At 45.4% G+C, this 60,948-nt stretch overlaps 2 protein-coding genes across 2 annotated transcripts; both read right to left on the minus strand.

The window, feature by feature from the left end:
* Positions 1-8,692: 8,692 nt before the first annotated feature.
* Positions 8,693-16,565, minus strand: LOC149369601 (Golgi-associated plant pathogenesis-related protein 1-like). The gene is made up of 3 exons (XM_089575987.1): positions 16,539-16,565; positions 13,623-13,761; positions 8,693-8,949 (listed from the first exon to the last, which is right to left on the minus strand). The coding sequence occupies exons 1-3, from the start codon at positions 16,563-16,565 to the stop codon at positions 8,693-8,695; spliced, it is 423 nt and encodes a 140-aa protein (XP_089432113.1).
* A 15,972-nt stretch (positions 16,566-32,537) lies between these two features.
* On the minus strand, positions 32,538-60,084 carry LOC149369602 (Golgi-associated plant pathogenesis-related protein 1-like). Its single transcript, XM_089575333.1, has 4 exons — positions 60,013-60,084; positions 53,966-54,094; positions 44,960-45,080; positions 32,538-32,797 (listed from the first exon to the last, which is right to left on the minus strand). The coding sequence occupies exons 1-4, from the start codon at positions 60,082-60,084 to the stop codon at positions 32,538-32,540; spliced, it is 582 nt and encodes a 193-aa protein (XP_089431459.1).
* Positions 60,085-60,948: the final 864 nt, after the last annotated feature.

Below are 60,948 nucleotides of genomic sequence, written 5' to 3' on the forward strand. Positions count from 1 at the left end.
GGCGTGCCGAAGTTCAGCCGGCAACAGGACGAAGAACTTTGCACACGCAAAGGTGACGCCACGCGGCGAACCACGGAGATGCGAACCGGTTTCAAAGTGAATCGTCTCGTGGGTTGATGCCTTGATTCCCCGCTGTGCCCGCGCATTGAGCCGCTGCGAAAGAGCTTCGAAAGAGCTTCCGTACTACTGGGGCACGTGATGGAGGGCGAAGAAACGGGCGCATGTACAGTATGGTAGCACTCGAAATTAAGGCAGGCTGTGACCTGTACATATCCGCGTGAGCGAATTCGGAAGCACATATTTGCGGAATCTGTAACGCGTACCAATCCCACGGATGCCGGGATGGATGCGCGCAATGTCAAGACCGCATACTAGGGGTATTTAAAATGAAGGATGTCAAATTTTCAGAAAGGAATGCTGCGACGGTCATACAATGACAAAGGATAACAATTTAACTGACAAAAGATATTATGAAGTCTGCATTTATTGGGAGAAGCCCAAAAAACAACTAAGACAGGTGGAAAATGACATTATGGAGGAACATGTACCAGTGAACAGCCTCAAGAGGGAACAGTTATTGATGGATGAACTGAGGGGGCTAATTAGAAGCACTGTCCCCATAATGGGACAGAGGTGTGAAAAGGCCCAGGGAAAGTACCTGAAGGCATTCCTGAGGTTATAATTGAAAAGCAGGATTAATGATAGCCATCATGGGTGAACTGCTGACACTTACTGGGAATTCTTGTATGCAGTGCTGTACAGTTAAATACTAATTAACGCACATGCATTTGAGCATTGATCTTGCATAGTGATGGAAATGGGGCAATAGCTGCTGGGTGGTAACTGGCAAAGGCCAGCATTCTGAAGTAAGAAACAGTACGTGCAGCATGCACTCCATACATGCGTATACACAGTGGTTCCTGCACTCTGTCGTTTGTTGCCACAAAATTGTTGCATAGGGTTCTCTGTGCTGCTGAATGATAGCAGTGATGTCGGGTGAATATGACTGTTATTATTTTCAACTGGTAACCGTCTGTGCAATCAAACACATGCTTTTAGTCAGTTTCCATTGTTTGCAGAAGCAAACCGACATCCTGAGTGGAGTATCTTAACACAGACGTTGGCTACCTACCTACAACATAACTGCAAGTAAAAAAATAATGGTGCATTTCATGACAATGGTTTGCTGGATTTGAGGATGGTGACCTTGTTTAACACACCTCAAACATCTGAGCAAGATGAAATTGCTGTGACTGAAATTTTATGATTCTGGTTCACATACCGCGTACCTCATGTATAGTAGGATAAAACTTAAAAGAAACAGCAGTTGTTAGCACTCGGTCATGGCCCGAGGCATCCTGTATTACTCCACTAACCAATAACAGTAAACAAAATTAGTTGTTCGATGCTTGACTTTATTAATCTATCCAGGTATCAGAATTCTAGAGCTTATCATTTTTTCTTGTAATAAGCTTCTTATGGTAGTATACAATAAAAGTTTTAACAGCGGACTACTTTTTTTGGCGCGGAAGAATTCTGTGCGGCGGTCCAGATGGCAGAGCTTCACTGCAGACTTAAATTGAATCTGACTATAGTGTTCGGTGATAACATGTTCTGACAGCCAAAAACCAAAACTGAACATTGGTTGTTGACTGAGCTTAGATGCCAATTCAATGCAAACAAAAATATTTGTTGTAGGAATAGATACGCATAGTTAACATGAAACAAAAAGAGACAACCCGCAACAAACACCTCACTGATACTGCCAACTGTCCAAAGCGATATCACGAACAGTGTATGCTGGACTGTCCTACACAAGAGGTGACGTAGAGCAGATGCCTCTGTGTGCTCTTAGATAAAAGGGAATAGTACCGAGGCTTAGTCCATGCTACTGCTTCTGACGTCAAGGTGACCTTGACAAGATTGGTTGTTGCATTTGTAGAGAGGGCATCTGCTGCTGCTGATGTGGACTGCTTGTTCACAGCCTTTAACAATGCTCTGTCATAGCACGTTAAAGAACCCCAGGTGGTCGAAATTTCCGGAGCCCTCCACTACGGCGTCTCTCATAGCCTTAGTCGCTTTGGGACGTTAAACCCCATAAACCAAACCAAACCAGATCATTTTTGCCCAGCTTGGTTCTTCAGCTGTGGGAAATCTAGCATCACCTGTATATCATTCTTCTTGTGTCCCTGTTCACTCCCGCCGCACTTCAACTCTATCCACATCATAGTATGTGTGGTCAAATGACATCAAACACGCCACTGTCTCTCATTAAAGAAAAGGTGTATGTGTATGTGTGTATTATGCATGCATGAAAAAATCAGCATATTTTAGCATGCTACCATCAGATATGAATGCATCTATACATGAGGAAATTACAATGTTCCCAACCTTTACTAATATGGAAGATCAGTGTTAACTGCAGGTGTTTACAATATCACATAAAAATGACGACGCAATAATACTGATTTCTTTTCTGATTTTTTTTCGTCACGTTTTTCACACCATTACGAAAATCGAAATAGAAATACCGCTCAGTGGCTTCAAAGCGGATATGGTGCGCATCACTGTACTAAAGTGCACGCTTTTGTTCTGCAGTGACAGTGGGCAGGCCGCTTCCTTTTACCAGTGCTTCCTGAGGTGACATTGCAGTGAACATTGTGCAAACCAGTATGCAGCATAGTAAACAAGTGTGGAAAGTTCTGTTGAGAGCCAATCAATGTTGACATGCACAGAAACAAGGTGGCGTATTGTGCGTACGACCACAAAGCATTCATAACTGTCCCATGAATTTAAAACAAAGTGGTTGCTTCGTATTTCAGAAAAGTATACATGTGCCATCCTCATTAATCCATACATAATTAGATAAGGGAGTAAGTACACTGGCCTAGAGGTTAAGGAAATGCAAGAACCGATTTGGAAAGTTTACATAGCAAATATTGGCGGAGACTAGGATAGAATGCGTTGTATAGTCAAGGGAACGGGAACTGCTTCATATTTTGCAGTTACCTCAAACAAACACAATCATATCAAGCAGAATGCGAAAAAGTTAATTTTCAGAAATAAGAGCTATGATGTCTCAGGACAGAATGAATTGAAAAATAAGCCATTGAAGTATGTGTGGGCCATAGATGCTTAAGTTCTCCAGTAAAGCTCTACAGCAATCTTGAAGGTACGTCCTTTCTGATCAGTAAAAAATAAAATGAGAAATTTTAAGGGCAACTATGATTCCCAAAGCAGCAAGCAAAAGAGAGAATCTGTATTTGTTAATCGATATCCGCACCACTTGTTATATATAGAATGATGTCGTACTAGTTACTAATTACCAATTTCTTAGCAAAATATCCTTATTCCACTGCCAGTCTGGGTTGCAAGGAAACGAATTAACTGAGCCATCAGTAGTCATAAGGAAGTTGGAAAAAAACCAAGTTGACGTCAGGCCGAAGGATGACGAAGAAAAACAGAAAGGCAGTGATGACTTTTGTCTTTTATTGCTATCTCTTTGCTGCAATCTGATGATGAGAGCTTTTAAGCTGAACTAATTGCCCAGTTAATACTATCCTTAGTACATGTGACTATATACAAGTTACATGCATAAGCATACAGATGTAGAATTCTCACTGAGCCACATCATGAAGTCAGTGTGTTGCTCAGCTGAGCAGAACAGACAAGCACAAAGAGAAGCCTGGTCAACAACAGGTGGGTGCACTAATGCATGTTTAGCTTTGCAGTGAGCGAATGTAGGTAGCTAGAGCTAGCTTGCGCAAAGTTAGCCCAAATGCTACTATTGTGTAAATCTGCCCCGATAGTTCTCAATGAACACGTTATGCATAAGAGAGCATTGTACTGGTTTGCCAAGGTGACCGAGTGACTGAGCACTATATCAGATCGATTTGTTTTCATATTTATCACACCTCAATGGTCCTAAATGACGTTACTTTAGTAGCGAGCTTTAAAATGGTGTGCCAGGTAGGAGCTCAGTGAGTTCGTAATTTATAGCATGATTTCTGTAGTAACCACTTCGCAGGACAGTAAGATACACAGCCTTGTGGGATGCAACACCGTTACAGCCTTCTGTGGCACGAACAAAAACGAATCTTGAAATTCAGTGGCATATGAGCTAAACGAGGCACAAGAGTGTTAGTGCACCTAGTGCACGAGAGACTACAAGTTGGGACTGATTAGTTGGGGACGTGTTGGTAAGGAGCAAAAAAAACCTGCATAAGATGAAGACATTCAAATATGCACTTTTGGTGCTGTCACACTGGACCTTCAAAAATGGCCTGAGAAAATAAAACAAGCGGCTCAGGACTGAACTAATTCAAGGATTCTAGTTAAGTTAGATTCGTGCCATGTGCCATTAGAATACCCAAGTTGATGACACACAGGGGAATTGAATGCAAGTAACTTGGAAGACGGTGATACTAACAACACGTCATGGTGTAAATATCCTAGGTTGTGGGTGGGTCTATGAGGATTATTAGGTATTTGAACCAGTATACAGTGAATATACCTTTATCGGAAGGCCTTATAAGTTGGCAAAATGTAATGCTGACAATAAAAAACAATATTACTGCATTCTTAGTAACATTAGCAAACAGGACAATCCAGGGCATGCTAATTGTTGTTTTGAACAACTGAAATGCTGGTATTGATTGCAATATGGCACACACCATATGGCTGTCAGTGAAGGCATATGACAAAACACTGAAGGGACGGTAATAATGCAAGTAATGAAAAGCTGAGGCCCAAAGGAGTGCCTTGGCGGACGTCCGAGATTGCAGGAAAAGGCAAGATACATAAGAATTGGCAAGGGAAATTTGCCGAAGGCTGGCTGTTTAAGCTTGGATCCAGTTTTAGAGCTATTGGATGCAAGTTAAAGCACGAGAAAACCAGCCTCACATAAATAGGGGAAATGCATGCTTTTTCAAAGCAAAGAACAAAAGCATCATAGGGGGATGTTGCAGTCACGGTGCATGTCGTGAAGAACAAGAAAAAGTTGGTTATTGCAGAAATGTCTTCTAAAAGCTTGCCGATTTGAATCAAACAACTTAATGGGCCAAAACAATCTAGCAGGGTCAAGAGTATGAAATGTGTTTGGTGATTTGCAGCACATGCCAATAACACAAATAGGGCCATAGGTGGTGGGTGATGAAGGATTATAAACAGAGGGGCCAGGCTATAATAAGGCAGGAAGCTATCTGTACAGCATGCACTAGATATGCCTATACAACCTACTTCCTCTCCCGTTGTTGCTTTCTGTAAATTTCACAGAACTTGATCATAGCGTACTGTGGGGTGCACCGGTGGCAAGTTGGCATGTCGAAACTGTGCTAAGGGACGACGACAGAGCAAGAATTGCTACCCTGTGCAGTGATGTTGTTACCATTGTCTTTGTTCCTAGCGTAGCTTTACCAGCTCCACAGGGTTTATTTTGCAGTCTGGAAGTAGTCATGCCTGTAGCAAGGAGTCACAGGCAAATGAAGGTGGTAGCAGACAGACATATGCAAGTGCATCGACGAGATCTTCTCAAAGCTTTGAGAATGGCTTGTTAAACAAAGTGCTGCGGCTGACCCAGGAAGCACCGCTGAACAACCACTTAACACCAATAAGACCGATTTCGCAAGCAGCTCTGCAACAATAGCATTGCGAACACATCCAGTTTCGTACCACTGATCCCCGGATCGAAAAGGACCATGAGCAAAATCAACAACAGACACTGTCATTGCCTATGAGGTGCTTCAAGACCACTGTATTTTTCTGATTGCAGTGGAAACCAACATCCCACTTGAACTGAATACTGCCAAGCATTTGTCAATATTGACTTAACACTGCTATGCAAAAAGAGAAAAAAGAGCAATGGCAAAGGTTTTCTCAATATTTTTTCTTTTTCATCAAGACTCGTTATGCTCAACTTGCTCTGTGGTCAGTTTTGATTGCGTAAGCTGCTGCCACACTTTTTTTTTCTGCGCTACATCAATTGAAATGCTCATGAAAAACAGACTTATGAGTTGGCACATATTAGAGATTTGTACACTGTCAATCAGTCGTGATTCAAAAGCGGCAATGATTCTTGTTTCCATGTTGTTACAACCTAAACCGAAATGGCTAGCGGAAGTGTTCAGTCACCCATTCATCACGCCGAGATGTTTATTGCAGGCAAATGTGCGCACAGCCGGCAGGAAATAAAAAGAAATGACGCTCCCGAAGATACATTTGCACTGCACCGATGTTTTAACACAGGTTACACAGTTTCTCCGGCGAGTCGTAACCCGAGCACCCATCATCACAAAACGTACTGAATGGAGCACCAAAGCGCAGAGGATGGCGACATCGCTGTTGTCGCCGCAAAACAGTCCTACGGCCGTGCAGCCAAGCTCGCGTCGCTTCACGTCGCACACACGGCAATTCTCAAGCACAGTGCCAACACGAATCGCGAACAAAATGGTAACGAATGCGTAGCCAGCAACAACGTCGTGTGCACGCTTCGGTCGCGATCACTGCAACCATCGCAACGAATGCGACTAGCTGCACAACGCCACGTTAATTTCAGCATTCGGAAAGCACGGCGTGCGTAGTGAGCTCTCGAAGGTGCACATTTCACTGCCTTGACGTAAAAGCACTCGCTTCGATCGCAATCACTTTCACTACGCGGTCACTAGTCACTGTGCTAGGCAGCTCATGCACGCACAGAAGTTCACCGTGAGCAGCTTTTGCTCGCCGCTGTGCGTGATGATCCTCGCAGGAATTAGGAACGCTTGCAGCAACCACTAACAGCTCCATATAAACACTTCGTGACACCGCCAACGCGTAGGTCTTGCGTCTGTTTGAAGAGGCGGCGTCGATTTCAACTCGGGAAACTGTCGCTGCTCGCCGCTGCTGCACGCGGAGAAGTTCGCAGTCGCTCTGAACACTCGTAATATCAACATGTGGTCAATATAGTATGCCTCGCGGCATAGGTGCCATCTCTACAGCCACGACCTATGCCTCGCTCCCCAGTTCAGTCGACGGACGGCCATCTTGCCCCGGCAGGAGCGGATGCCTACGTCACGTAAAAAGCAGCCAATCGCTGCAATTCGGTCGCCGGGCGGTTCGCTCGTCCGCCCCAAAGTTGAAGTTCACCAACTTTCCTTTCGCCTGCCGAACGGGGCGAATGCCTATTGTCTGGTCGTTCGGTCCGCCAGTCCGCCTGCCTGGCGGATCCGCTTAAAAGCGATCGTACAACGGCCTTTACTAGTGTAATGTAAATTAACATCCACTAGACTATCCTATGTACTACTTCCGCCGAAACGTGGAACAGCCCAGGACCGTAATCTGCCAATCATTGCTACAAACAGGTTCCATTAACTCTTTGAAAGGAGCAAGTAACAAGATCAAGAGAAAAGGGCATTATAAACTATGGAAGTGCATTCCACACCGGTACACTCACCTTTCTGTACTTCATAGCGCTGGCTGATGCTTATATAGTGCCAATAAAACGCCCCCTAAGAAGTGCTAGTTAGGAGCTGTCAATAAGTTGAGTTTTTTAGGATAATATTGGCATCATATACAAAATTACCGGCAGTTACAAATGAAGAGATTTAACTACAAAGTTCTGTTAGTTGATGGGCATCATTGCTCCACGAGAAATTTAAAAGAGCGCCTCGGGCGATGCTTGAAAAAGATACTGCTCTGATGTCTTCACGCATCAAAAAAACTACCTTTTTTTTCATCCGGAAAGTTCTTGCAAAAACACATCAAGGATTTATGTTGTCACTTCGGTCCTTAAAAGTTAAGGCAAAAATTAACTAAGCATTTATGATGTCAATCTGGAACAGAAAGTTAATGCAAAACTCATTAACAATTTATGATGTCGGGCTGATGTGGAAACACAACATATGCGGCCTTTGTGATTGATTTCTGATGACTCACCACGATTATATCATAACGATATCAGAAATTCAAAATCCATTTTTGTAAGGGAATCTAAGATAGCTAGGCACTCAATCGATGCCGAATCGCCGGGATTACTGCCTGAATTAGGTGAATACCTAGGCTACGACTAAGTCTCCAATGTAAAGAAAGATATTCCGCGAAGTTGTCGGGCATCCCCATGGGGCAACTGTGTTTAAATCAGCTTTTTTCCCACGCATAGTATATCAGCTGAACAGGTTCCCAAACGAAATAGTCACATTAGATGAGAACAGCCCTCTACCCGCTATTAAAACACATTCACGATGACTAACTGACCTATAATGGTACCTTCTACCATAAGCCATTGACTGTTTGTCTTATCTTCTTTCTTTATGCGCAATTACAGGTTTGCATGTTACAGTTAACATTGCATACTTTACAGGGGTCGTCCAACACTTCCAAAACTGAAAGTGTTTATAGCTGAGTTTCTGCAGGGCCTTTTTGTATCTACATCTGTTGAGTGTTTTTGCAACTCTGTGCTTGTCCCCCGTACACTAATGCCCAATTGGATTATTTGTACTTTTAGAAATAAATGGATAAATTTTAAAGATCTCCTTTTACAGACATAGCGCTGGTAGTGCCACTGCGCACAAAAGCACAACACTGCGGGTATGCGGTAAAAAACGAATTTTATTTGCAGTGTTCCGGTCGTGATCACACGGTGCCCGAACACGAAGCGGGCCCGGAGATGCAGTTACAGAAGGCGAAAGGGGCGGCTGCTGTCTTCTCCGTTCTGTTATTAACAGTCCAGTGTGGTCGAAGATTCATCAATGGGCCTAGGGACGTTTTTTAAGAACTCAGTTCTATAGTTCCCTTTAGGATCGTACAAGGCTGAGACATAATGCGAGCCATCTTTCGCCTTGGCGATGCCAACTCCGAGGCGCCGAGTGTTCTTCCACACGACTTGCGTGAAGTGGAGCACATTGCCTGGGGGATTTTCCCTGGTGAAGTTGTGTTTCTTGATCTCTGAATACCATGCGTCTACGGCCTTTTTGCCTGTAATGAGCGAGCGAATCGAACATGTCAGGCCTGCGGTAGTGTTCATACTTTTCGGTTGATACACACAGGCTTTCTCTGTCACCAAATGTTTAACAAAATGGGGGTTCCAAAGTGTCAGAAGCCGTCAAAATTCGCATGCTTTAGACATTCATTCCATGACTCGTGAAGGAAATTGGTTCAACCGCTGATTACATTCCTGTCGGAAATTGTAGGAATATGCACCTGACATGACGGAATTATATTATTGTTTTAAACCGCAGGAAAACAAAAACTTGATCTAGTTGGTATGTCATATTTGTAGTAGAGAAGAGCGCGAGAGACACGGACAAACAAGTAGACGGGACGGCCGCTATCAACAGAAGACGTTATTTGAGTAGAACACATGAATACAGAATTTACCTGCAACCAGGAAACGATTTTCGCAGAGTAGGAACCAAACATTGAACTTCATTCAGGCTCGTCAAGATATGAAATTTCACGACCATGAATGACAACAGACGGGGTGCTTACGCACATGTCACAGTTCTTGTGGGTAAGTTATGGTTCTTTCAATGATATTTTTAATTTTCCTTTGTGCTCTCACAACACTGAAGCCTCGTTAAACAGGGGGTGCAAGGGGGCTCATGGAAGCATTTTTTATGGTGCATTGCCAGGTTGGAGGATAGGGCGCTGCCAGGCTATTGTTATGTTCACATTAGCATGTTGTTACATGATGAAAAGCGTAAGAATTACGCGTGATGACAGATGGCGGTAATATGATTTTAATGGAAACAGGAGCCGAGCGCGAGCTCTTTTGCCCGCGCCACTGCCCGCTTTATCGTCTTGTAGTCCGTCACAGTATGTTAACACACATACACATACACACATACCAAGTATGTTAAAGCATCTTCCTGTTTGCCCCATTTAGTTTTTTCCGGCACTTGAAAGACACTCTGCACATGACACCTTCTAACAAGGAAGTAAAGATACGTCATGCTTCATCTAGCATTCTATATTGCCTGCAGGCAAGTTCCTTGTCTTTTAATTTTCCGTCGACCTTGGCACAAATGCTGCCTAGCCTGCTGAGCGCAGAGAATAGAACGTAGAGAGGGCAAAACACATGTCTAGAACGACCGAACTGTGCGTTCCGCAAATCGCGAAGCCTCTGCGACCAGAAAAGCAAGAGATGAATTTTAAATCCTATGAGTTTAGCTGCACATACTTAAATCATGACCATTTTTAACCAAAGGCTATTGCTAGATATCGCGTGTTAATACCGAAACACGCCGAGAACGTGTTCTAGACAAGCGTTTTGCCCTTTGTACATACTGTATCGCATCTGGCGCAGCACGGGCCACGTGTCGGCATCGCAGATGGTGTAGTCGATACGACTGTCATGTTAAGGGAACAACTCCCTCGCCAATCTGCCTATATAAGCGGCCACTAAATAAACCAGCTCGTCCTCGTTTCCCTTGGTCACGCCCTGCGATGTCCTGTTCACGGCCTAAAACGATACAAACATCGTATCTGTGTCCTACGTGTTTTGAACGTTGCCACAATACGTGGAGGTCCGCTATAATCGCGATTTGTCTCTTCTTCTTTTGGAGTGTTTTTGAAGACTCCCATCTGCTACCAGGCCACTTTTTCGAGGATCACATTCATACCAGCAAGATGACAACGTCAAGAAAGCCGGCTCACTTTTTATTTAGCCTTTTAACCTGTTTATGGAAGATAAGATTGACGGCGAGCTCTCTAGACTTGTACACCGTCAATCCTATTCGCCGTGAAATGAACTTCCAGGTGGCGGCACCGTCGCTCCGTTAGTGTGACGGCAGCCGGCGGCGCTCGCATAAATGTACGGGGCGGCGGCGGCCTTCACAGGCGGATTGCAGGAAAAAGGGGAACTCGTAAACAACCACATAACCGCTGCTTTGTGATTTCCTCCACGTGATTTTGCATGCGTTTGCCTTGTACCGCGTTCTCGGGGGCTGTTAATTTTGTTGGTTCGCACTTGCCTAATGGCACTCATTTTTTGCTCTCCTTTTTCATCAATGTACAGGGTCAATCACATTTAGAGGGAACACGGCTCCGCGTGGAGCACCATTGCGACCAAGCAGGTGGAAAACCCGTGCAAAGGGGCAGATGGCACGAAGCACCACATCGAGATCCCTCTTCTCGTGCGCCACTCTGCATTGATTCATGAACGGGTTAGATGCAATGGCACTCCGCGGCCACGTGGCCACGCGGAGCCGTGTTCCCTCTAAGTGTGAGTGACCCTGTACGTGCCACTGCTTGTCAATTCACTTTCCCCAGACTGCCTGTACTGGAACACGTGACAGCACTGGAAGTAAGATTTTTAACTTGCGTCCCTGCAGCCTGGCTTCGTCTTCCTCCGTTGGATCCCTGGGCCCTCGGGGATTGACGGAAATGAGCTGGTTAGTAAAACTCTTATACGGGCACCGTTCATACCCTGGGCGAGTCCGTCTGAGGGCGCGTCGAGGCTGTACCCTCGAGCCACTATGAAAGAGTATTACGACGCTCTCCGCCTCGACCATAAACTCTACAACGACCTCCCATTAAGATTAAACTCTCAGCCTTCATTACCATCAACTGCTATAGACCTATACACGTCACAAACACGCTCTCACACTTCATGAATTTTCATGCAAGAACAATACCTTTCTGTGTCTATTTTTTACACTCGCAGTACGTGAGTGGAACAAACTGGACCCACGAATTACTAAACAGAGCACACCTGAAATGTTCACTCAGCTTCTAGAAGAAGCATGCATCAAAGCCCCTGATCGTATCACTTGTGTACTCAGCATTTTATGTATGTAGTTTGGAATGCATAAGGGGTAACTCTCGCTTGTATAAGTTCTTTGTGCCTGTTATTGGACTTGCCTTGTAAAGACCCAAGCAGTCGATTGTGCCGCCTTTGTGTCTTATATACTTTCTTGATTCAGTCTGTACTAACTTCTGTACCCACTCCCGTTACAATCCCTTGTGGGATTGACAGTATCTTGAAGTAAATAAATAAACAAATCCTAGTCTTTCTGTGCGGAAGGCTGACATCCTTCGACAGGTACAAATTAACACTTGTGAAATCTGCATGTTCAAATTCCGCCGCGGTCCTTCATGTAATGCGAAGGCAAGATAACCGCTCGTCCCTAGGGGTATATAATGGAGAGAATTCCAAGAGAAGGCAAGCACTGTCCTATAATTTGCCGTTACTTGTCAATATACAGCAAGGACCGGTAAAGGGTATAGCGCCTTGATTCCCTTCCATTTTCCCCGCAGAATTCATTATCTTATGTATCCCATCGTATTGACCATCATCATAAAGTCGGTTTAGTTTCTTCTAACACCAAATATTTTTCTCAGTCATTTTTGCTGCGTACCTCGCATGACTGCAATCACGTTCCCATATATATTGCCGACATCAATAATTATGAGATGTTCCGCGAAGCTATAGCTAGCATTGTATACTCAGGTGTTATTTAATTTTCTCTCTTTGCTGTATTTTCTAATCTTATTCTTGTGCTCTGCCACTCCCCCTCTGTAATGCGTCTGACCCTGAGGGGTAGGATAAATAAATAATAAACAAATATGCATAATCATCTTTTTGTGTTTTTGTCTAACTATCCTAAATTCTATTGCTATAAAAAGTTGAACGTTGCTATGATGTTTTTTCCTTGATTTAAACACTTTATATTTATGTCCTGTATTATTGCTTTTTAAATGTATATTGTTGAATAACATATTCTTTTTCTGTTATAAACATGTTCATAGACATATTGTGTGCTGTAGCATTTTGTACTTTATAGGTTCTGTACTCAAGCTGCTGTAGGCGGCGGGGACCCCACGTAAGGCCTATAAATAGGCTTTTTGTCCCCGCCGCTCACATCTGTGATGTGAAATAAACCTGACTGATTGATTGATGAATTGATAGACTGATTTATTGCATGGGCCGCAGGATGTCAAGTGGGCGGATGAGATAAAGAAGTCTGCGGGGATAAGATGACCGCAGCTTGCAAAGGGCGGGGTTAATTGCTATGAGCCACGTTGCCGTTAATTGTTATGAGCCACGTTGCCGTATCATAACTGGTGCGGCTGTTACTGCTCAGGTGTTCTGCGGCATTCAGCCACTCCAGGATGTTTCAGTAAGTGGCGTTTCAATGAATTTGGCGGCGTCTCGTTGGGACCCGGCGGCTCAGGGTTAGCGCGCGAAGCACAAACTGTGCGAAAGGAGTGGTCACGTGGTCGTCAATGCTGTGTCTTTGCCTCCGCCGCTGCTGCTCACCAGTGGGGCATGGGAACAGCTAGTGCCTTAAGACCGTGAGTGCAGCCTCGACGAAACTGAGAGTACCAGACAAGACTAGACGGAACGAGATCGGGGTAGCCTTGTGTAGAAAGAATGGTAAGCGTGTGCCGTTCTTGATTGTCACCCTGCACCTTCAAGGTCTAAGCGGTTTCACCCATTAGCTGGAACGTCAATTTTCTCTTCTGTGGGTCTTTCGTCGAAACACGGCTCTCGCTTACGGTGAAGGCAACCGTGCTGTCGTGTTCACCAGTTTATAAGGGAACTGTGCTTGAACCAGTTTGTTTGGCGCCACATAGACGTCGCTCTCATTTCTGATGCAACTAGCCCTCATGAAAGCAGTAGAAAGCGCCACCCAATTCAAGCTTACCCGTGACACGGTGTCTCTTCGGTATCCAATACAAGTTTTCTCCGTACGGATAATTGTCTAGGTGCCACAACAGTGCACCTCTGTCATTTTTCATTCTCTCTGCCAATTCGTTGGCCCTTGCTTGAGCGAAGCGATTCAGCTGCATAGAAGAAATAAAGGAAGAGAAACCATCCACTGTTAGCGACCAGTTTCAAGCATCGAGTTGAAAATACTTTAATATTTTTTAAGCAGCCTATGAGAATATGAGTTACAATGACGTATCTTCGGGACAAAGGGGAGCGCTTGTGGACAGAAAAAATGCCTGCGTTATTTCTCGGAAGTTACTGAAGCCGCAAACTATGCGACGCGGTAAAGTTATCCGAAACGCTTCCGAGCAGAACACTTGCTGTGCTTCTCTTGATGCATATAACAGCCAACACAAGTAGTGAGCCCGAATGTTAGTAGTAGTACAAGTTTATTCATTGGAAAGTGTGAGGAAAGGAATCACGGGATATTTGCATGAAAGTTCATGGTAGGCTCCCTTGCAGTCTGGACGTCAGGTCGCTACACACAGAAGCTTGCAGCGACCTCTTCGGCCCTGCCTATAGAAAGGAGTTGTACCTGCAGGTCGCGCTGGACAATGCAGTCTCCCACTGCTCTAGGTTGGAGAGTCGCAAATGGTCCGGAGGTTTGTCCGCGGGGCATTCTAAAAGAATGTGACCGAGAGTGTGAAGTCGTCCGTGGCGAATTAGGGATGAATGTACGAAATCATAAAGGTTCCTGATTATAATTGCCGCCAGACTACTCTCTCTCCAGTATTGTTAATATGCCCATTCTCTATCCAGCCAATATTGTGCCTGGAGAATGGGCATATCCTTGGGCATATTGGGTACGTTTCTTTTTCGCTCACTGCCGGAGAGAAATGGAACCCATGCCAATTTAGTTGGGCTTAAATTTTTCGCGGTAATTCGCATATAGTTGTAAATGCTCTATAGGATACGGAGCCTTTCGCAAAGCTCCATATTGCTGTTTTAGAGTCTCATATTATGATTTTGGAATTGATTACAGCAGTTTCTTATGCTTCTGACAGGTGGATCGTATTTTTGATTGAGGCGTCGTTGACTATCTTTCCTGTGTGATCGGCTAGCTCTATAGAGCAAGCATTGTGGTTGGAGTATATTAGTGGTTTTTGAGGAAAGACCTCAACCGCGCCTTAAGGGAAGGGATAAAGGAGAGAGTGAAAGAAGAAAGAGAGAAAGAGATGCTGTATTATAGGGCCTCGGAATAATCTCAGCCACCTGGCGGTCCTTAACCTGCGCTGATATCGCACAGCACACGGGGGCCTTTAGCGTTTCGCCTCCATTAAACGCGGCAGCTGCGATCGGGTTCGAACCCGGGTACTCCGGCTCAGTGGCTGAACGCGTAACCACTGCGTCACCGCTGGCGGGTTATAGCATTACGCAGCATCCACAATTACTGCGTCGGGCGTAGAGTAGAAGTGTTTTTGATCGCTTTAGCTCCAGCCCTCCTCCTGCCCCCATCAGGCTTCGGATGCACTTGGATACAGGTGCGACTTGTAGCTGTTTCTGCATATCATTTGGAATGTTTACATATAGCTGAATGTTTACATATAGCCTGGGTCACATGACCTTTCGGCGTCATCACAACCTGCCCACGGGACAGTGGGCAAACTGCCCACCGTGGCAGGTGGCAGTTAATGATTGGTTGCTCAGGAAGAGCAACCTGGACTGCACAAGGCCCGTCGCTGGGAGCAACTGCCATTGCACGGTAGTGGCGCATCGCTCAACCGCTGTACCACTGCGCCAGGAGGGGTATGAGGACCCCCAGGGATCTACGAATGTAAAGGAGAGAATGACCTTCTGCACATATGGGAAGTAAGGCATTACGCTGTCACTTCATACCCTTAAGACGGAGCTTATGTGTCCACTCCATTCTTGCTGACCGTTGTGATTGGTCAGAGGAATAATAGAGAACGCCTAGGACCGTGACTCACTGTTACCAACTGCTGTTTTTTTTTCCTTTAATTTGTATCCTACCATACGAACGTGCACTTTGAATTCCGGCAGCAGCAGCATCGGCTAGTCGACTCAAATTAATCAATAGCAGCCGCAGATCGAAACGGGGTGTTTTTACCTGCTCTTCGAGGCTCCCTTTTCCTTCCCGATTCACCCATTCGGACGTACTGGGCAATAAAGCAAGGGGAGTGTTCCACAGGCAAGAGCAGTGGAAGGGAAACGAAAATGTGCGCTCGAAACGGAGACATGAACACACGCCACCTTCGTCGGTATCACAACTGTTGCTGGTTTATGACCATGGCATTCGTCGGTTACTGCGATGTATGTACGTCCCCGGTCCTTTATACTTGCACCGCTGCTGGACTGAGCGGCTGAGCACTTGCAGTCCGGCGCGCAGGACGCCTTGAAAGCAAGGGCTAGCTGCGGCTTTGATGGAACTCAACTTCTGGTGGAGGTGAGCTTTCTAAAATAGCTTATTGCTCTAAAAATCGCTGACCAGGATTTCAAGAAGGAGAAACACAAAACATGAAGGGTGGCAGAGGGAGAGAGAAGACAAGAAGAGGGAGGAAAGAGAGGATGTTGCGGAGAAACTTATAGAATGATCTAAATCTCAAGCTACTGGGCTAGCTGCCAAAATCCCCGCGCGCGCTGGGATGCAGTTCGCCGCTCCCTATCGGAGCCGCGAAGACCGTCGGCCATGTGAGCCGGTCTAATCTGTTCTGCCTCTCCTCTCTCCTCTCCCTCCCCCCCCCCCCCTCCCGTGGCTGAAGCTCCGAAGCGAACTGCTCAGAGAGGGGGAGGTCAGCCAAATTTCCCTTCGCGGTCGGCCGGAGTAGCAAATAACACAGGGTATTCTTAACCACATTCTTAAAGAAGAAAAACAGCAAACCGGAAAACCAACCTGCGCGGATGGCACATCAGCTTCCATGCCGCACTGCTATGGGTGATGCAGAGGACGCTTGTTGCGCTCGCGTACGCGAAGCTCGCTGTAGAGAACACCCGTTGGACTCGCCGTTGAGAGAGAGGCCGATAAACGGTGTAGCCAGACAGAGGAATGGCGGGTATCAAATTCCCTCCAGCAGCGAGAACCGGCGGCAACGAGTGGAAGGCGAACATTCAACATCCGATACTGCCGCATCGGAAGAGGTTCGTGCTAGGATGTCCGCGTTGGAACGAGAGAGCAGGAACCATCAGTGCGATGCAACCGCCGTAGCCCTACCACTGGCTTCGGCCGATTAAATGGGCCATTGGCTAGTTTAGTCAATTTTGTATCCTTCCATGAGAAGAAGTGCCTTCTGTCGGCCGATTTCGTGCATTTCGTTCATTGTCAGGCTGCGCGAAACATCGAGAACAGAGTAAGGCTGACGCACACATCTACTCCGTGTTGGGTGTCCTCCTTGCTCTGTCCTCTCAGTTTGGCAATGAATGAATTTCATGACAAACACACATAGCACGTTTTGGTCTCAAAGGCTTACATGAGCTCACTGTAGGAGTTCATCTGGAGCGGTACATTGTAACTTCCGGCTTTCCGGTGCTGTGTCGTTCGGCGACAAGCTTTTTTGCATAAACAAGGGCTAGTAGGCGTGGTTATTGTATTCAAGGCGAACCTGTCTGCCTTGTAAACCGACATTACCGACTGGTAATGTCGGTTCATAAGGCTCAAATTTACGATACTACTGACCGTACGGGTGGACTGGCTGCGGTAGCGCTTTGTTTGTGGGCGCTTGCCGACGCCGCCATATGGCAAGCACAACAGCGCATTTGGCATGTAGACGACCTTCACTGGCGGTACTTCCGTGGCCCACGCAAGGGCATCGAAAACAAGCAGACGTTGGTGAGTGGCGACACCACGGGGTTAACCCGAGCATCCGCAGGGACATCCCCGCAGGGGGATGATGGTGAGCAGTGCGCCACCACGAATCCGAGCATCCGCGCTTAGCCGTGCGTGGCATCGCCGTGTCCGGGGAAAAGGGGGTCCTGGTGGTTGAGCTGATTCCGAGAGTTTGAACCTTTAAGGGCCCTCGGCGGACGCAAGCCACCAGTTTGGCCCCAACTTCCTGTAGAAGGCACCTCTGGACTGACCCGACTGCGGGGAATCGGCAGTCGCTGTCCTCCCCCCCCCCCCCCCCTTCCTTTCGCATACCTGTCGCTCTCACAGAACTTTCCCGTGCCCTCTTCCTTTCTGTTTTTCCTTTTTCATGGGCGGCTGGGGTTAACCTTGATACGAGTAACTACCCTGAAGTGCCCCATATCTGGTTATAGCCAGGGTGTACAGGGGGTGTGGGAGAGACTAAGTCCCTGTCCCGTCCCCCTGTTGGGTTCCGTGGTGGGCAGCTGCCAACGTGACCAAAAATACACATCCTTTTTATTGCTAGCACTTTCTTTTCAACTGATCGCCCTCCGAAATGAGAGCGCACCAATGTAACTGCCCGCTTCTTTTCATAGAACGAGAGTAACCTCCCGTGCTCCCATGTTATTTACAGCGTAAGCTCAAGAACTTTAACTGAAGCCAAAGCCCAAGGGTATACCACAAAGAAGTTAGCAAGTAGGGACCCAGTGCTCGAAACACTATACAACCAACTGCACGAGAAACTTGCAGAAGTCACAGCCTTTGTAGACATTCAAATAGTAATAAGCCCTCCCCGGTCATTGAACACTGTTCGTGGCGTCCTCTGTGATGTCGTCTTGAAGTACGTGACCAAAGAAGAACTACTAGATGGGCTCAAAGGTCCACATGTGACGAATGTCTACAGATATTAAAAATCAGAAAATATGAAAAAGAAAGCGAAACAAAACACTTTGTCCCGACCTTGGTACCAAGCACGCTCCCTGACTCTGGGGAAGTAGAGTACTCTAAAATCAAACTTTGACCATGCATCCCCAGCCCACGACGCTGCTTCAAATACCAGAGGTACGGCCACGGCTCCCAGAGCTGTCGGGGTCAAGTCACATGCGCAAAGTGCGCCTCACATGACCATCGTACTGATAACCGCGAAGTTGAACGCAGCTTCGTGTGAATTGTGAGAGGAGTCTTCCTGCTTACTCCCGCACCTGTCCAGCAAAGAAAAAAGAAAAAAATATTCACGCTCAAAGCGACATAACACATCACTTTCAGAGAAGCACAGAAGTGTCTTTTACTGGTTCAAACTCCTAATTACGCTATTGTAGTGAAAAAGGGTGCGGCATCACAGCGGAGTTCGGCGCCTGGCCTGACCGCACAAACTGATCCTGGGGAGGACCATCCGCGCCCACGATAGAAACAGCTGGAGTTGCTCCACCACCTTCAAAGCAGCCCTTGTGGACTCCCAGGTCAGCGGGCCTCAAGGACTCGCCCACACGGCGAAGCCTAACTCGCATGCACCCGTGAATTGTGCACGATCTTCCAGCTCTTCTCAGGAGGCGATGGACACAACAAGTGCGGCTGATCTCGGAGCGTTAAAAAAGCGACAAGGCCCGAACCACGGGGCCGAAAGCAACCTAGTTTTTTCTAATTACACGCAAGAAAAGATGGCACATAGAATACATTAGAATTGTAGGTAGACTTTTAAATAATTTAAGAGAAATAATGGGCATCCTGTCTACTCTATCATCTGTTGCCTTGCGTTTACAAGAAACGAATTTAGGTCCCCAACATACAAGCATGTTCAAACAATATAAAGTCTTTCGCCGCGACCGAGAGCAGGCAAGTCGGCTCTCGGTCAGGTGGCCTTGGCCTCATTGTGAAAAAATGATGTCGCGGCCCGGGAGCTTCTTCTAAAAACCAAAGTTGAAGCGGAAGCAGCCACTCTGCTGGCACATACAACAATTAGTGTTCTGCTGCATACGCAGAGCCGTTCACGAATTAGAAGAACTTGTAGAACAGCTGCCAGAGACGCCCTTGGTAATTGGTGATTTTAACGCACACTCCAACATTTGAGGTAGCGACACAACCGACACCAGAGGACAAGTGATTGAGGATTTTATAATGTGTGATAACCTTGATCTGTTCGACACCAGAAAACCAGACTATTGTTATCCTAGCTCTGGAAGAATGAGCTTAAAGAATTATATTCTATTTATACAGATTTTAAATGGGACATAGATAACCAATATGGAAGTTTTCACCTTCCAGTGCTAATCAGTTAACATCTTCATCGGAAGTTAGCCGCCGCGGTGGCTCAGTGGTTACGGCGCTCGGCTGCTGACCCGAAAGACGCGGGTTCGATCCCGGCCGCGGCGGTTGAGTTTCTTTGGAGGAGAAATTCTAGAGGCCCGTGTACTGTGCAATGGGAGTGCACGTTAAAGAACCCCAGGTGGTCGAAATTTCCGGAGCCATCACCTACGGCGTCTCTCATTGCCTTATACACCTGTCACACTAGCAAATTTAATGTCATTCGAACATAATGGCATTCGATGCATCGAATGTCATTCGGTCTCTTTCGGTGCTACACGGAAAAAAATAATGTGATTCGAAAATGATGGCATCGACGATCAGTGAAAAAAATAGTCCAATTGAACGACATCAGCGCGCATAAACGCTATTGTGCAGTGTTTCAAAAGCGGGTGAGAACATTTGTGTGCCGTATTATAAGCTTAAAATATTATTTCCGGCCATTCTGCGCCACTTTAGCCATAAAAAGCCAAGCCAAGTGCAAAGTCAACCACAAATCCGATAAATGTAAACAAACAAAATGGCTGACATGGCGGCGCGCGGACACGCGCGGAGCTTGGAAATGACTTCCAAAAGGTGAACTGCTCAGTTACGTCTTTAAGTACCTTCGAGCTTAACGAACATGGCACGCCAACCAACAAGAATCACGCATCCAAAATGACCGACGGTCGCAGAAAAGACGCTGCTTCACGCTCGGCCGCTGCGGTAGGCCGCTGAGACCGAGAGTAATAGCTATCCACGACAGCCTCTAGTGTGAACAGATTCGCACAAACATTAACTTTTTTTAGCAGAACTAAATCAAATCAAATCAAATCAAAAATTTATTTTCAACATTGATACAATGTTGATGGCTTCCGTGACAAAAAGCTGTGAGGACAGCTTGACTAGGTCAGGGAACCATTTTGGCAGCAGCGACTTCATATACACTTCAATAATTCAAATACAAATGAAATGTGCAACAGAATGCATACATTGTCTTACTTACTGAGTACAATAGTTAAAATGCAAGTGAATATTGTAATGGAATACACGGACTTCATTCATCAACTTAACTACGCCACAAAAGAACAATGTGCCCTACAATAAAACTACGCAACAAACGAATAAAAATTAGTACCATAAAGCGTTTTACACATGAGATCCCGATGAGAAGGCAAACACACACACTCACTCTGTATGCCCAATTTCACAATTACCACTCAAAATCATAAAACAGTCTTAGAAAATTGCCCAGAAACAAACATGCTGCGCAATGCGGTGCGCGTTAGGGCAATGGAACCAGAAAATTGTGTTTTAATCTTGTTTAATAGAAATGGTACGTTGTACGTTAATGTTTGCAGTAGATAATTAGTGCGTGGCCGCGGTACAAACCATTCCTCAGACGCTCTGGTTCGATATGTGCGAGTTTGCAAAGTAAGAGTACATAGCTCCTTCAGGAACTGCTGGTAAGATACACTTGAGAAGTACAGCAGGTATAGTAGACGGTAATCGTAAATCTGTTGTATACTGACCAACTTGAACTGAGTAAAGAGGTCATGAGTGTGGTGAAAGTATGAAACATTAGCAATGCAACGAACAGCTTTCTTTTCGAGCCTATGTAGTATAGTTATGTTTTTTTTTAGTAGTCGTGGCCCAAATTAACGTGCAGTAGTTAATGTGGGACCGAAAGACGGAGTGAAAAATTTGAAGTTTAATGTTAGTTGGAAAAATATCTCGAGATCGACGTATTAAGCCAACAGCGGAAGAGAGTTTTTTCACCAGTTGCTGTATATGCGCATCCCAAGTCATACGGTGCGATAGTACCACTCCTAAAACCTTGTGCTCTTAGACTATATCGATTGTAGAGCTGCCCAAGCGGAGCCCGCCAATCAAACTTACTGGTTTGTTTTTTGAAGCAAACAGAATGGCTTTTGATTTTTTAGGATTTATTCTTAAACAGTTTTTGCTCGACCAATCAAGCAATTTGCAGAGAGTTTCATTAGCGGTATGCAGTAGGTGAAAACTATTATCTGATGTGAAAAACAAGCTGGTATCATCAGCGTACAAAACAAACTTGATATGCTTATCAATACGAACCACATCGTTCACATAGATATTAAACAAAAACGGTCCCAAAACGCTGCCTTGAGGGACGCCGCATGGTATTTCTTTAAAGGATGACAGACTGCCATCGATAACTACAGACTGCATGCGTGTTGCAAGGTATGACTTTAAGAGTGAATGGGGTATGCCCCGAATGCCATAGTGATACAGTTTATTAAGGAGAACAGTATGGTTGAGGCAGTCGAAAGCTTTGCTATAATCTACAAACACCCCAAGCGTTAGTTTATTTGCATCCATGTTTTTGAGTATCAATTCCTTTTGAATCAAAAGGGCAGACTCGGTAGAGCACCCTTTTCTGAACCCATGCTGACATTCAGAAAGAAGTTTATGCTTGGTAAAAAAGGGGTCGAGACGAGACAGAATAACTTTTTCAAGACCTTTTGAAAACACTGGGAGAACTGACACTGGTCGGTAGTTGGCAGCATCATTTTTGTCGCCGCCTTTATATATAACTGAAACTTTCGCGCGTTTCATGTTTAGTGGAAAAAAACCCGTCTCCAAAGCAAGGTTATAAATGTGTACGAGGGCTGGACAGATGACGTCGAGGACGTATTTGACCGGTCGGACCTGGATATTATCTATGTCAAGGCTTTTACTGTTCTTTAGTGACGTAAATATGTTGTAAACCTCAGCTGTATTAGTTGGCACCATAAAAACAGTGTTCAAGAGGTTGTCGTCAAGGACGCAAGACGTTACAGAAGGAGCAGCATTGTTAGTCATGGCAGTTATGTAGTGGGTGTTGAAATGCTCTGCTAGAGCACCTTCAGTAAGCAGTTGACCTTCGACAGTCATCTGAAACTGATTAGGCGCAGCTGTACGCAGGCCGAGTGCGTCGTTCACAATCTTCCAGATCCGATCAGGACGAGATGTCGAGGCATCCTGAATCAGCTGCTGAAAGTACTGCACTTTGGCTTTCCTTAGTTCTGATGTGATTCGATTGCGTAGTTTCTTGAACTCTGCAAATATGGAAGGCTTACGCGTTTTTAAGAACAGAGCGAAAAGCTTATTTTTATCTTCAATCATTTTTACCTGCTCGATGCCGATCCAAATAAATGTACTTTCTAAGTTTGGCAGGGTGCACATTATTTTTTTCACATCGCTTGTTCCTGCTGCGTATCTGGTGTCCAGAGTACGCATTCGGTTCGAGATCGAATGCGAATGAGTTCCCCTAACTCATTCGATGGTGAATGTCATTCGAACCTAATGACATTACATGTTCCCGCGTAGCAGTCGATTAATGACATTAGGTGCTAATGTCATTCGATTCGAATGACATTAAATTTGCTAGCGTGACAGGGGTATTAGTCGCTTTGGGACGTTAAACCCCCATAAACCAAAGCAATCATCGGAAGTTATTCCAACAATAACACGACGTTCGAAGCTGCTCTGAGCTGACTGGGCACTGCTTAGAGCAAAGACCAGTTTAGATAAAATAGTTTCGGAGAGTCTCAGTGTAGATAAACTTGATGAACTTTTCAGAAAGTGTATTATTTCCCCCGCGAACCTTCTTCAGGACCATCCCATAACATTCTTGAGTGCCTGGCTGAGCTTAGAATCCGCCGCAGGATGTCGAACTGCCTACGAGACTTTTAAGCATGAAATGCTTTTAGCCCCGTTGTCGGCAGTGTGGTGACGTCACGCCGAGACCGAGAGCCATCATCCGGGCACTGAAATCCACTCATCCGGGCACTGAAATCCAGTCATCCGGGCACTGAAATCCAGTCATCCGGGCACTGAAATCCAGTCATCCGGGCACTGAAATCCAGTCATCCGGGCACTGAATTCCAGTCATCCGGGCTCTGAAACGAGAACATCCGGGCACCGTACGAGACTTAACGAGATTTAACGAGACTCTCTAAGCCCTCCTACGCGACCGGCATGCAAGCGCCGGTTGGTCTCCAAACGAGACAAAAAATAACTGCTGCCAGTGCCTTCTCAATGTTTATCAAGATATCAGTGGAGCTGTGGGTTTGATAATGCACGGAATTATAATTTCCGATTTCTAATAACGCGTGCAAAAAGCACATAAATGCCACGTTACACTTCGTTGTCATACGTGATCTCTTAGGGGCTTCGCGCATCGAAGCAAAGCCGCGCAGGCGCACAGGGGCCCGGTGGAGAAGCGCTGCGTTCAAAGGGCAAGGCACCGCGCCGAACGGGTGGTGGCGTTCCTCCCTTCCTTTACGGTGCGGTTCGGGTGTCCACCGAGATGGCAGAGAATTACTGCGCCATTTCCTTTCCTCAAAAAACCTTGCGGTCAAATGGCAAGGCATCGCGCTGAACGGGTGGTGGCGTTCCTCCCTTCCTGTACGGTGCGGTTCGGGTGTCCACCGAGATGACATTAGGCCCGTAAACATTTCATGCTTACTCTACTCTCGTTTACGGGAGAGGCAGAGATTTTTTGTGCAAGGGTTCACTCCATGTACTCGGAGGCTCAAGCCTCTCGAGGAATTTCGCTGTTTAAAATAGAATACCTCAGGGCTGTATTTTATGCACAACACTATTTTGTAAAAATGAATCCCATTAGGAAAATAATACAAAGGTCCATTATGTATCCCGTCTATGAAGATTATCTTTAAATAGCTTGGACGCCCTCCAAAATATCAACATGCAAACAAGTACATTTAACGAAAAATAAAATGGCAACATGGGTGGTCTCAAACGGTTTCCGTTTTTCTCCACAAGGAACAGTGGCCATCTTTTTCTCACCCAAACGAGGCATACAGACAGATCCCACAATACTCCTGAACGAAACAGAATTACCTGTAAAAAATGTAGACCAATTTCTAGTCAAAACTTTTGATTAAAACTCACTTTCCCGCCTCGCATGAACGCGTTGAAAAAGAAAGCTTCTTATCTCTGAATATACTCAAAGTCCTTTCACAAAAACACTAGGGTTCTGGCAGGGCAAGCCTTCTTCAAATTTACCGCTATGTGGCAGGATCCAGCTTAAACTATGGATGCACAGTATATGGTTCAGCAATGCCATCTTACTTTAAACGACTAGACGCAATACAAAATTAACTTTTGCTTCTTTCAATTTGTGCATACAGGGCTTCACCCATAAGCAGTCCTTGTTAACCTCCCTGCATTTCCTCTTATTCCTCCTCCTCCTTTGTGGAGAAACCAATGAATAATCACTTAGAAACTGAAGAGCCATGCTCACATGCTCATTCATTCTAAAAATCCGTTCGCTACCGAAACATATCTACTAACCAATAGTTACAAAGCGTCCATCTAGAAAACTGTTAAAGGACAAACCGAAAGTTAGGTGGTCATTACTCTTACGTTTTGAAGAGGTGTGCTAGAACCTCGTAGTACTAAACACATTACCCGGCATTTCTCAAAGACGTGGTCTGCTGCCTTCATAGCACAATTTTTCTGCAATATTTGATTTCACTATTGCACAGTTCCGTAAAAAGCAAATTCAACAGCAACATATCATACAGGAATTTCTTGTACTCGAGGGAGAACACAGTTGTTTCACAGACATTTCTACTGATGGTTAAAAAACGGGTGTTTTGTAGGAAGCGCAGTTGTGCGAGGGAATTCAGAGGACACAGAACGACTTCCACAGTGCGCATCCATCTTCAGTGCCGACTGTTACGTCGTCTGTGTAGCCTCACAAAAACAGTAAACGAGAACCCAGACTCTCTGCGTACACTTTTGGGCGAATTACTACTAAGCACTTACTTAAGCACTAAGCAATTACTAAGAACTTTTGGGTGAATTACAGCTACTGTGCTCTAGTCGATTGGGATCAGTCATTCACGTTTAAAATAATTACCGGAGAACTATGCGGGTTTGAGCACTTTTGCGTGAATTACGGAAGACGATGATTAGTGGGCCGGCTGTCTGACACCGGTCCGTAATTTTCGGCTTTATTTTCTCACTTCAGAGGTTTTTCACTTTTTTGTGGCGTGTGTTCTCGACGTGCGACGACCTGGGGGTCCCTGGCCGCCGGCAAAAGCACGTCAAGCGACCTCCTCGGCGCTGTGCGCCGTATCAACGCCGACACGGAACATCACCACCAGCTGAACTCCATGCTGCACTGATGGCAGCAGCGGCAGCGGCGGGTCCAGCGGCCCCTGTAGTTGCGGCTACAGACCAGGGCCCGGCAAACAAGAGGCTGAGTGACGACCAAGCCAGCAACGAGCCTCTGACCAACCATCCAGAGGACATGGACCAAGCATCGTTCACAGTTGTCTCGTACAAGAAAAAGAGAGCTACCGGTGTTCCTGTAGTCTTCAGGCCCACCGAGGAAGGAAGAAGCCTATGGAAAGCCAACCCCAACACTGTGGCTTCGGCGGCTGTAGCATCGGCACAAGAAAAAGTCCTAAGCCATCGCATTCACAAGGATGGGAGCCTGATGGTTACAGTATCGACGCTGCCCGCCGCCAACCGTCTGCTCACGGTAACTAAGCTGGCTGGAGTGGCCGTAGAGGCCCCAGTCCCATACTCTTACATGGCAAGCTATGGCAAAATACAAGATGTACCTGTCACCTACACAGACGAAGATCTGAAGGAATATCTACGTGACCAAGGTGTCCTTTCAGCAAGGAGGCTAACCGCCTACACTCCTGAGGATGGTGGAAAGATCAAAGAAGTACGCCGTCGCGCAGTTATATTGGAATTCGCAAAAGATGCGCCGCTACCAAAAAGAGTAACGCTTGGGTTCTGCAGTTACCCTGTAACTGAATACGTCGGAGCAGCAACTCAGTGCTATAAATGTCAGAGGCATGGCCACATATCAAGATATTGTAACGGTCCCGTGCGCTGCAAAGTGTGTGCTGGCCCCCACTCGCACAAAGAATGCACTTCGAGAGCACAACCTAAATGCGCTAACTGCAGTGGCCCTCACCCTGCTTCCTATGGTGGGTGTTATAAAAAGAAAGCAGCCACAGTTGCTCGCACGGCAGAGCAAACACAAGGGAAACCCCCTAAGCGCCATGAACCACCACCTAACCCCGACGTGGTTTTCACGACTACGCAATCTCTTTCCGAGAATCAGTCAACACAGCGTGGGAAAGCACCTGACAAGACCTACGCAGATGCAGTAAAAAAGAAGCGTGGGAAGTCCGTTGGTTCTTCTCCTTCATCAAAGCTGCTGCAGCGCACTGCACAAGACCCGACAAACAGCGTCGCTCGCTCTGAGCCTAAGGCGCCACAACATGACAGGAAGATCAGCGACAAGCAAACCGGAAACTCTGAACAAGATATCACAAGCCTACTCATTCCGATGCTGTTTGCAGCCATCAAGGCTCTTATCCGTGCAAACCCCTCGTCAGGAGGACTCCCAGAAGTAGAAGCTGTCCTTGCAATGGAGCCGTTGGTGTCGGTCTCCTACGCTCCGCAGGGGCGTAATACAACACTTCAGTAATCATGGCTTCAACAGCGAGAACTTCGCCGCAGCTGACAATCCACAACATCTTTCGTACATGCACCATTTTCCAATGGAACGCTCGCGGGCTACGCTCTAAACTCTCAGATTTCCGACAGCTCGTGCGAGCGTACCGCTTCCCCTTCATAGTCATCTGTGAATCACGCGTCGAGGAAACTTTCCGACTCCACGGATACTATTTCCATCATTCACAACGACCAGATAACGTCAGCAGATTGCTGATAGGCTTTCGCAAGGATATCCCGGCCTCATCGGTTGATGTCCCGCCTCACAGCGACAATGAATACGTGTGCGCTGTCACACTTATTGCCGGACAACAGTACACTCTGATTGGAGTATATCTTGAGCCAGGCACGCCATTTGATGCTATGAGACTTGATAACTTGATAGCAAGGACGCCCTCACCGCATATTATTCGCGGAGACTTCAATGCTCATAATGAAATTTGGGGCAGCTCACATACATGTGCCCGAGGTGCCAAGCTTGCAAAACTTCTCTCCAAGCATTCAGTTCAGCCATTGAATGATGGCAGCATCACCTACCTCCGAGGCCAGACGACTACCAGCAGCATTGACGTGACATTTGTCACAAGTTCATTCGCCCACAACTTTGGCTGGTGCAGTGATTTGGAGACACGCGGAAGCGACCATTACCCAATCCTCATATCGGCTTTCCATGCGCAGAGGAACCCAAAGAAATCCCTTAAAGACTGGGACGCATACAAGGGCGCTGTAAGCAGAGGAATTACTGCGGCAACTCGCAATGAGGAATTAGCATCAACAATGGCGTATTGCCTGAGAGCGAGTACACAAATTACAACTAAAAATGATAGCCTACCTTCAAATGATGACACATTTCAAAGGCTCTGCGCTATACGCAGGCGAGCTGAAAGGAAAGCTCTGCGCACAAAAAGCCTCGATGACCTACGTGCATGACGACGGGCACAACGTCACATTCGACGCTATATGGATAAACTCAGTCGGCAAAAGTGGCGTGACTTTTGTTCTACGCTGGATGTGCGCCAACCAGTAACCAATATTTGGCGGATAGTTAGAGGTATGCGCACGCCGCCTCAACAACTCCACCCCTTCGCTGCACTCTCCCTTCACGAACAAAAATCTATAAAAGAAGTCTCAGAAGAATACTGCAGGCTACTGTCGGCAGGGTCAGGGCATTCGACACTCTCCGCAAATGGTCAATCAGGCATCCCAAAGGCGGCAGTGCCAGCGTTAGACCTGCCTTTCACAATGGAAGAACTATCCACAGCTATCGCGGAGACAAATAGACACATGTCTCCGGGTCATGATGAGGTTACTTATGAAGCCATTGCAAAGCTACCCCACACCTCCCGTCTTCGACTCCTGGAGTATTACAATTCTTCCTGGATGACTGGTGAGGTCCCCACGGAATGGAAGCTGGCGAAAATTGTGCCTGTTTTGAAACCCTGTAAGCAGCCAACAAGCTACGCATCATTCCGGCCCATTGCCCTACTGAGCTGCGTAGGTAAGCTCATGGAGCGCATGATCTGCAAACGCATAACTTGGTTCCTAGAAAGCCGAAATGAGTTCCCCCAAGAAATGAACGGGTTCCGTCAAAACAGGTCTGCGACTGACAATATCATCTCCCTCGTCTCATCAATTGAGGAGTACCTTCATGCTGGGTACATCCCGACAGCCGTTTTCCTAGACATCAAGGCCGCCTTTGACTCTGTCTTTCATCATGCAATTCTCGCCGCCTTTGCCAGTCTTGGCCTTGGAGGAAAGCTATACAAATGGATTGGGCATTATTTGAAAGAACGGCAAATTTTTATGACCACTCCAAACGGTCCAACGCGCTTTCACGCAGTAGAGAGGGGCGTAACACAGGGAGCGGTGCTCAGCCCTCTCCTGTTCAATATTGCCCTTATACACATAAGAAGAAACCTTCCGCGAGGGGTCCGTATAACAATTTATGCTGATGATATCTGCATCTGGACCGCATCACGCTCACGCTATATCACCCAGCAACGTCTACAGAGAGCGCTATTGCACATTTCGATGTACCTGGCTTCCAGAGGTCTTCGTCTCTCGCCAGAAAAGAGTGTTGCAATGGCGTTTACAAGAAAAACGATGACCCGATATCCGCTGCTCCTAGGCGGACGATCGCTACTATATGTACGATCTCAGCGATTCCTGGGTGTTGTAATCGACTATAATCTGTCATGGACACCTCAGATCAAAAAACTCCGCGAGAGGATCACTGCAGCATCGCAAGTGTTTAGGTTCATGGCGGGAACAAGGTGGGGTAGCAACTGCCGATCAATGCTTCTGCTTGAAAAAGCCTACGTTGAAGGAACCTTGCGCTACTGTCTACCAGTGTTTCAAAGATTATCTACATCAAGCAATAAGTCTCTCGTTGCCGCACGGAACAACTGCCTGCGAATATGCCTTGGCCTCCCAAAGGGTTCCTCTGCATCAGGAACAGTAGCGGAGGCAGGATGTCTCCCACTAGAGGTGATTGCCGCCCAGGAAACTATGCGTACCCATCTCCGCCATGTTCTTCAAGGGAAGAAGCACTTCCTGCACCGTGTCCACCTAACTCACAGCAACTCTAGCTTTGGCCAGGCAGTGCAGCTCCTGCCCATCCCTACTATTAATCAGCCACAGAAACTACTACCTCTGGCCTTTCCTCCATGGACACTCTCTCCTCTAAAGGTGAAGAAGTTTGTTCCAGGTGTGAATGCAAAGAGCCGCATGCCACAGGCAGTGCTTCTGCAAACTACTCTCGCCTACTTAACGGAGGAATATAGGCAGCACACCCATATCTTCACCGATGGTTCAACTACTAAAGAAACCTCTTCATGTGGCCTTTATGTGCCCTCAACAGGCCATGCCCTTTCTTACCGGCTGCAGCGGAGGACATCCTTTACGACAGCTGAGCTTCACGGCATTAAGGAAGCTGTTTCTTACATCCTGCGCCGAACCGCCGACCGTTGGGTTATCTTCACCGATTCGAAAGCATCTCTCCAGATCCTGGCCAACCTGCTGAAGAAAACGAATCACCAGCCAGTTTCCCTGGACATCGGATATCTACATCATTTAGCTATTGCCGCAGGCCACTGCATAACATTTCAGTGGGTACCTGCTCACTGTGGCATTCAGGCTAATGAAAAAGCAGATGAAGCGGCCCCTAAGGGCCATCAACATCGGAGATACATTAGAACTTTTTTTACGAAATCTGATGCGTCCCAGGTGGCCAAAAGTTTTGCTTCCGAAGAAATGTATCGGCTTTGGAGTTTGCCGACATATCAGTACCAATTTCTTCACTTAATCGACCCACATCTTTGATCAAGACTCTCACCCAGAATTCCTCGACATCTGGAAACACTTTATCATCGACTTCGTCTTAATGCTGCATATACAAACGGCTTACGATACCGTTTTAGACAAATGGACAGTCCGCACTGTGACAACTGTGCCGCGATAGAAACTGTGGAGCATATCTTGCTTGAGTGCCCTGCATATGCTAACGAGCGTGCGTACTATGAACATTGCATGCAGAAGCTCTGCTCAGTGCCCCTTACAATGGACAAAGTTTTAGGTCCCTTAGCCTGCCTTAGGCAACAGAGACTTGCAATGACTTTTCTATTCACATATTTAAAAGACATTGGACATCTCGATAAGCTTTAAATTCACTTGCACGTCAACTTCATGCATTCTTCATGCAGTGAACTTCGTCAGCCCATTTGACGGACTATGCACTCCATCACTCCATAGGTTACATCAATACTCGCCATTGCATCCTTAGTACCCATTTCATGGCCGCATTTTATCTTCGTTTTTTTTTACCTCTTCCACTCTGCTCTCCTTCTGTCTTTATCTCCCAAATTCCCCTCCCTACGCAGAGTAGCATGCCAGCGATTTTTAAAACGCCGGCTAAATTCTCTGCTCTTCATTAAAGAGTCTCTCTCTCTCTCTCTCTCTCTGCGTGAATTACAACTGCTGTGCGCTATTCGATTGGGATCAGTCATTCAGGTTTAAAATAATTACCGAATATAGTAATAAAGAACGCACCTTCGAGCAGTTGTTCCATGCGCCACCGCGTATGCATTCGACTCTGTCCTTGCATTTGGGGCTCGAAATAATTATTTTTAAAAATAACACAGTTTGGTTCCCGCATTTGCGTGGTTCCTTCAGGTTTTAACACTGCGGGCGAAAGACGCGGCCATATTTATTGCACTCGACGGCGTGCACCTGCGCGGCGAGGCCTAGCCGGGTAAGGAGCGATGCGTCCAAGCTGTTTGCCGTCCTTCAGGCCCCCGCCTATTTCCGTACTCGCGCTCGCCAGAGCGAGGTGCGCGGTCCGGGATGATGATGGTCGCTGCAAAGCAATTTTGCTTCTCCTAACATTGCCTACAATTTTTTGCATGATTTGTGCAGGGACGGCCGTGCCCTCTGTATCTGGTCGTTTGCCGTGGCTCCACTTAGGATGTGCTTTAGCCGCCACTGGTGTCGCTACAAAATGAAATGAAAAATTGTGCGGACCCTTAATGTACAAATAACGGCAACGTGGCATATTTGCTCTAAGAGTGATAAGACACTATCAATCGATGCCAAATCTCCCAGCCTACTGACTGGATTAGCTGGCTGACTACAACTAGTCTCCGATGGCAAAGACATGTACCGGGAACTTGTCGGACATCTGTATTCAAGTGAGCTTTTTTCCACGCATAATATATGAATAGAATAGCCTCCCAAACAATATAGTTGCATTATATGAGAATAGCTTTACGACCGCTTCTAAAAGACATTTACGGGCACTAACTGACCTGTAATCGTACCATTACTCTAAGTCATTGACTGTTTCCCTTATCTATTTTATGCGTTATTACAGTTTTCCGTGTTAAAGTTAACATTGCATGCTTTACGGGAGTTGTACACAATTTCTTATGTGTTCAAGACTGTTTGCGGCTGAATTTCCGTTGGGTCTCTTTGTGTTTACATTTGCTCACAGTGCTTTAGCAACTCTTGGTTGGTCCTCTGTACAGTAATCTACTATTTGGGGGATGTGTAGGTATTTGAAATAAATAAACAAAACTTCAAAGATTTCCTTCGCTGGCCATGCCACTGAGTGCGGAAGCACCACACTGCGGAAACTGTCTTTATTTGCAGCATTCCAATGATCGCACGGTGCCAGAACATGAAGCAGGCCCGGAGCAACGGTTACTGAAGATGAAAGTAGCGGCCCCTATCTTCTTTATTCCTTTACTAACAGCTCAATCTGCTCGAAAATCGCTTACGAATGGGCCTGAAGACGTTCTTTCGGAAAGAATTTGGGTAGTTTCCTTGAGGATCGTACACGGCTGAGATATACTGCTTGCCGTTTTTCGCTTTGGCGATGCCAACACCAAGACGCCGAGTGTTCTTCCACACGAGCTGCGTGAAATGGAGCACTTGTTTTGGGGGATTATCCCGATTGAAGTTATATTTCCGGATCTCTGAATACCAATAGTCTGTGACCGTTTTGCCTGTAATGAATGAGCGAATCGAAACCGTTAGCCCTGGGGAAGAGTTCATCTTTTCGGGGAATACACACGCACTTTTTTTTGTTTCCAAATATTTACCCAAATGGGGCACCATTGCTCTAGGCATGCCCTAGATATTTTCCATGCTGTAGCCAAGCAGCACAGGAACTTGACCCAATATTGAGGACGTATTGGCAAATGCAGGTCTTACAAAAAACCAGAGGGAAACCTTCGATTTACAATATTGGGCTGATTACCTGTGCTCCTTGGGTAGCCATTTATTCCTTTTCTCGGAAGGAAACTGGTTCAACCCCTGATTTTATTCCCGTCGCCAAATGAGGCAGAGTATACCTGATATGACCGAACTGTATTACTATCCTAAACCGGTATAGTGACATCAGTCCACCGGAAGCCCACATATACCGGACTTTTCCTCTGTGCATCCGGCTGGTACAAGTGCTCTGTGGCCTTAACGTTCTCCATACGAGCATACCGCCTCGGCCCATCCCTCACATGAGAAGGGTAGGAAAGAAAAATGATAAACAGATAGCACCAATCTGCAAACCCTCCCAAAGCACCGAAGAAAGATCTGAAGCGTGCCGTCATTCAGTACGCAGTTCGTGTCAGCGAAACGCTGCCAACAATCTTAAACAACTACTAAGTTCAAGTATGCCGCGTGCATACTGGCAAACTCAAGCAGCAACTAACTTGCGTGCGTTACAGACCTGTTAGAACGATCAACATACCCCGGGATGATTTATAGAATGTATGTAATGATTGCGAGCAGCCTAGCCAATCCAGAAACTATAGGAGGCGGCTACAGGAACACCGAAAAGGCACTGCTAAAGGGCACTGCACCGAATCCAACGCCTTGGCAGATCACCACAAAAACACCGAACACACTGTTGCCTGGGACGCAGCCAGAGGCGCTGCCACCGAGAAGGCATAATTTTGGGTCATTCCACATCAAACTAACTCCGCAAGACCATTAACCGCACGTGTCGGCCTATGCCTGAAGCGCACGCATGCTCATTGCAACGATTATCGCGCATAAGGATACGGCCAATCCGTATTTCGTTTTATGTATAAACAAGGAACACGTAACTGTCCCGAAACGTAATTTGTTCGAGCTCACTTTCCTTCCATTTGTCGAATGTTTCATTTCCACGTGCTGGCAGCCGAAGCTTTACTCCATTTAGCGTAATAGGTACGCGGGCATTTACATTTTTTCCGCCCAGTACGCAGAACAAAGCATATTTGAGGGCAAGTCAGAAGGCTTTAACTCCTGGTACCGGTAATGAAAAGCCGCTGCCTCGTGGTGCGTTGGTCGGGGCTGTCGTACGGCTCTTGCAACAAATTTGTGGCCAAGTGCTTATTTCTCCTGCTGCCGCTCCTCCTCTTAGCAAAAATGGACCCGCTGTGCTCCGACTGAAGTAAGGAAACTTCAATAATGCGACATGTTTTAATTGCCTACGCAAATTTATATGGTGCAGAATATCTCGACAAAGCATATTAACATTCAAAAATCTCCCGTTGTCATCATCCAAAGGTTTCATTGTTCTGTGCTTTTTTTTTAAGTTTGCGCAATGCTGTTTTCTTATCCGTACAATATATATCAGTGAATATCGTATGGATTAGTAAATAAGTTAACATAGAACGCATTGTAAACTAGTTATGATTGCAGTTTATTTTTTTCTGAGATAAATGCTTGCAAGGTTAGCAAAGAGACTGCCGGAGCGCCACTTTGCAAAAGCATAGAGTAAAAAATAAAATTTTGAAATTATCAGGAGTAACTCGGTCCAGAAACCTGGGCAGGCTCCGGCTCTCTGTGTAGTTAGTCAGCCATTCGGTGAAGATAACCTCCACAAACTGCTATAGTATACTGACAGCCCCATATTGCCACATAACAAGCCCTCGAAATAAAAAAGCCCATAGTACAATAAATGTAAATTACCGCTAGAAATTTTGAGGCATGTCCTTGCCAGCTATTCCAAGATATTCAAAATGGAAGCTGCCAAAAGCAGCACAGTAAGTAAAATTCATCTCTTTAGGAGTGCTGTACCTGTTAGAGCAGCAATATTATGTAGCACATTTTAGTAATATTGTGAGACGGGAAACAGAGTGCAGGATGGGGCGAGCTTTAATGCCACCCGCAAATATAGCGACCAACCCTTCGAAGAAGAAGAAGAGCGATGATGATGGATGTGTACAGATGAATACGAAGGTCGCATGTTGTGCTTACAATATGAATTTTATTGCCCCCTCAAGTGAAATCTAAAAAGGGGTGTCCAAGCCTTTTATCTGGCTTGTATGGCCGTATCTTAAAATATGCACGGTGATTTAAACACACAGTGATTCATAAGCACATCGACAAGGGGAAAAAGTTACAATAAATGGTTAAGAAGAACACAATGGAGGTTGGTAGGCATATTCAAGCAAAACAAATGACTCGAAAGCATTGAATCCAACGACGCCGAAAAATTTCGCTAGACCTTAACCATAACTTTACTATTCATTCTTCAATACCTATGTCGCATTGCCTTTGCAACTCGCGGAAAATATTTATCCTGAAGCTTGTTGAAAAAAATTCAGGGGGGCACTGTGTTGACCTAAAGTGCGGTGAGGCGAAAGCCTTTTCAGCGGTGTTGCTGCTTGTGTCACTGATGTGTGGTTAAGATGTTAATTATGTACACAATTGTTTGTGACCTTTAAATGCTGGAGACACTGGAGGGCGTCTGGGAGGCATCCGACTGATTGCACGCCTTTCAGCAAACACTCTCCAGCGTCCTAGACAAGGGGAACTATGCGTTGGCAGGCCACTAAAATATGTTATGTACTGCAAATTATTCATTGCGGAAGACTTCCTATCCAGCGTTTTCACAGGGTTTTCGCTACTTTTGTGTGGGATTCGTCTTTTGAATCCATGAGGCGTGATAACCTTTTTCGGCCTGTAAGCGCTGGCGGCCTTGGTCTAGTTCACCTGTATGTCCGACATATAGTGTCACGTTTCATGTTTTTCCGTGACACTACACACCCAATAGTACGTTCATTCCTGCAAACAAATTTAGTTCATGTTTTACCTAACCTCATTGTGTCTTCCAATGTTTGTGACCATCCGTGTTTGTGGGGCATAATGCAAGAGGTGTATTTGGCTGTCCGTTTCCTACTTGTTCGTTTTTCTCCTGAGTTCCTTTTTTTAGTGTCGAGGAAAAAGTTGTATAAGGATTTGATTAGTATGCTCTTCCCTCCGCCCATGTACCGCTCTCTGTATTTTGGTTTACCGGGGCATGACGTACTCAAAAGAGTACGTAAGATGCCAGTCTCGCCGTGTACAAAGACCTTTTTCTTTAAGTTACACACCGGTACGTTGCCCGTTAGAACATGGTTAGATAAAAAGGGCATTTTTGTGTCTACCGTTAATTGCCGCCTTTGTGATGAACCAGAAACAATTGAGCATTGTTTCATCAGTTGCAAAGATGCAGTACTCTTCTGGGATATCCTGCAACGCACATTTAAAAAAAGAATTCATCTGACTCCACATTCTGTTCGCTATCTCACTGCGCTGCCATTTGTTGATGAACCCCTGGACATGTTCTTTCTGATTGGACTGCACAGCCTCTGGAAAACCCGCATGATGGACAGGCACTGTGAACCTGTGGTGTCTACAAAGGATCACTTCAGTCGAATGGTTGTTCATATAAGAGACGTGTATGCCCAGACTGAGTACGAACCGGAGTGGCACTCAATATTAGTGATGTGCTCTGCATTGCCCCTTTTCTAGTACATGGTCTTTTGAATATGTATTGTTTACCACTGTTTTCATAATGGCTTGTATATAGTTCATGTACATAGAACATTACATCACTGTAATAAATACCATGTTGTAAAAAAAGCAGGAAGTAGCGTAGCCATTAGCACGCTCGGCTGCGGGACAGAAGGATGGTGGTTCGAATTCCATCGTGGACAAACATTTTTTTTCTGCTCTGACTAGAAAGCCGCGACACCTCTGCTGACAACCTTCCGTCGACAGCGATGAGGCATTAGAGGCTTTCGCCTTAATAACCGGAACATAGGCATGTCAGGCCGCACCACATTTTGTGGTGGAACGAGGAGGAACGTAAAGAATGCGTTTTCTGAGCTCTCGTGTGGTAGTATTTTTCATTGAGTCAGTCAATTTTATTCGCAGGAAATGACAACTTATTTCGGTTGGCAGAAACAAAAGGCATGTTTGCGTGACGAGGTCTCTCTCGCCATAACAAAGGCAACAGCCTGCGGCACTATTTATTTATTTATTTGATATACCCCTAAAAGCCCTCAAGTCGAGGGTATTACAAAGGGGGAAGGTAAACACAAGGGTGCAAAACGTGTACATAATAACATATAACACTAGAATAAATCCCAAAATAACAACCTAATTATACCCAATTAAAAACAAAGAGTGCATTCGAGAAGTAAGTGAACTGCTGGTACAAAACAAAATGACAATACATCTGAATGAAGCAAGTGATAGAAGAAATGAGCAATGCTAGACAGATATTTGTGTTACGAGGTCTTGAAACTTGTTAATGAGTGCTTCACTTCACGACCAGCTTCGGGCTGTCCAGGAGGCCCGTTCAGCTGCGATATGCGATGGCAGATTATTCCAGTCGACTACAGTGCGAGGTATGGATGATTTCGAAAAAAAGTGTGGCATGAAATGCGATTGGCTTTGAACAGGTGACCGCGACATAGAAAAAATGTTTCTGGTGATTGTAAGGAATCGTCATGGAGTAAAATATGATGACAAAGTTTATGGAAAAGCTCTAGGAGTGTTAGTTTGAGACGATGTGATATGTTATGAATTCGGCGCGCGCCTTTAGTGCGGTGACGTTAGTATGACGAGAATAATCCGAAAATATCAATCTTACAGCTCGGTTTTGCAGTGCCTCTAACTCATGAATAATGTGCCCTTCATCCGGGACCCAGACAGCTGATGCGTACTGGATTTTATGCCTTATTATTGTAATGTATGCTAGTTTTGTGAGGTGGCAAGGGGCTTCTATGAGGCTACGTTTTAAAAGACCAAAAGAGCAGTTAGCAGCTGCAAGAATTTGGTTAATGTGGTATTTCCATGTTGAATTAGACTGAAGAAGAAGTCCCAGATATTTGTACGTTGTAGAATGTTCAAGTTCGACACTTGATATCACGGGAGAACAAGTACAACACTCGATATCAATAAATGTCAAAAAACGGAACAGCACAATAATAATTCACCCGTATATTAATACATAATGATTCTATTTGCTCCTACCACTAGGGACCGGAGCGGCTTAGTTTGATTTCTTTAGTGCTTGATCATATGTTGCGTTCACTCATACTCACAAAATATTGATAACAGTCCTTAGGTTCACATTGGCATAATGAATAGGCAAATACGTTTAGGTATGTTACTCTACGGTTTCAAGAGTAAGTAAGTTTGACGGATATTCCCGATTAAACACTTTTGGGGTAAACTGGAATCCAAACAGGCATCATATTGTAGTAACATATCTATTATCAGATATTCTAGATTTTGTTTACCGCAATTCTCCTCACCTTTATAGTTCTATATTTGGGACTACGAATGTCATAATGTACAAGTACAGGTGTTTAAAAAATGTGAAATCTGTCGCCAATGTAAGTGTGGAGTTCGTTTTTCTATGTTCGCTACGCTAACCTCCAGAAGTACACCTTTCTCGCCGGTAAATCATCAAACTTAAGAGCGGTTGAGTCTGCAGCAGTCTCAGAGGGCCGGTATAGTTCCAGAAATATGGAGGACTCGTTTTTGCAATATGTGTAGTCTGTCATAGTTCCCATTCGTCATGGTTCCCCAGACTTCAATACCATAGAGCAGTTTAGAATATAACAATCAATAATGGAGTGATTGCTTCAAACAGAGAGGTCGAAGGGAGTTCGCTAGTTCGTGGAGATGGTGGTTGACATGAGTGCTCCAAAATACCTCTTCGCTATACTAGGGTCCAGGAAACTTGCACACGTATTTGTTCCAAGTTTTATCCTCTGTATTGAAGTGAACTATTTACCTATCCTTATTAATTAGCTGAAACGTTACATACTTTCTTTTTGTGCATTCAGCTAGTTTTGATATAACCACCCGGATAATTTGTCTAAATAAAAATTACCCGATTGTTCAATGACATGCACTGCCTCACCGTTAAAACTTGACTAGTGCCGTCTGCAAACATGAATATTGAGGGCATTCTTTTTATTTCAGTAATGGTCGGGTTCGGTAATCTCTCAAAACTGTTCAAAATAGTCTCAATAGGGAACAATCCTGTCTCAATAACCGCACACCGATCCTTAAACACCGTAGAAGTTGTGATATTTGAATCCGACTTTCTTGAGCTCACTAAAGAAGAAATGCTGGAGGGTCTTAAGGACCAAAATGTTACCAGTGTCCTTTGCATAAAAATCAGGAAAGAAAACAAAGAAATACTAACCAAACATGTCGTGTTAACCTTCAACACGAGCACACACCTAGAATACTTTGAAGTAGGTTACTTGAAAATCAAATTCCGTCACTATGTCCCAAACACCGGATGATGTTTCAACTACCGCCATGGGTCGCAGAGTTGCCGTGGCCGGAAGAATGCGCAAAATGCGCCTCACATGAGCTTCCTTTCGAAAACTGAAGCAGCAGCACCATGCTGCGCAAACTGGGAAGGGTATCACCTCGCTTACTCAAGGTCTTGCCCAAGATAGCAGACTGAAAAAGGAATAATCACTCCAAAAACAAAAGAAAACATTTCGTTCAAAGAAGCGCGTAATCGACTGCCACACAACATCAACGCATTCTCTTTCACTGCAGGAACAATTTCGTCGATGTGGTGTATTAGCGGCGTTACAACACACCAGGCTCCGGCCACTGCCCAGGCAAAGCATGAGGCAGGGCCACCGCCGCCCCCGGCAGACGCACCGAAGGCTGCCCTGCCACTTTGGAAAAAGGGACCGCCGTCCCGTGGTTCAGCCGACCGCAAGGCTTCGGCCAGTCGGGAAAAGCCTACAAATCTACACGCGTGGGTTCTCCGCGGGCCTCCAGAGCCTCTAGTGAGGCGTTGGACACAACGCAGAACTAGCCCCTGCTGCAGAGGCGGCAAAGCTCTCTTGAGCGAAAAAGAAAAGGCAAGACCACAGTACGTAACCCTCAAAACTGGTATCTAAAGTTTGTAGCTCATCATCATCAACATCAGCCTGACTGCGCCGACTGCAGGGCAAAGGACTCTCCCATGTCTCTCCAATTAACCCTGTCCTCTGCCAGCTGCGACCATCCGATCCCCGCAAACTTCTTAATCTCATCCGTCCACCAAACTTTCTGCCGCCCCTACTACGTTTGCCTTCCGCTTGGAATCCACTCCGTTACCCTTAAGCACCAGCTGCTGTCTTGCCTTCGCATTACAGGCTCTGCCCAAGCCCATTTCTTCCTCTTGGTTTCGACTTGGATGTCATTAATCCGCGTTTTTTCCTTCACCCACTCGTCTCTCTTCCTGTCTGTTAAAGTTGCAGCCATCGTTTTTCTTTCCATGCTCGCTGCGTTGTCCCCAAATTAAGCTGAACCCTTTCCTTTGCCCCACAGTGTGTGACGTCACACTAACACGCCTCGGGAAAACCTGTACACCACACGACCATATAATACAAGAATATCTAGCACTACAAGAAAAATACAGAAATTATACTGCATTTTACACTGATGGGTCAAAAACTCATGCTCATGTAGGAAGCGCAGTAATACAAGGAAAAAATAAAAATGCAGTACGACTGCCCTCATGTGCTAGTTTTCACCGCTGAGTGTTATGTCATTTGTGTTGCGGAACAGAAAATAACAAATAAAAACATCAAAAACAGCATCATTTATACAGATTCACTGAGCGTCCTTACAGCATTAAACTCCAAAAATGCCACGGAGCGACTGATAGGGACCATCATACACAATATAGTAAAGGTCACAGCACAAAAACATGTTATAAAATTCTGCTGGGTTCCCAGTCACGTTGGTATTAGGGACAATGAGAGAGCTGACATGTGTGCTGCACAAGCCAGAACCATGGAAATAAAACATGTGAATTTGCCTCCTAGGGATTACATGAAGTTAGTACGTAGCAAACTAAGAGCCAAATGGCAAGCTTCCTGGGAAAATGAAGGAAACAACAAGCTGCATACTGTAAAGCCCATTTTAAAAGCATGGAAATCGAGCCGCCATAAAGAGCGTTTTATCGAAGTAATTTTATGTCGTTTACGCATAGGTCACACACACATCACCCATAGCTTCTTATTAACAAAAAAAGACAAACCTATGTGTGAAATGTGTGGTGAGGAGCTCACGGTAAATCACATTTTAATTTCTTGTTCGCATCTCGAAGAACTTAGAAAAAAAATTTTTACGGTATTTTACAATGAACACATTCCATTTCATCCTGCATTGCTTTTAGGCGAGCAAGCACTCGTCGAGTTTTCTCTTGTTTTTAAGTTTCTGAAGAAAGCCAATGTTTTAAATCTAATATAACATAATATCTGTGCACATAATATAACAGATCATCTAACCTTGTGTTTGGCGCATGATAGCCCTAGTTGCTTATGCGCCATAAAACCCCATATAACTAACTAACCTTTCCTTTGCCTCCACGTTTCTGCCCCACAGGTGAATACCGGCGAGATACAGCTGCTGCACTGCGCTAGACATTATATCCAGCGTTTTCATCGAATATTTGCAACTTTTATTTGGGCACCCAATTTCGAGCCAATGCGACATGCTAATCTTTTTAGGCCTGTTTGTGCAGTAGGATTGGGCTTAGTTCACCTGTATGTGAGACAGTTAGTTGCCAGTTTCTTCTTTTTTGGCGATTGTTGTCGTCCAACTATTACAATATTCTTGGTCACATGTTTAGGGGAATCTCCCAAGTTGGAGTACATTTGTAATAAGGGAGTAATTACTCATTGACATCCACCCAAGCGCAACCATACGGCTACTAAGGAAAGCTATACAACTTTCTCAGAAACTTCGCAGTTAAAGAAAAATTCGTCCTTGTCCGGGGTTCGAACCCGGGACCACCGCTTCACCAGAGCAGTCGCTCTACCAATTGAGCTAACCGGGACGGCAAGCTTATGGTAGGGCGAGAGCGAATTCATCAATAACTCGAAGTGGGAACTGTGTTGGTCAAATGTTTAGGGGAATCTCCCAAGGTGGAGTACATTTGTAATTAGGTAGTAATTACTCATTGACATCCACCCAAGCGCAGCCATACTGCTACCAGGGAAAGCTACACAGCTTTCTCAGAAACTTCTCAGTTAAACAAAAATATGTCCTGGTCCAGGGTTCGAAGCCGGGAGCACCGCTTCCCCGGAGCAGTCGCTCTACCAACTGAGCTAACCGGGACGGCAAGCTTATGCTGGGGCGGGGGCAAATTGGTCAATAACTCGAAGTGGGAACAGTGTTGGTCAGATGTTTAGGGGAATCCCTCAAGGTGGAGCAGATTTGTAATAAAGGAGTAATTACTCATTGACATGCACCCAAGCGCAACCATACGGCCGGTGAAGCGGTGGTCCCGGGTACGAACCCCGGACCATGACGAATTTTTCATTAACTGCGCAGTCTGAGAAAGCTGTGCAGCTTTCCTTTGTAGCCGTATGGCTGTGCTTCAGTGGATGTCAATGAGTAATTACTCCCTCATTGTAATATTCTTGCAGTTTAATTTCTTAACCCTGTACTTATAAGAGCACTTATATTGTTTCTCGTAATAGAAAATACAGATATTGGGAGCGATGCTCTTTCCCCAATTATTGTATCGTTCGCTGTATTTTGGCCTCACGGGTCATTATGTGTTCAAGAGCTTGTGCAATGCGCTTCGGCGTTGATCCAAAATGCTTTTCTACAAATTACACGCCGAAGCTCCACTGTTAAGACGTGGGTCCGTGAAAAGAACATATTTATATCTTCTGTTAACTGTCGTCTGTGGAGTGTACCTGAAAGCATTGAACACTGTTAAACGCGGATTTTAGACCACAACGCTGAGCATTTTGTTTCACCCAGAAGCCATTTTAGCCGAATAATGTTCCAGCTCAGGGACATTTATGACAACAGAAACTATCTGCCTGATTGGTTTCGGCTGCTAACATGGTGTGTATGGTTGCCGCCCTTTTAGTCGTTTTGTCTTCTGTCAAGCTGGTGCAGTGCAGCTACTAGCTGAGTGTTTTGTATATAATCTTTAAGAGCCCCTCATGTACACACATAACCTCTTTTATTAAAACTATGTTATGAAAAAAAAACCCTTTGTAGCATGTGCGCTACACGCCCCTCTGGCACGCAGAGGACCGGGGTTCGAACTCAAATGCCGGCTAATTTCCTTTTTCGTTTGAAACTTCTGGGAATGTTTCCGTCACGATTCTGGCGCCTTCTAGCTATCGTAGGTTATGGCGACGGCTTTTCAACCGAACCAGCTGTAAAATTCTTTTTGTTCAAATCACTTCAGGAGTGCTGCAAGGCTCGGGGCTGGGACCGGTATTCGTTTTAAACTGTACAAATGATATCGCCTCGGACATTTCCTCACAAACAAGACTATTCGCACAGGACTGCGTTGTTTACGGATCAATTCGTAATCAACATGTTGTAACCACCCTCCAGTAGTACCTCAACAGCATAGCCTCTAGGTACCCAACCTGGCTACTTGGCTGGAATACCAATAAATGTTACTAAATCTGAGATCAATAATGAATCTACCTACAAATTAGGGGATACCATTCTCAGTAAGTCAAATGAAGTGAAGGTGTTCTACTAACTGTTGATGTGTCCTTTTCAAGCCATATCGAAATGACCGTCAAAAAAGCTGGGAAAATGCTTCGCCTTTTTATACGGACTCTCGGAGCAGCTCCTTATTTTCTTAAATATACAACATACAGATCACTGCTAAAGCCGCAATTATAATATCTGTCCGCAGTCTAGGATCCGCTTCAGCGGAACCTGATTGATAAGTATGAAGCAATGCAAAACCGCGCAGTCAGATTTATACCAAGGCAGTACTACAGACATGTCAACATAAGTCAGATAAAGGAACACACCGAATTGGAACCGCTACAGATCAGGTGCCAGAGACAAAGGCGCAAACTTCTACACTCAATATACCGCGACACGACAGGCATCGATAAGGAAAGGTACCTCGAAGCACTCCACAGGAGAGACCACAATTTTAAAATAAATGAAATTGCCTGCAAAACGGACTATATCAAGTACTAATTTTTTCGCCGTGGTATTTCTGATTGGAATAAGTTGCCGGTTGAAGTTGTTAGTGTTCATGCAGATGTATTTTTAAGGCTAATCAATAGTTTCTGATTGTATTTCTTCTTTCAAACCAAGCATTGTAGACTGAACGCACTCTTCTTCCTACTCTTTACTTTTTGGTTTCATCGATCTTGATACAGTGCTCCTTTGTGTTAGTTCCCTCCTTTTTTTCTTGTGATTTTATTCTACTGCTCGTCACTTTAATGTTACACGCATTTCCTTCCTATAACACGTCGGCGCTGCAGGGTGTACTATAAAAAATAAATGCAAGATAGGGAAGAGCCCAGTGTAGAAAGAATCGCAAGTATATCATTTCATATTCGTCTTGCTTTTTGGCCATACCTTCGAGATTTGAGACCATTGATCATTTAGCCGGAACCAGAATTTCCTCTGAGTTCCCGTTTCCGTTACGCATCCGTTTCAGATAACTCTGCACGTTGCTCGCACAACAACGTTTTCAGCATCTTTTTTTCCACGAGCAATTGTGGACTGGAATTCCCTTCCCCACGAAGTCGCCGCCATCACATGCCCATCTGTATTTCTTGAAGCCGTGTCAACTTATTTTCAAGGGCAATGACCCGTACTTCTTTTTCTTTTGCAAATATCTGTAACCCCACCCCTTATGTAATACCTCCAGAATGAGGCCTTTAAGTAAAGTAAAGTGAAGTGAAGTCAAGAGTGGATCCTCCGTCGAAACGTGGCCATCGATTCAGGTAAAGGACCCCGCGCGTTCGTGTCGAACAGTATATACTTGAGCATAACCTCTTAACCAGTGTGGTTGGTGCTACAGAGACGTTACCTTCATTTGATAAACTGCTGCCGAGCAAAGCAGTGAAAAGTGTCAGCTATTTCTAGCTTACCTGTGAAACGCACTCCCTTGTCGTAATATGCTATGTTTTCTCCGTACGGATAATTTTTCTGGTGAAAAATGCGGCCACTCTTCGCCATTTCGATAGCTCGTGCTTGAGCGAGGCGATTCAGCTGCATAAAATAAATCAGAAAGAAAGAAAGACCATGGCCGTTTCAAACCTAAGCGATGTGCGAGTGAAACATCAAATTTAGAGTTTAGTAATATTATTTTTTAAACACCCCACGAGAATTCGCACTGCATCGATGGATGTTGGGGATCAACGGCCGCACTTGTGGACAGGTCGAATTTTTCCGGAAGTTAGTGAAATCGCGAACAGTGCGATGTGGTAAAGATATCCAAGACGCTTCCGAGCAGAACTACTGTCTTTGCGCTTCCCCTGATTCCTATTACAGCTTACACAAGGAGTAAGCCCCAGTGTCAGTGATGAGTTTTTCGTTTGCTGGCGTGAGCTGCCGTATGGGTTTTTAGAGCGCAGCTCTTAAGCGCCCGTTCCTGGCTTGCGCGTCGTGGTCGTCGTAACCGGCAGAGCTATAACAAAGCGAACAGCGCGGGGAAGAATGAAAGTGGGGCGAATAACGAAGGGAGGGCGAGAATGAAAAGATGGAGGAGGGGATAGTGGTGGAAGAGAGAAAGGCGGAAGCGTAAGGTGGAAGAGGAGGGTACGGCGGGGGCAGGCAAGTGGGGTCGCGCTCAGTTATCCTCAACGCGAACCCGCGCAGGAGAAGCTCCAACGATGTCGAGAAGCAACACGCCGGCACCTTCCGGTTCATACAGCGAAGTAGGGAAAGGCAGGGTGTTGTCGTTGGAAATAAAGCAGTGTGATGCCGCTTCTTCCATGGCCGCCTTGGTACTTCGGGAGAAGGATCGTTCCAGATCAGGCAGTACCTAAGGATGCCGCACAAGGAGAGGAAGCCACCGGCAGGTCTCCTGCATTTGCTGTCCTTTCATGAACACGACATTCAACAAGTCGTCGGGACGCTCCTGCGGTAGCTTTGTGCACAACAGAAGGTGAAAGGAGACGTTCGTGAGGCCGCCACCCAACAAGAACAGACCCTGGGTCTACAAGTCGTCGGTGCTGAATGGTTTTAATATAGGCGGCCAACAGGACGCCCCTCGTGCAACTAGAACTAGAGACACCCAGCGCGAATAGCGTCACTCGCAAACAGCCACGCGCCGGTCGCCAAGACCGCCGGATGTAACATAAGGGCGAGATGCCGCCACCAAAATAATCGCGACTGAGCAACAGAACAGCTCAGACAAAACTCTGAACGGGACTACGACTGCAGCGCCAAGCAGAAAGGCATCTGCTGGCAATGGGGACAAAAAAGGGTCGCTTGCCGGAAATACTGACAGTATGATTAGTGCTGCCTCTTGTTTTAGGTCCGCCGTCGTGGACAAGTGTGGAGCAGCAGTAACGATGAAGGGGAAGTGCTTGCACTACCAAGCAGAAGGGGACATACTCTTGCAGCTTAACAAGGACATTCAGCAAGGCAGAAGTTTGGGCGAGTTGGTACGTATTCATGATATTGTTCACAGCGCAACAAGAACGGGAAAAAACGAAAGCTGTGTTTGTGCTACTCTTACGTCTTTCGTTTTTTCCCGTTGTTGTTGCGCTGTGAACAATATCATGAATACGTACCAACTCGCCCAAATTTCTGCCTTGCTGAATGTTATTTCTAGTACATTGGGCTCTAATAATGTGTGTAGAAGTTAACAAGGACATAATTGAAGCTGACGAGGGAACAGGAGCGAAAGCAATATTGGGTTTAGACCTAATTAAAGCTTTCGACAGCGTCACCTACAAAGCCATTTTGACAAACTCGTCAGAAATCAACCCGGAGAAAGGACGTACAACTACATCTGATCCTTCCTCAATAACAGAACAGCAGTGATAACGATCGGAACAATAGAGTCTGCCCCAATCACACTAGGAAGTAAAGGAACGCCACAGCGCTCCGTCCTGTCCTATTTCCTTTTTAACCTCTCCCTCATCAAAATTCCCCCCAAATTGGCACAAATACCAGACCTACATCACACGTTCTATGCAGATGACATCACACTTTGGGTAACCAAAGGATACGAAGGCTACATAGAAGACACACTCCAAGAAGCAGTGGACATCATTGAGGCATGCGCATGGGAATCCGGCCTCACTTGTTCAGAGCAAAAGTCTGAACTAATGCTACACCCCCCCCCCCCCCCCACACACACACACAAAAAAAACGTCGTTAATGGACAATCTGTCGAAGAGGTACAAACCATGAGAATACTGGGATTGTATTTACAAACAAATGGAAAAAATACTGACACACTCACTAAGCTAAAACGAACGGTAGAAGCGACGGCGCGATTAATCCGATGCATAGCTAATCGAAGACAAGGGGTGAGGGAAAGAAATTTATGCCGACTAGTGCAGGCCTTTGCGCTAAGCAGGATACTCTATGCCACCCCTTATCTCAAATTTGCGAAAGCAGAAAAGGACAAATTGAATAGCATGATACGGCAAGCCTACAAAGATGCGTTAGGAGTCCCACTAAGTGCCTCAACCGAAAGGCTTATGGGGTTAGAAATGCATAACACCTAGAATGAACTGAAAGAAGCCCATTTAATGGCTCAAACAGCGAGATTAGCCAATTCCAGAACTGGCAGGAGTATTCTTACCAGTCTTGGAATTAACTTTCAATTTACGAATAAATATGCTAAAGTAGACTTACCCCGCAGCTATAGGGCGGCCCTACTAATCAAGCCACTCCCCAAAAACATGCACCCCTTACACCATGAGGATAGAAGACAAGCACGAGCCAAATCCTTGCGTAATAAATACGGACAGTGCGCTGGAACACTTTATGTAGATGCGGCAGAACACAAACATACGAATGTCTTTGCAATTGTGGCTGTGAACGAGAATGAGGACCACATCGTCTCGGCAACAATCAAAAACGAAATCCTTTGAAACGGCAGAAGAGGCGGCTACAGCCTCTCCCTAGCTCATACCCAAGAGAGCATCATCCTCAGCGACTCCAAAATGGGTATCAATAATTTCGCAAAAGGGCGAATTACAAACACCTCCCTTAGAATCCTTAACGCAACCAAATTCTCACCAAATTATTCCGAACTGATATGGGCCCCAGCCCATTCGGGGAATCCGGGGAACGAGGCACCCCACAATAAAGCCCGAGGTTTCGTCGACCGGGCGGTGGATGAGTCTGGCTCCCTAAATTTCACGAACGACTCCATGTTCACATATCATGATCTCACCAATCATTTTAAACTAGAGAGAATTTTCCCCCTCCGGACAAAAGCCTGACTAAAAAATAAGAGGTTACGTGGCGTCGTCTACAGACGAGATCGATACGCACCCCATCACTCCTCGCGCACATTTATCGAGATCTTTCCAACACAAACTGTAAATATTGTGGCCAACGAGCCACCTATGGTCACATCCCGTGGGACTGCAAAATAGAGCCACCTCCGGGTGATCTAGTTACCGCTCCTTCTCTCGAGCGGTGGGAGACCGTGCTGGCTAGCTCTGACCCCAGAACGCAAGTTTTGGCGGTGGAGTGGGCTGACAAAGTCGTCGAGGGCTGCGTACTCTCGACCACTTAACGCGACCTCTTACCAAGCTCTTTCCGGCGAATAAAATGTTTTACAATGTCCAAAAAGCGTATTTTATTTAATTCCGGGCATATCTAATTTGTTTAATTTATTTAAAAATTTCAAGAATTAATATATTTTCTAATTTCAGTCATTCTACTATTCTATTTAGTTTTCTTGCCGCACATATACCTCGTTGTTTTTTAGCACCGTACCTTGGCCAATCCCCCGCGTGGGTATGTGCCATGTTTACTGTGGAGAAGAAGAAGTGGGAGTGTTCGAAGAAACGGGGGCGCGCCCAATCTGATCCATAACAGTATATACAATGAAGGAATGCATAACGTGTTTTGAAATTTACACATATATGTATAGTGAATTGCACTATCATTGTGACGCATACATACGAGATACTTTTGTTGACACATTGTTCGGCTAAGACACCGGGATAAAGTGAGCGGGAATACCCAAATTTTGCACCAACAAGTGATGAGGTTAGACAAACAACGTCGGTCTAAACATAACCCTGACATGACCGTCGAATACGGACACGAAAGGGCACGACCCATGGCGGAGAAATTCCTGTGCCCCCAGGAAAAAGAGCTTTTCCGTAAGTTCAAGAGCTCCCCATAGGGCACGCCATAATCGGAATTGGCGCACGCCGGCGGCGACATCAGGCAACAGCCACACACCGCTTGCGCCAGAGCACAAATGTTTCCGCGACTACCATCAGCATAAGCGTGACTAGGCCCACTGCAGGCCAAAACCCTCTCCCATGTCTCTCCAATTAACCCTGTCCTTTGCCAGTTGCGGCCGCCGCACCACACAAACTTCTTAATCGCATCCGACCACCTAACTTTCTGGTGCTTTCTGCTACGCTTGCTTTCTCTTGTAATCCACTCCGTTACCCTTAAGAACCAGCGGTTATCTTCCCTTCGCATTATATGGCCTGCCCAAGCCCATTTCTTCTCGAATTCTGTAATAAGCTGCCACGTGAAACTGCAACCTCGATATCTGCAGATGAATTTGCTTAAGATGTGGAAATATTTTTGGCCATCAAACTGCAATACTGTGAGCAGCCGCATTTATAATTAGTTGCGATAAAGCGCCAATTCACGGAGTGCATCAGGTGCATGCACTCCTAGGTCTTTCCGAAATAGCTGTAACTGCTCAATGTTCCTTGCTGTTCTGTTTTTGCTTTCTCTAGGATGTATTGTAGTATTGTCTACAATTGGGATTTTGCGCCCACTCCTGTATGAGCCTCTGAACGCTGACAGTATTAATCAATAAATAATAATTATTAACCCGTGTTTCATGCCTGAGCCACTCTGCCCTCCTCATGTCTCTTAACGTTACACCTGTCTTTTTTCTTTCCGTAGCTTGCTGCGCTGTCTTTAACTTAATTTGAACCCTTTTGGTTAGTCCACGCGTTTCTGCCCCATAGGTGTTACCGGTAAGCTACAGCTCTTGTACACTGTTCTCTGGAAGGATACTGGTAAATTGCTCTTCATGATCTGAGATAAGCTGCCGATTGCACTGCACCCGATTCTTATCTTCTAGTTATTTCACTCTCGTGATCCGGATCTGCGGTCACTACCTGCCCTAAGTAGATGTGTAATCTCTCACAACTTCCAGCATCTCCCTACTAAATGTGAACTGGTGTTCTCTTCTGAGACTGTTGAACATTACTTTGGTTTTCTGCATATTCATTTTTAGACCCATAGTACTGCTCTGCTCTTTGACAGTGGCACGAAGGGTCAGTCTCGACGCGCCCTCCAAGGACCTTGGCCATGGGATCAACGCTTTCCGCCTCGACCGCAAACCCTACCCGACCACCGTCTTAGTTTTTTCTGTGCGGGAGGCTCACATCCTTCGACAGATACATCTTAACACACTTGTCACAGCCGCACGGCTTTATCTGTGCAAAATTCGTTGTGATCCTTCATGTCCCAACTGCCCTGTCTCTTATGCCAACCTCTCCCACTGTCTATTCTCCTGCCCGGTTGCTTTGCAATTGGATTTCTTTCCCACCCCCTCCCACACTGTCGGGACCTGGCTGGACTGGCTGAGAGCTGAAGGTGAAGACGAACAGCGCCTGCTCGTGCGACAAGTCACTGATATCTTAGGTGCTTAAGTGTTGTGCCCAAACAAAGTCCCTTACTACTACTACTACTGCTCTGCCAGTCTATCACTGATCATGTTTCGCAGTTATTAGCAAAGCTGTGTCATAAGGTAATCCCAGATTACTGAGGTATTCTCCATTACCTCTCACCCCAAGCTGTTCCCAACCCAGGCCTCTGAATACCTCCGTAAAGTGACGGTGGATAGCATTGGCGTGATCATGTCTCCCTGCCTGACACCCTATTGTATTGGAATCAACTTATTTTTTGTTTAATCATAGTGGGATTTTGGAACGCATGCACATGGGAGGAATCATTGGTACCCCCGCGAAGTTAAATATTGTCACTGTTTAATGATGCAATTTTTGAACTCACTAACAACAATCCGATTACATTAGCCGAGTAAGTAGTACATGTGGGTAATAGACAACTAATATGGTCCACTTGCCAGCGGCTCGGTACAGGGTATTTCCTCACAGGTATTTCCGCAGAAAATCTATAGCAAGTACATAGGCGGTGCATGTAGTACAGTTTACAGAAATTTTCCCAGGGGAACAGAGCACGAACTTCTGCCACGTGCCGAAAGAAAGCCTCCATTTTATAGGTGTATTCACACGACTACGATTGGGACCCTTAGAGTCCGTTCCATTCCACCTGCTGGAAGTAAGCTTCGGCGAAGAAATACTAAGAGGCGGGGGTTGGCTCGAGATGAGACGGATAAGACAAGGGCAGCATCTTTGAACTTTCGTAGTTAACTTAGTTTTTATCAGGACCTTTACATCCGTGCATTAAGTGCATTATGAGCTATTTAACACGATTTCCCTCAGCGATGTAAGATTCGGATGGCAGTGGAGAGAACGGTTTCAGGGATGCGTTATTGACGAAATTGGGAGAGTTGACGCGTGCAGTCAACTGAGTTATTCTTAATTATTATGATCTCAGCTATCTTTCTGTAAACTAAAAGTCCGCTCTATGAGAATTTGGCAACAAGATTTTGAGGTAGAGAAAATGTGCAATTGCCTCCGGCCTTGGTATATAGTTTACTAGCTGCGAGCTGTGTTCGAAATGCAAGAACCACCGCCCATTACATTGGGGAATGAACTTTTAAGCATGAATTTCTAATGCGAATGCTAATAATCATAACTTTCATCATGATCATCACGGATGGGAAGTCGGATCATTTGCTTCGTTTTTCAATCCTTCCACTTCGCCACTAGAGTTGGCCTTTTTGAAGCTGTGCTGGCGCTGATAGGCTTGCGTATTATGACCTGAAGCACCTGAGTGGTCCAGGTTGAGGCAATGTCTATGCCTCAGGGATTAAATGTCTCACACTACAGTAAGAAGCAGATCTATCTTGCAACTAGACGTCGATACTTCAATGCCCGCTCCACGTGTGGCGCTAACATTCCTTAGCTTTGGCCCTGAAGTGTCCCTGAGGTGAGAATGTTGAATGAAAGTTATAAGCTTTCGGCACTTCGTCGTTAAGTGTCCCTTCATTGCAGAAGTGTGTAAAGATAGTAGATTTATTCGGGAAGATTCGCTGCAAAATTAATATCAGTACGGCTGCTTATAACACGCACAATTTCTGAAACTTTCAAAGGCATAAAACTGCGCACGCATGATCAGGCAAGTGCCATCGAAGACAGAAGTCTCTACAATGAGCAAAAAGCAATCTAGAAACATAGGTCCCATTTTTTTTAGCGAACATCTACACATTCGATAAGTACGACTCTCACTCATACAAGTTCGGTCTCGATCCACCGGCTAACAACAGAGATAGAAGCGTGCGCTGCAGATGCGTCCTGCAGGATTTCGCCCCAAAACAGTGCAATAGAACATCAAATTTTTTTTTAATTTGAGCTATTTTCGACGGAAGGCACCAAGTTTGCCTGCCGCTGAATTAATAGCATGCTTTCGAATCTCTGGCATCGCCTCCACTGAAATGCGGCCTCCGCGGACTAGATTCAATCCCGCGAACCTTGAATCAGCAGCCTAACCCCAAAATGATAATCCCCATATAATACCACTCTCTACTTTTTGGCCTTAGCATTGGTCACTGAAGGAACGAAGTCTGGGTACCGTTTTTCCTTTTAATTTCCCGAAAGTCATTTTTTTTCGAAGTCGAGTGGTTGGCATCCTTTCAATGTCCGGCAATTACTCTGCGCTCACTCGCGAAGTTCCGGATATCGCTTTTGCGTTGTCTCACGCTTTCTTCAAAGAAAGAATCAGCTTTGCAGGAACTGTTATCCTGGACACTAAAAGCTACCATCGAAAGAGACTCCTGCTTGAGCCTTGGCAGATTCATAGCACTCAAAACAGCATAAGCAGCTCCAAGGCAACCTCCACCAGTGGACGCCAAAGGTGCATGCAGCCCGGGGAAGTGAAAAGAAAAAATCTTGGATGACGCCTAACCTACCCTTAAGAGTGCAATGCTATAGCATTAGAGATCCCTCTCGCGCAAGAACTCTTTCTCTTTCATAGTTTCATAGATCCCTGGGAGTATATATACCGCTCCTGGCGCAGTGGTGTAGCTGTTAATCAGCGCACCGTTGACCCGGAAGGCGGCTGTTTCAAACACAGCCATCGGTGGGGCATGTGAGTCCCAGGTTGCTCTTCCCGACCTGGTGCGCAGTGTCATGGTGGGTACGTGGCAGCTCCATTGAATGCACTTAATTTCATTGCCACCTGCTGTGGTGCACAGGTGGCGTGGCTAGTGGGCTACATGCTTCTTCGTTACACGGACGGACGGACGCCAGCTTCACTCGTGAACGGGACCTTTAATGTTACGCCATTAAAACCGGCACAGGCTTCCCTTAGGTATGAGCGGTAAAGAAGGCACCGCCGTCACCCCCGTCAGCTTAGGCGTCCATCGCCTCCATGAATGCAAGAATCGCTACTGTTCCTTAATAGTGAACAGCAAAAAAAAGAAAAAACAATGACAGCAGCCACATTGAAACGGCGAAAGAAACAGGAATTCGAGGCTGCCGTTAACTGTGTTTTAGGGCTTAATATTTTTTTACCTTATGAAAAGACCGATCAAGCAGAAACTTTTCATAACTAATTCTTCAGTTCCTCTGAAAATGCCAGCATCGCGTAATGCTCCCGTTCTGCAGAAAACCCTGCGTCGCTGGCGGCCTGAGCGCAAACTCCGGATTGGTCGAAAAGGTGGCTACGTCACACGTAGAGCGGAGGATGTGAAAAGCAGTTAGAGCATTAGAAAACTGGTGATTAGAAGGTCGCAGCATGACTCAAACGTCGTAGTCCGTCGTAATCCAGAAACTCACCTTTTCATTGAGCTTGAGCTTCGGAACACCGTGCTTTGGTCTCAGTACGTTGTGCCGCTCCAGAACCTGTCGCTGGAACTTCTTCATGAACGGCGTAAACTTTCCCTTGTATTCTTTGGGTTTGACTTTCTGGTAGCGTTTAAAAAAGGAGAGTGCAAATATTTGACTTTTCAGTCCTGAAGCGACAGGTATGCAGAGCTCCTTGAGGGAAAGCTTAGCAGAGGTAGGCCTGGTTATTAAAAATCAGGCCTGCAATTACGCAGCTCAGAAGGACGGGAGAATAATGATGATGACGGCTATGCTGTTTGCAGCCGGAGGGCCGGCTTAATACGCGGCGAAGACACAACATTTTTAAGGTAAAGAAGGAAATAATACAGCTTGAAAACAGCTATCCGCAGCGGTGGTGACCACTCTAACATTAAAGTCACTCAAGTTGAGAAAACCGACGCGCAGCATGAAAATATGGCTTTCTGACGGGCTAGTTGATATACATTCATTACATCATTTACAACTCACAAAAAAAGAGAACGATGTGGGAAAAGTGCATTGGTACTTGCAGTCACTCAAAACAAAATAGAGGGGAAAAATTAAGTTAGAGAGGCAGAAGGAGACATGCATTTGACTTTTTTTCTTAAATTGGAAAACAGTTTGGCATTCCTGTATGACGTCGATTACGTAGGTATATGTGTTACGTAAAATTACTATTTGGTTGTCTGTATTCTGAGTACCATAGTTTGTGCGTGACTTGCACCAAGCCATGCATACAGTGCGCAAATTATAAGTGATTTATCTGCTTAAATATTTAGCGGAGAAGGATTAAAGTTGAGCGCAACCTTGTGGCAAACAAATACGGCCACAGAGCAGCTATAAAGCTGATGACACGGTAGTACATTACCTGTGCTGTGCAGGGATGATTTATTAATGGTTACAGTGCGGAATACCGTCTTGAATCCTCAGATCTGAAGTGAGGGAAGATGATCTGAATCTGTTTTGCTACAAGCGCCGCAAACTACTTGGGAGTGCATAAAATGGGAGTGCAGGGGGAAAAAATGAAGCCGTTTTTTTACACGCGCTGCTAAAAGATATCTAACCAGTTGTAGCTACCAACAGACATAGATACTTTGAGACGAACCTGTTCTATATTACGCGGCCATGTTAAAACAAATGTGAGACTCCTACGAAACGGCAAGAATTTTTTTGTCAATAGATTGACATTATAAATCTTTAGTTGCACGTCATTATACACGGAGCCGCCGCGGTGGCTCAGTGGCTATGGTGCTCGGCTGCTGACCCAAAGGACGCGGGTTCGATCCCGGCCGCGGCAGGTGGAATTTCTTTGGAGGAGAAATTCTAGAGGCCCGTGTACTGTGCGATGTCAGTGCACGTTAAAGAACCCCAGGTGGTCGAAATTTCCGGAGCCCTCCACTACGGCGTCTCTCATAGCCTTAGTCGCTTTGGGACGTTAAACCCCATAAACCAACCAACCATTATACAAGGGTTTATTATTTTTATGGTGGAAAATATTATCGTGTGTTTTCTTCATATTTAAATCAATATTGTTGTTATTCAATCAGATCTGTAACTGGCTCAGCGAAAGATTAGCATGTTGTTCATGTGAGGCAAGATATGTACCAGAAAAAAAAATGTTGGTGTCGCCGGCATAAAGAACATTATCAGATGTCACATGGGTGATAACTATATCATTTATGCATAAAATGAATAACAAAGCACCAGGGATAGATCCTTGTGGCACACCATACCTAATTATTCCTATATATGATTGAAATTGACTCATTCTTGTGTATTGTTATGTGCTATTCCGCTAATACCAATTTTTTCCCAATTTTTACATTAGAAATTCATGCTTAATAGAAGCGAAGTCTTTTAAAGTCTTTTAAACTATAGTGTATATATTTTCTCTTCAAAGTTTGCCAGAATACGTTCTTTGGATGTGTAGCAACGTTGTCCGTTGATGTGCCAGCTTGAAAGCCATATTGTTGTTTGCATATTATATTTTGTTAATTCAAAAAATTGTTCAACAGCGTATAAATTTTGCGTTCAGGAATTTTAGGAAAGTGCGGTAAAACAGAAATAGGCCTGTAATCATTGAAGTCATTTTTACCAGCTCCTTTGAATATTAATGTTACGCATGCGACTTTCATTTTATCAGGGAATACACCAGTTTCCAGTATGAGATTACAAATATGTTCAAGAGGACCTGTCACAAAAGGAAGTACGGCCTTGATATCGAGCGCACTAATATCACCATTTCCTGGCGAGCACGTATCCTTAATCGCGCTTACAACGGTTACAAATTCTTCCTCTGGTGTAGGTGCTAAAAGCAATGAGCTGCTACAGGTAGAAAGAATGAATGGAGGAACAGGTGTGGCAGCTTGCGTCATTTGTGGGCAGTCTGGAGAGCCGGCGTTAAGAATATGCTCGTCGAACTTGTCTGCAAGGCATACACCTGAAAACATTTTTCCACTGATCTAAAGATCCGCGGAATGCGTGGTTTGCCGCCTTTTATGATGCCGTTAGCTGCTTCCCACAGTAATTTAGGACTGTGCATCACTACGAAAAATTTGGTATCATCAGCTGGTTTTGCCTCCTTGAGATGTGTATTTAATTTGTTGCGGAATTTTTTTAACTGCGTTAAATGAGTCGGGCGTCATGTTTTTAAGAAATGAGCAAACAGCCAGTTTTTCATTATACCTCTGTATAAAACCTGAGTAATCCACTCTTTTCTTGCCCTCCTGTGCTTTTTTACAGGCATGCGTGGAAAAGCACTGTCGTAGTGGTTAAGTACTTCCTCTAGGAAATCTCATATGCTTTACACGAGTTTGTTTCACTGCATATGTCATCCAAAACTGTTCCATTCATTAGTGAACGGAACCGAGCAATGTTATTTTTCTTTATCATTCGCCGGATGCATTTATTTTTATTCATTTTTTTTCTCCAAGCGAAAGAAGGTTAAACTTGTTAAAATTACTCTGGATGTTATCTTATTTGAAGGCAGATTAGTAAAGCGCTCGTCTATTAGCGTTTCTGAATGTTGACCGATTCTTGTCGCCTTGTCTACAACGTTTCCACACACATATAATAACATCGACTCGAGGAGCTATGACTAGCAGTATTTCTGATCAATTCGATATTCATGTCAGCGAAATTATGGCAAGTCGTTTAGTCAGGTTAGCATATTGAAGGAACGACTCTACGTAAATAAGAAAAGCATCCACTAATCCGCGAGATGGTCGGTGTATAAGAAGTGAAATTGCATTATGATGCGTCACACCACCTGTTTTAAAACCATCGCAAACTATGGTGCATTCCGTAAGTATTCCAGATTCGATATATTTCTTTGCATACAAAGACGCTAAGCCACCACGTTTGATTCCCTAAATACAGAGTTATTGTCATAGCCTGTTATTGTGCAATATCGCTGTTTGTTTTTTTATGAGTTGTGAATTATGTAATGAATATATAGTGTCCAATGAGATATGCCATGTGAAAAGTAGAGCGTAGTGTTAAGTTGCCTTGATCGTCTCGTTTTCTTAATGCTGTATAGCATCCTGTGTAGTGCCTTATATAATGTTTAGAGCGCCAATCTGCTGCCATGACGTGTACTCCCGAGGTGAAGGCCTCGTCGGGAGGCATTGTTTTCTTTTGCCACCCCTCGTGGACATACTGTGCCATCTATGTATGTCCGAATAAATGAATGAATGATCTTGGAATAAATAGCGTGCGCTGAAATAACGTAGACATAAAGAAACAAGAAAGCCGACAGAAGTTGGAAAGTTGGAAATTGCGCATCTTTCTTGTCGTCTCGTTTGTTCCTGTTTACGTTACTTCAGCAAATGCTATTCATTCAAAGGTGCATGAAAGCGCCACCAGAGTTCCAGACAGACTTTCATCGTCTCGAGTGCACCCCTTTCGCAGCAATGTCTCAGAAATGCCATATTAGTTTGCTAGGTTCGCGTGCGCGCATCAGCACTTTGGAGCCTCTAACATAAGGTGGATGGTTCACGCAATGACTTCTGGCACACACAAATGAAAAGAAGTATATCTGGATCCCTTAAAGCAGCGATGAATCGTGTACAAGTGAGAGTCTAACATAAATAGAATCATTATTGATCAGATTATTCTTTAAGGAAGGAGCCATTTTTTTTCTCTGTTACCTAAGGATGCTGCTTGCAAACATCTTGAAATATCAAATTTTTCCTCTCATTTGGACAATTGTTCGTCACTGAAACAGTCGGGAGCTTGCAGCTCACGTAAAGCAAGGTCTGCTTTATTTGTGAATACTGCAGATTAGCATAGTGGTGGGGTGAGTTTTATCTTCACCGGATGTTTAACTTTCCAAAAACAGCAGTGGAAAGGATAGCGCGATCGAGAACGAGCCCAATGTCTCTCTCTAGAATGTGCTGGCAAAAAGCAAAGCATCGTACGGGTACTAAACAGTTCTCTCATAGTTTCCGTCTTCCTCGGGGAAGAAGCTGAAACAAAGACAGTTGAAGCTCGTTAATTTCTAAATTCCCAGGGTTAGTTATCCAGAGAATCTAGGTTTCTGAAAACAAACGCAGCGCCGGAAGTTATTTCTGACTGGTGAAAACTGAAAATAAGCCTCTGAATGCTTCGTAATGGAAAGCTTTGAGGGTGCCGAATGGTTTGTCATTGGCCTTGTCATGGCATCCATATCATGGTGTTAAAGATGCCCCCGATAAGGTACATAAGTTCGCACAGCCGTTTATGTTCTTAAGGTGTTGTAAACCGGGATACATGCCCAGAACTTGCATCAAACATTATTTGCCCTTAAACTCCATCCAAGGCACCTAGCGTATCCTCGTCACACCGGAGCAAAAGTACCACTTGTTGGCCTTAATCCAAAAAGCCCAGCGAGAAGCAAAAATCCAAGAAAAAAATCCACCAGTTCTCTCTTTGTAAATTCCCTTCATGTTCTCTGCTAAGGGGTTCTACGCCTGCGCAGACATGCAAAAACGTCTTATAACAGTAGTTATCTACAAGCATAAAACAACGCTGATTTAAATCAAAATTACAAATAGCCTCCTGGTAAACACGAGAAACTTTGGAGTCATTTGGCTGATGGCAGCAGAAGTCTGATTTAGAGAAAGGAACCAAACTGTAATGCAACTCAGAGAATCCCTATTGTTCCATGATTGTTTACAGGCTGACTGTATGGGAACACAGTGAGGAATCGCTGACTTCCAATAGCACTATAGCTCCTTAATTGAAGCGTCTTTTCCAAATTTCGTAAAACATCAGTGTGTGCTATAATGCATGCCAGATCTCACGAGGTATGCGCGATTACCTATGCCTGTCACTTATGCACAGGTTTTCAAAATAAAATATAGGCACTTCTACAGTGCGGCAGGACTGAGCGACGCAGTACTCGTTGGATTTTACCGATGTTTTACCGTGGATGTTTGTAAAATTTCCAGTGATGACATCGGAAATAGTCGCTGCGTACCGCATGCGATGGGAATTGAGCTGAGAAGGGTTGTTTTGTAGGCCAGTTAGTCATACATATTTCAAGAAATGCTTCGGCGCGGCAGACAAGCACGAAACGCTCTGTGGCGCTCTGTGGTGTTTTTCTACGTTTTGTCCTTGTCTGCCGCGCCGAAGCATTTCTTGAGAGAATTGAGCATTACCAACTAAGTATTTTTAGTGAAAAGGCAACATCGCGCATTAGTTTCCCTGTCGACGCTAGCGCAAAAAAGGGCGAGGTCTCGGTGACAATCTCTTCGATACCCATTGCAGGCAGCCTTCTTTTTTATTTATCATTCTGCACGTGAATTTTCGAGGCATGTTTCGATGACGACGACAAGGAATGGATGCGCCGGTGTTTCAGTAAACACACCCTGAGCCGCGTTTCACCACTAAAATAATTTCGGGACCATCGACAGGTTGCCTAATTCCGAAAACTATACGTTGCTGACTCAATGTACAAGCATTTCTCACAATGGTGGACCATGCTTCGTTTACAGCGATGGAAGCGCGGACAACCAAATTTATAATTGTGTGATACATACACGGCGAGCGTCCACGGCGATTAGGACGGTCAGCACAAGCACTGCTACGGCGATCAAACTCCGGACTCTCATTGCTATGGTCAACCTGCGAAGAAAGAAGGACCGCAATAAATATTAATTCACATAAATTCTACTATCTTCCGGGGTCATGAACTCACGCGTTTGAATGGGCTAGGATATGAGCACCACTTCGTTTTATTATACTACAAATCATTTTATAATTTCCGAATAAGTCGATTTTCTTATAATGTCCAGATTTACTTAAAGTACTACTACTGTTGCTCAAAGCTAATGTTTCCATTGCAGTTCCAGTACTCTGGTATAGCCTTATATGTCGAGGGAACCTTACCCTGATCCTTTGCGTGAGTGCTTTAAGTGTTTCTGAGCTTTGCATTCTATGTTTAGATCAAATGTAGCTGATTCTCATGCACAATTTGCTGCTGCAGTGGCTGTTGGAGTGCGTCGCTTGCCATAATTGTGATACTGCTAGGTGCGCATTGGCAGCTCTGTTTTCACTATTAAGCATTACCGAAAAGTGTGCCAGGGCGGGCGCCTAGTGAGCGAGGCACGTGGGCGCGATGTCCCCTGTGGCCGGCCGACATTTAGGCCCACTTAAGAAAACCCGCGCTTCGGGCTGATGGCATTTTATACGGAATAGTCTAGGTCTACTGGCCGATAGCGAGTCTTGAGGCCACGGTACTTGGCGTATAAAGCGCTGGTAGCCCTCACGTTTTGCACGAAACTCCGCCCTGCACATCGGTGGCGTGACAAGCGTTACGAAGTGACAGACAAGTGTCCCCATTGTGGTGCTGCGCCCGACCAGTGCGACGAAAAACACTTGCTGTGGACTTGCCCGGCTACAGCTTCCGTGAGACGACGCTTCCTAAGAAAGGTTGGCTTACGATGGGACGTTGCAGACGACTACACCAAGTGGAC

The sequence above is a fragment of the Amblyomma mixtum genome, chromosome 1, assembly GCF_055824585.1.
Source record: "Amblyomma mixtum isolate Tamu chromosome 1, ASM5582458v1, whole genome shotgun sequence".
NCBI classification, from domain to species: Eukaryota; Metazoa; Arthropoda; class Arachnida; order Ixodida; family Ixodidae; genus Amblyomma; species Amblyomma mixtum.

Bases quoted from the DNA above. Each gene is read 5' to 3' on its own strand.
- LOC149369602 (XM_089575333.1), bottom strand. From the start codon at position 60,084: ATGAGAGTCCGGAGTTTGATCGCCGTAGCAGTGCTTGTGCTGACCGTC. The intron at 54,095-60,012 runs GTATGTATCACA...AAACGCTACCAG, and splicing joins TCGCCGTGGACGCTCGCCGT to AAAGTCAAACCCAAAGAATA. The intron at 45,081-53,965 runs GTGAGTTTCTGG...TATTTTATGCAG, and splicing joins AGCTCAAGCTCAATGAAAAG to CTGAATCGCCTCGCTCAAGC.
- LOC149369601 (XM_089575987.1), bottom strand. From the start codon at position 16,565: ATGGAAGCTGATGTGCCATCCGCGCAG. The intron at 13,762-16,538 runs GTTGGTTTTCCG...TCTTCTATGCAG, and splicing joins CTGATGTGCCATCCGCGCAG to CTGAATCGCTTCGCTCAAGC. The intron at 8,950-13,622 runs GTAAGCTTGAAT...CGCTCATTACAG, and splicing joins GAAGAGACACCGTGTCACGG to GCAAAAAGGCCGTAGACGCA.